Genomic DNA, 72089 nt, shown 5'->3' with positions numbered 1-72089 from the left:
CATTAGCAGTAAAGAAGCTTTTGCCTTCTCCTGAAAAGCTGTCATTTTGGAGATTTTCCCTTTTGGACAGTCGCGATTTGAAGTGTGAACTAGGTTTTTTTTTTTTTTAATGACCTTTTGTTTGTTTACAATCCATACAATCTATACTGTATGCAACAGCCCATACATGTACATGAACAAGGACTCATGAGAGGTTTTTGTCTGACTACAAACATAGTGAGAGACTGACATAGTAAATATGTGCCACTCTTTCTCACCACAAACTCTGATCATGTGATCAATGAAGACACATTCAAGGCACATGAAAACACCTGAGTAAATGGCTATACATCTCTACTTAAGATCAGTTCACTTGAGACAGATGTAATATCAAGTGGGGTCCAAGTGTCACAATGGTATGGCATAGAGGTAGGATGTATGAGCAAGTTAAATCTACTTAAAAGAAACAAAACACTGTGCTTATACAGAGAAGAAACACAGAAGGAAGGGAAAGGAAACACAAAGCAGAAGCAGTCATTGAGTAAGCCATAGACATTTACTTATGGCTTTATCCATTGCTTGCTTTATGTACATTGTTACATTTTTGGAAAATGAAAATATCAAATATTTGTAATCACTTTTGCAAGAGGAAAAAAGGACGGTCTGACAAGCTTCACGAACACTAGTCATTTCAATGACCTGGATGACTGAAATCCTCTATAATATTTGATTCCAGCTTGCCTTCTAAAACATTCTCACAGTCTTCAAAATCGCTCATGCCATCACAGCCGTTAGTCAGTGAGTCAGATCTAAATGCTGGGAGAATTCTGGGGGAATGTTCTCTCAGTTAAACTGATGAAGCCTTTTAGAGAAGCTGCAAACTATCTTCAAGTCTGAGTCACAACCTTATGCAGCCTTCAAGTGCTATCAGAAAAGTAATAGAGATGATTCCACAGCCACGGCTCTGCCATTCATTGTGGAGATGCTACTGTCCAGGTAATTGAAGAATCAGTGGAGAATCACTGTGTAAAGCACTACTATAATGCTGAACAAACAGATGAACTCACCACACATCATTCAGCAGCTGGATGTTTAGCCAGGACACCACACCAGATTAAACCTTAAACGTGATACCACTGTACTGCAGCAGAAAGACAGTGTAAGTGTTAAAAAGAGAGATGAATGGAGCGAAACCAGACTGGGCAAGTTAAATAGAGCGTCCCGTGGTAGATGTGAGAGAATGAGCTGGTTTGATTAGAGCATTTCAGCAGCTCGAGGAGACTCAATATGAGAAAGTGAGTGTCTGTGTGGTCAGATGGAACCCAGTCTAATGCATCTGTCTGGTGAACTGAGTCATGCATTGGCTGGAAAGGGAATCACTTTGTGGCTCATCAGGACCTCATTAACCCATAGCCAGACTGAATAACCAAAACACAGACAGACATGCAAACTTTAGTGAATGTTTTAGTAAACTCTATTTATGATTCACTGAGTTTCCAGTTTATGAAGTCTACACCTACCTTGTACCTACACACATCAGAAACATCTAATATAAACATACACTTTTTTAATTGACTTTAGCCCTGTTGATGTGCAATTTATCAGCCTCCATCTAAACTATATGGTAAAAAATATGTGGACGCCCCATCTAAATAATGTGTTTAGGTGTTTCAGCCACACCCCCTGCTAATAGGTGTATTTAATCAGCACATAGCCATGCAATCTCCATAACAAACATCAGCAGTAGAGTGAGTAGTACTGAAGAGCTCAGTGACTTTAAAACTGGCACACTAATAGGATGCCACCTTTGCCACAAGTCAGTTTGTGAAATTTCTGCCTTGCTAAATCTGCCCCGGTCAACTACAGCCCAGCCATGAAGCAATAGTCCATGCAAACTCAGAGGTGGGCCGACAAATGCTGAAGCACGTAGTGCATAAAAACTGACCATTTTCTGTTGTATCACTTATTACAGAAGTCCAAACTGCCTCTGGAAGCAATATATGCACAAGAACTGTACGTTGGGAGCTTCATTCAATGGGTTTCCATGGCAGAGAAGCTGCACACAAGCTTTAGATCACTATGCACAATGCCAAGCATCGGCTGGAGTGGTGTAAACCTTTACACTGGACTCTGGAGCAGCGGAAACATGTTCTCTGAAGTGATGAATCAGGCTTAACTGCCTGTCAATGTGATAAACAAATCTAGATTTGGCAGATGCAAGGAGAATGCTACCTACCAGAATACATAATGCTAACATTAATTGCTAAACAGTAATGTGGAGGATGGATGCAGTTTACTTGCTGATTTAGCAATGTTGACAATAGTACAAAGAACAAATTTTGGGAGGGTTGTATTTTACAAACATAGATTATTGCCCTTGTTAAAAGTAACATTTATATCCTATAATCTCACATAACCTCTCACACTCATTTCATTGCTCTAGCAATGAAATGAGTGTGTGCAAGGACGCCATGTGCGTCTAAGCGTATATCTGCTTGTGAATATGCCTGAGTGTGTACGTGTGTGTGTGAGAAGAGGTATAACTCTATCCACCTGTGTCTGAAAGGCTTGGTTAAGAGAGGAGAACAATAGCAGTGGCTTTGGGTGTTCCCTACAGAATCCCACCTCGAGTAACACACCCCGTCCACATCAAATATTTAATACGCACACACACTCACACACAAAACAGCTCACGTGCACACAAAGATGCAACACCTACAAACACGCACAAACACACTTAATGATCCACCACAATTCATAATTACACCAACAGTGTTTATGTCTTAAAAGAACAAGCAAAAAAAGAAGAGCAGTTACAGTAGCAATAAACAAAATTTTTACTCCTTACCCAAAATATAGCTGATCAGCCAAGACATGTTTGGTATCCACAGGTTGCTCCTTTAGTTTTAAATCAGAACTATGAGACTAACATAGCTAAGTAATGGAAGCTTCTAGTTGCTAATTAGCATTGTACAAATTTGCTTGTGTATTACTGTTATTTAAATTAAAGTTTGTTGCTTAGCTAATAATTGCTTTACAGCTGTCTTAAATCTTGAATCTTGAACCTGAATTTAGTCCATACTTTTATCCATTTTATAGTGAACACATTTAGGGTGTTTTCACACTAGAGTTTTTTTTTTTTTTTTCCAGACCAAGGATCGCTTGATCTGTGAATTTGGATTGTTTGATCAAGTGTGAAAGCTGTTTTCAAACCCCAGGAGTGGTCCAGAGAACCAATCTCTGGTCCTCCTGAAATCAGTGCTCTGGGATTTGCTACCAGCGAACTCTGCCCTGCTAAAAAATCCACAGAAACAATTAAGTGTATATACTGCATGCAGAAATGTGATGTATGGAATTGTTCAATCATTTCCCAGTTCAGATGGAATTCTTGTGTGTAAGAGCAAACCAGCGATAATGAGCTCCTCCCCAAAACGGAACTAGAATCGGTCCTGGATGCGGACTTAAGTATTCAGGACAAGTGTGAAAACGCCCTTAGAAACCACTTAAGCAATTCTATGTGAGACAGTATAGCTCAACATGAACTGAAGCAAATGTGTGATGATCGCAAATGTTTTCAATAGAAGCTTTCTGCTCACTGTTAATGTGCACTGGAAGCCTTCGAATCCCTTTTTCTGTGTTGACTAATCAGATAATATGTGAGATGTGCCTTCAGTGACACCTTGGTTGTAGTCCTTCATGGATTAAAATCATCACAAAAAGCAGAAGCTGTTTTAGTTCTGCATTTGCTAGTCAATAGCAGTTAATAGTAGAAGTTAAAGTTTCTGCCTGTATAATAGCAAAACAATAGCTGGTTAGCAAAGATGACTGATGGTTAAGACTCCATTTATGCTTCCTATAATGACATTTTAATATCCCAGTACCAATTGCAAAGAAGCAGCCCCGTATGATGCTCCCACCTTCATACTTCACTGTTCTTGGAATCGTATGTGCAACACTCTCTAAAAATGACAAGGCAATTATTGACAAAGTGTTCTATTTTTGTTTCATCTGAACAGAGCACATTGTCCCAAAACAGTTGTGATTTGTCTGAATGCTTTAAGGCAAATTTTAGATGTGCATCTCAGTGCGTCTTCTTTGACAAAGGTGTTTTGCATAGGATGCAGGAAAGGAGATGATGTGCAGTTCATTGCTAATTGTTCTCTGGGTAACTGTTGTTCCTGCCACTTTCAGATCATCTTGCAATTATTTCTGAGAGACTGACAGCTTCTCTTTTAGCTTTTATCATTATTCTGAAAGAGTGTTGTGAATTCTTTCATGGCACATTTTTCTGAAGATAATATTTGTGTTTTTTTGTACTGACAGAAGCATTAATTTTGCAGCATTAATAATTTTTTTGGCCATATTTGCAAGTAACATGTCAAAATACATTAAATTAAAAGTCTCTGAACATCATCTCCGAACATCTACTGTTATAAAAACAAGGAGCCAGAGGGTAAGACTCCATCTCTCATAACACCATCTCAGGTATTTCCCTCTGTATGCGTGTGTGAAAGGTAAGATGAAGGGATTAGTTATGAGAGTCCATTGTTTGCGTTTAAGATTTCCATATCTCAGTTTGAAAAATGCAGCATGCGTGTCATTACTTCAGTTAATTTCTTAACGCGGCCTCACAATGCAGGTAGGGTTATTCCATGGCTCATATTAAAATCCATAAGTGGCATTAAGGGCTGACAGGCGCACAAAGGGGAAATATGGGCAGGTTTCGGCCGCTCCGGTTTCACCTGCCATTCTCCCCCAGCACACCTGAGCACACCTGGGCACACCTGAGCCTGCTGACTTTTACAGGGGAGCCTGATCCAGCCCAGGAGTGCCAGAGTGTCCTGCTATTGTCCTTTAGCCTACCAGACCTCACACACACACACACACACGCACACACACACACATATACATACACACACATTTGTTTTTGTGCAATATTAGGATGAGGGATCATGCATGTTCCATACATATTATAAAGTCTATATCATCACTGCCATATCAAACTCTCAGAAATAGTTACTTCACAGAAAAGTAAAGAGGTTTTCTTTTAAGTAATTTTGAACTATTTCTATTAGCTCATTCATCCAAATATTCATACAAGTGCACAAAAAGTAGCTAGCATTTGTAAAATATACATTATATGGCCAAAAGTATGCAGACATAATGGAACCACACCTATTCAAGCGTGTTGAACATTCCAAAACCATGGTCATTAATATGGAGTCCCTCTATGCGACCATAACAGCTTCCACTCTTCTGGGGAGGCTTTCCACAAGATTTTGGAGTGTGCTTGTGGGAATTTGTGCCCTTTCAGTCAAATAGTATTTGCGAGGTCAGGCACTGATGATGGATGAGAAAGCCTGGCTCACAATTGATGTTCTAATTTATCTCAAAATAGCCTTCCCCAAACTGTTGCCACAAAGTTGGAAGCATTTAATTGTCTAAAATGTCTTTGTATGCTGTAACATTACCATTTTCCTTCACTGGAACTAAAAGGCTGAGCCTAAACCCTAAAAAACAGTCCTAAACCATTATCCCTCCTCCACCGTTCTCCTGGCATCCACCAAGCTCAGATTTGTCCATCAAGCTGCCAGATAGCTGATTGTTTCTGATTCTTCACTCCAGAAAACATGTTTGAACTGCTCCAGGGTCCTGTAGTGGCATCCTCTACACCATTCCAGCTGACCCTTGGCACTGTGCACAGTGATCTTAGGCTTATGTGCAACTGTTCAGCCATGGAAATTCATTTCATGAAGACACTGACACACAGTTCTTGTGCAGAAGTTGCTTCCAAAGTTAACAGAGGACAGGTGATTTTTACTTGCTATGTGCTTGATGATTTTTACGTACTACTCACTTGGCACCCTGCTCTGTGAGTTTGTGTGGTCTACTGCTTCATGGCTGAGCTGTTGTCACTCCTAGATGCTTCCATTTCACAATAAAAGCACTTACAGTTGACCAGGGCAGATTTAGCAAGGCAGAAATTTCATGAACTGACTTATGGCAAAATGTGGCAAAATCTTACAACAGTGCCATGTTTAAAGTTACTGAGCTCCACAGTACAACTCATTCTACTGCCAGTGCCTATTTATGGAGATTGCATGGCTGTGTGCTTGATTTTGTATTTAGCAATGGCGATATCTCCAAGGTGACTAGATATACAATCCATTTGCGTAAAGAAGGCAAAAGTCAAATGAAAATAGACTGACAAACAAACTAGAGTTTTGTTATTAAAAGATTTTTATATGAAACAAATTATATTTAAAGATGGGACCCCTGACTCTTACTTCAGATTTGAATAAAATCCACAGATGTTTCTGTCCATCCTTCCACTGTGAGAAGACAACTGAAAGGGTCTAAAAGTGTGTGTAGCTGTAAGAAACTGTTAGTGAGAAAAAGAAATGAACAAAAGATCAGAAAAATTGCACTACAACAGAGCACTTGGGCATCAGAGATGTGGAACAAGGATTTCTTGGATCATGAGAAGCAGAAAGTGCAACCAACTTCTAAGACTGGACTTCTGAGGTGTGGAAAAATAGCCCTGCAGATTTCTTTTAAAGCTGAAAGCAAGTGTCTCAAAAAGATTGGAAGCTGTATTAAAGGCAAAGTGCTGAGGCAGTAAAATATTATTCAGTTGTTGAGGCTTGTGTTATATATATTTTCAACTTTTTTTCCTGATGCTGAACAATGAAGATATTGTATTTAATAGCTGTTTTGACTGGAAATTAAATAAAATGAAAGTGTGGTCTCTGACTTTTGCACAGTACTATGTGTAAGTACTCATATTTAATACTACTACATCCTATAAATATTTTGTGTATGTAAGCATCTATATGTAATACAAATTTGCTAAATATGAGCACTGTTATTCTGTATGTGTATGAAAACAAACACACATACTCAGAACAACACCATCAGATGCACTGGCAAGCAAAAGGGGGGACCTGTCACACGGAGTGAAAAGGCAACAGATAAATAAGTAACTAAAGTCACGGAGGATGAAGGAGAGAAAAACCCAAAGGGGACCTCCTGAAACCCCCCTGACAATGAAACCAGATCAGTGTATGTGTGTGGAGAGGTTGAATTATTGAGGAGATAATTGGGCCTCGTTAATTGGTTGTGGGGCATTAAAGTTTGAGCAGGGTGGTAAGTGTGCTGCATTTCAGGCCACTTACTGATGATGACAGATGGTTTTGGCTGCTGTGGTGTCGGATGAGAATCTTTTGTCATCTTCACACTTCTCTCTCTCTCATTCTCTCTTTGTTTCTCCCTCTCGGCAGAAAGGATCGGGTTTGCTTTCTGGCTGAGAAAAGGTCAGCGCGAGGGAGGTCTTTTCTCTGTTCTCCTTCTCTCTCTTTTTCTTTTTAATTATTTAAGCAGATGATGGGCCAGTAAGTACTATCTACAAGAGCATTTTCACACGTACAAAGAAAAATGCTTTTTAATGTTCAACCTGATGTCCTTTCCAGAGGGTTTTGGTCAAACTTTTGAAAGTCACCCTTAGAAGTCACTTTTGGCACAAGCTATACAATAGAGCATGGAGTGATTTTATATGAATTCTCAATAAAGTGGAGAGTGAAGTAAAGAAAATTTGTCGAGTTATTTTATGACTAATATAACATAACATAATTTCATGACTAACATAACAGGGACCATAAGGCTGTATGATCCATCACTCATTATTCATAGAGATGGGCATAGCTATTCAAATACTCAAACACATGAATATTAAAGCTCAAATTTACATGAATATGTGTGTTAATAACAGCTATAAAACTAATGCAATACTTAACTTTAAGACTACCCTCCTAGGAAATGTATAACACATGTAAACAATGATTAACATGTTAATAACATATAAACCAATACTTCAATATTTATAAACTGCTAATGCCAGTTTTTGCAAAGTGACAAGATGTTTCCTAAAGTAAATGACATTGGATTGACATAAGGGCCTTAACAAAGCAATAAGCCATGAGAGCCAATGTGTCACTACGATTTTATCATGGGGAAACGTGCCTTAAACTCCCTTCCCCATGATAAAATCGTAGGCTTATTGCTTTTATTAAGGCCAACATAAACTATGATAAAATACACACTTTTTCAGAAAATAATTAAAGTTATTATTAATAATAATCAACAATAAATAAGTATTCTGCCAAGAAATGTAAATCCTTTAGCATGTGGCATTGTTGCCAAGCAACCATGGACCATTGAAAGAGGAGAAGAACGTTCAGTCACTGTATATTGTTGTATATTTCATGGACTTTTATATATATAACAATGAACATATAAGAACACAGCACTGTTTAATGCAAAAACTTTTGCTTCACAAGTACTTTTTGGTCACCAAAATACCACCAAGTCACAGTTATCACCAATCCAATGGCACCAATTCTCTCTTCTCATGCTGGGGCTGAATCTCAAATGTCTCCCTGTCCCCTACATAGTGCACTACATAGGATTTAAAAACCATTTCCTGCACAACAGTGATTAATATAACTAAAAAAAACAGTCATTTGGAATTCAGCAACATTCATACTCGATAAAAGATGTACTATTTGGCTGTAGAGGCTAGAATTTCTAAACTTCCATAGCACACTATTTAGGAAGTACGTTTGGGATTCAGCCTAGGTTTGATGGTACCACTGACTGAAACATGGACATTTGAAGTCTTTTAAGCGACATTTTTTTTACTGTTCCATGTTGCCCTTTTACAGTAAATGATATCATAAGTACTTTACTTCAAGCCTGTGATGTCAATGATGGAGTTGTTTAGGCTGTTTGCTATCTTGTAGCCTGTTAGCTAACTGACCAGCCTAGTTCTAGTTAAGAAAATAAGGTGCTCAGTTTAAAGAAGAAATGGGTTCTTACTTTGTCAGTACACTTGATGGTTCCTGCAGGCAGCATTAGAGCCAAATATTATTCTATTAACAGCACAAGGAGTTTTTGTTTCGTCGCTGTGAGGCAGTCATAGGTGTGCATATATCATGGATTTTACAACAGCTTCTAATACAGCTCAGCCAATTAGATTTTAGGATCAGAACTATCCATTTTATAACTTAAAATGAGGGACACTTGTTCCATTTATAACACTGCTATCAAGTAATATTCCCAAGTAATAGTACATAAAATGACAGAGGCATAGTTATCAGTTCTATGGGAGATTTCAGTGCCTTCAATCTCAAGTGCTAATTTATACATATATTTTTCCATATTTATGAACAGATGTACACATATAATATAATTACTTGCTTTTAAATGCACTTAAGTATCAAAAGTAAATGTATTATAAGTTCCTAAAATTTTTGGTGAACAGTTTTTATTATTGAGACTGGTGTGGATGCAGACATGCAAAAATATAATTAGCTGGTCTCCTTAAACTGCACTTTTGTAATTGAACTCAAGTGGAAATATGCACAACTGATATAAAGTGTTCTTAACAAGACTCTGTTCCACTAATCATGCATCATAACAGTGTTATAAATGAAACAACTGTCTTGCTTGAGGTTAAGGGCCCTTATGTCAATAAAGTTATTCACTTCATAGAACATCTTATGTCATTCTGTCATTCATGGCATAAGCTTTTCATAAATACTTAATTATTTCTTTATAAATTTGCTTTCTGCAGGTGTTCTGTGTTCAGTTTGTATATTAGAAGCCTTCAAACAAACTGGCACTCAAGTGAATATGTAGTTATGAAGTTATGTAGTTTTTGGAGTAAGGAAATGAAAGGTGTGCACATACACAAGCCTTTGCATTCTAAGTTATAAATATTGTTTATATGAGTCCAGTACATCCCAGGTTACCTGCACCAGGTGCCATTGTGTACTTACTATAGTAACCTGTTCAGGAATTGGCTTGTCTAAACAGCCTAATTGCAAATGAAGTCTCATTTAACGGGTGCTTAGGCACTAAACATTAGCATATAAACATTTCAGCGAACCTTAAACAAAAACAGCTACCAGAAAGAACCACTCAAAAACGACACCACTGTTTAACCTACAAACAAGCACTAAATGAAGACGACCGCAAATGTGTTTATTTTTGTCTGACTGTTGGCCTCTTAATGAGCAGGACTCTCTCTCCCCTCATCCATCCATTAGGCCTGTCTTACTCATTAGCTCTACAGCAAGCTCCTAATGACCTCACCATCGGCCAGCAGAGCCGCAGTAAAATAACATCATTAGTTTGGCCTTCTTACCTCTTAATCAGTAATGCTCAGAGTCCAGAAGCCCCAAATGGATCAGAATAAAGAAAGAAGCTGTTGAACACCGGATTGGGCGGCTTGAAAAAGTCCGGATATGATTCTGGGTCAAGGTGCGTGCGTGCACACACATACTCTACATCTTCTTTGTGTGTCCATTCTGGCTACAAGTGTTTCCCTTTCCTAATGACCTAATGATGTGGACACTCTTAAGTCAGCTCATTAGCTGGTTTAGAGAGAGAGAGAACGTGTTAGGTCATTAGTATGTACATGGAGGGTGAGGAAACACCTGTTCATGTGCTTAATAAAGCCAAAATGCCTCACAGACCTGTAGACCACTAAAATAAACCACACACATGCACCCTTCTCTAAGGCTAAAGACAAACAAACTTTTAATAGGATCCTGATACAGAAAAAAATAAACTCTGTCTGCCACTTTCTCTGATAATCCAACCAGTACCAGGAACACTATAAATCAGCCTCTCCACACCTCTCCTAAGTGTGTGTGTGTGGTAATACATCTCTTAGGCAGAGCCTCTGAAGTGTATAGCTGGCCTAGTTAACCCCTAAAGCTCTAATTGCTCAACTGTCAAAATTAAATATGTAGAAGTTGGGTCAATGACATGACATACATTTTTGTGGCAAAATCCATTATTTTCCTATTAAACATTTTACATGACATTTTAAAGCAATAAGCCACGAGAGGCCATGGGTTACTGCTGTTTTATCACAGGAAGGGTGTTCTTCACTCCAATAAAATCGCAGTAACGCACAACCTCAAGTGGCTTATTGCTTTTATAAATCAGTGGCCAACATGAAATATGATAAAATACACAATTGTTCAGAAAATTATTTAAATTACTGTTAATAATAGACATAAATAAAAAGTATTCCACCAAGAAATGTAGTTTCTTTAGAGTATGGTATCGCTACCAAGCAACGATAGACTGCTGCATGAGGAGAACCTTCGGTCGCCCATCGCTGTATATTGCGGTCATGTTATGAATTTTTAAACTTTTTGTCCCAAAACAATGAACATATGATAATACCACACTGTTTAATGCAAAAACTTTCGCTTTATAAGTACTTTTTCGTCACCAGATTACCATTGTGAATCTTATTTAGCACCAATCCCATGGTCCCGTCTTATCCTGCTGAGGCTGAATCTCAAATGGCTCCCTGCTCCCAACATAGTGCACCAGGTGGGAATTTAAATACTGTATCCTGTGCCCCAAAAATGCAAATATAGCTAAGAAATAGTCACTATTTAGGGAATACGAAGCTACTTCTGACTGAAACACAGACATTTGAAGCATGTAATACATTCAAGTGACATTTTTTAGACTTTTATACTGCCATTTTACAGTTAATTATAACACAAGTGCTTTAATTCAAGCCTGTGATATTAATAAGAATTGTTTAGGCTGTCTGTAGCACAGTAATACAGAGTTCAGTTGTAAGGCGGTCATAGGTGTGGGTATATCATGGATTATACAATGGTTTTGACGCAGCTCAGCCAATCAGATTTTAGGACCGGAACTATCCGTTTAATCGCATTATCCTATTATACATTCTTTAAATAAATGAAATAAAGGCTTCTCAGCCCATAGTATGTCACCATATCTAAAATATTAAGAAGTTCCCAAAAAACCCAAAATAAGCAGTTGTGCTGGAAATATTTTTGCAAAATATTCATTTTGGTTACATTACATTTTTTCCAGAGCAGTTCAAGGTGCACATAATTCAATATGAGTGGTTTACTGAATCATTAAGGTTGCATGGCCATGACTCTAAGACCACAAAAGAAAGGCTGTGTTCACATTACCAGTCTAAAGTGGCACAAATCTGATTTTCTTGCCTTAATTTGATACAGACATGATTTCTTTCAGAGCTGTGTGGACACACAAATCTGATCTTTTCAAATCTTGAATCTTTTTTTCACTGTGCATCATTCAGTATTAATGTGGCAGCAATGCCTAAATTGAAGTCAGTGCCAGTAAATGGTGTAAAATCAATGCATCTGACTCTTTTTCACCTTTATATTGCTATACAAGTGAACAACTAAGAGCAACGAATCTTCACAATGAAAGCTTGTTCCACTGGCTATTTTGTTTGTTGTTCATGATACATGCAGTTCATTCACAGGACTTTTTTATTAGGATGGTTTTCAGAACACAGGTTCATTCATATTAATGACAGATTGGTTACTTACCTATATGAATGTAAACTATGGATTTAGAATGATTGAATCTGAGCAAAAAATCTGAATAGAGCGAAAAGTGCAATGTGTAATGTGAACGCAGCCAAAGTGTCTCAAGTTTGCACTTTGCCTCGTGAGGTACAGAGTGTGCACTCTGTGTATATATGTTTCCATAATCTATAACCTAGAGAAGTTGTTACTGTTTTATTCCTCTGGCTCTACTTCTTGAGAGCAATGGTGTCAGATAGAAAAAGAACTTCAAAGAAAAACAAGCTACTATGCCACATTTGTAATGAATAAGTATTATTACACATTATATGCGTGGTCTGTCAATAAGGGTGTGAGTATGGGAAGTGTGTGTGTGTGTGGGTGTGTGGGTATGTATAATGACAGCTTCGCCCTGTTGCACTTGATGGATGAGTTGACCTCAACACTGACACGACCCATACAACAAAACCTCTCACCATCACCTCATACACGCACACACTCCTCAGATAGTCCCAGGTGGGGTTCTTACAGGTGGAAACTGTAGACAAAAGAGCTGTGTGAGGCACTGCTCTGTGTTCATTCAGTAATTACTCTACCTCACACACACACCTCTTCCAGGGAATCTGACCCTAGCTGCTGCCCATCTGTCTCATCATCCTATTATCAAGTGCCAGTATGTTTATCACAAGCATACACACATTACTACACACTATTCATTTGAATACAGACACTAATCCTATTAATGTGCTAACAGTATGTCTAATGTATTTTACTATACAAATGCAGTGGTGCAAATTTGATATGACAAATTGGGGGAACAACATTGAAGGGCTATAGCCCACATTCAGTGCCATGAAAAGTATTTAGCCCCGTCCTGCCTTCCTCTATTTTTTTATATTTAATAGTCAACTAAATGGTTTCAGATCCTGAATTAAATTGATTTAATTCAGCTACACTCCAAAACCTGAAATTTGTTTCTTTTGAGCCACTCAGAGGTGTTCTCGGTTCGTGGCTTTTGTGCTTCGGATCTTTGTCTTACTGCATTATCCAATAGCACTTCTCATCATGGACAGAGGGACGAACTCTGTTCCGCTAGATTTTCTAGTAGAGAGCATAATTTATGGTTCTGTCACACTACCACCACCATGTTTTCCTGTTGGTATTAAGTTCTTATTGTGGACTGTTGTGTTAGCTTTATGCCAGAATGGGACCACTATCTTCCAAAATATTCCACTTTCGACTATTCCAAAGAATATTATTACAAAGCCTTGAGGGTCACAATGTTTTTTTGGTAAACGTGAGATAACCCTTTATGGTTAGTCTTTTTATAATGGTGGCATCATGAATGTTGCAAATAAACACTGACTAAGATGTGTTAAATGAGGATATGTTTTCAGTTTTTAAAATTTATGATTAGAAAAAAAAATATATTAGACTCTTTTGTCTTGCATTTTTTCAACTGGCCCCCCTTGGAGGAGACCACCTGGCTAGTGGCCCCCAGTTTTGTTTGATTCTGAAATTCTAGACGCTTTTGTGGCATCACAGGTAGGATGTAAGTAGGCATTTAAGATATAATTGCTGTGCTGAGGCATCCCAATGTTTTGCAGGAATCTCTGATCAAATCTGAACTCACACCTGAACTCAAACCAGCATTGTGCTGGGAGAAAACGTCCTATTTACAATAACACAGACATGGCATCACCTTGCAAATAACAAATAAAAGGTCTTAATAAAGCACCATTGCCAGCACTGTAAAACAGTAACGCACTGAATTTAGTTCATTCAAGTGTGTACACAATTTCCACATGAATAAAATATATTACATTAAGACAGTTTCATCTTTTAGTGTATTGACTTTGGGCAATAACTGTGTTGATGTAATATATTTCATTAATTTTGAAATGATAAACACATCTGAGTCAGTGCATTACTTTTTTTACTCGGAATACACTGACTTAATCTGATGTGGTCAGAATGCCCTCCAGATTAACTCAATGACCAGAGCTCAGGTCTTCTGAGGAAAGCTCACTTTTTCTTTCCCTCTCTGTCTCCATCATTTTTCCTCTCTCACTGTTTCCCTTGCTCCAGCTCGTTTATGCGGACTCTCTTGTATACACATACACACACACACACACACACACACACACACACACACACACACACACACACCATTTCCCTCCCTCTCTCTTCCCCCAGCTGTGAAGTTGGAGTCTCTACTCAGCGCCCATGATGTACGAGCTCTCTGGCTCTCGTCACACCGACAGCAAATCTTAAATCAAACTCAACCAATCAGCATGGTACTCCACGCGTGCTTACCGGGAATTCCATGTGTCACTCACTCACTCATTCACTCACTCTCTTGCTCACTCACTCATTCGCTCACTCACTGGGCCTAGGGTGCCCAATGTAGACTGACTACTCTTAACGTTAGTTCTTGTTATTTCAATAGTGCTTTGGCAGCACTGTAACTAAATATGCTCATGCCAATAAAGCTTTCTGAATTGAACTGGACTTAAGAAAAGAAGGAAAAGAGAGAGAGAGAGAGAGAGAGAGAGAGAGAGAGACCGAGAGAGAGGGAGAGAGAGAGAGACAGAGAGGGAGAGAGAGAGAGACAGAGAGGGAGAGAGAGAGAGAGAGAGAGAGAAAGAAAGAGAGAGAGAGAGAGAGAGAGAGAGAGAGAAAGAAAGAGAGAGAGAGAGAAAGGGTAAGACAGGGATAAAGACAAAAAAGAAACAGAGAGAGATGACTAACTGTAGGGGTTTGTCTCTATGATGCCAAACTAAATGATTATTCCAGATTAAATGTGGAACAAATGTTCTGGTCTGTCACTAAAAATCAATCAGACCCATAACAACGAACAGGTGGTTTTAGAAACACAGTCACTTGCCTACAATTGCAATGTGCCAGTTTCATGTTCAGTAAGTTACATGTGCAAAGATTTGTTTAAGATGATTGTTTTTCTTCAGTATTTGGGAACCCAGAAGAAAAGTGTTCATATATAATCTGCAAATCATAAATTCAGATTTGTTAAGAATTCACATTCCTCTGAAAGTCATATTCTTGCAAACCTTATAAATTCAGATGCATACATGCAAATTCAGATTCCTCAGAAATACAGATTCATAAATTCACATTCAGAAATTCAGATTAAAAAAATTAAAATTCATATTCATCTGAAATACAGATTCAGATATTTAGATTTCTTGGAAATTCCGATTCAGAAACCTCAGAAACTCCGATTCAGACTGCTCACTGGTGCTGTGACAGATCAACTAGTCTAACTAAGCAAATAAGAGACAAAACATGAGAAATTGCCTTTCTGTACATAAAGACCAAACATGCTTTCACTGTTTGGGGCAGTACAGACAATCTGTCCCTGCCTCAAGAGATACAGACTCAATTCTAGTAAATGTAGTTATTTGAATAGCCTAATAGTACCTAGCTTTCCAAAAATGTGGCTGCACCCCCAAATAATAAAAAAAAAAATAAATCTCAGAGAACAAGGAGGAACCACTGGGAAGAACAAGGACTCAAAAAGAAAAATCTCAGTAAGAGAACGATGAGGAACCACTGGGAAGAACAAGGCCTCGACAAGAAAAATCTCCTGAAGAGTGCAAGGAAGAAACACCAAGACCAAAAGGATGTGGATTTGAGAACAAGATGTTAGAGATGAGAATATGTCAGAGAGAAGTTCTATATGGCAGTAATACAACTTTCAGAAACATAATCTACACAATCTGTCGACTCCTCCACAGAATTACAGATTACATTCATGATTTTTGTATCTTCTGTTTCTGTTGTCTAAAATGGCTGTCTGCTGTGTTGAGCTACATGATAAAGTTCTGTTTATATTTGTTTTATACTTCACACTAAGTGATACTGGGCTAAAGTCTTTGGACAAGTCTATGTGACTGTAAAGAAGACCTGAATATGGTTGAGCAGGTTGACAGAAGTTTCTGGCTTATATTTACAGAAAAGATTTGGTTTTTTTTTTTCGGCTTTGACGTTTGTTAGCAATGTTAGTCTGGTAGCTCCAGTTTTGAAGAGAGAAAAACAAAATTTGGAAACTAAACATGTCTTGGCTGATTAACTGGGGAATGTGAAAAATTAAGTAAATTTGATTTTTTTGCTGAACCATTCATTTAAAGCCTTCACACATTTTGTTGAACAGTTGCTTACAATTAATAGTCTTAAATACTTAAATAATCATCAAGCCTTCAGGACCATGTAAATGGGGAGCCACGTGAATCTAATTAGAAGTGCAACAAAACTGTAGGATATAAGCAGGATATAAACTTGCATTATTTGCATTATTTTTCATATGAGCACTGTATTTCAAGATTATAGCCAAAATATTCGGTCAGGAGTGAGAATCAGAGTCACTCATTACTGTTTAAGTTATCTGGTTATCCTTTTATGTCCCATTAAATGTATCTGAGACATTCTGAGACAAGTGCAGTTTGCAGCTGTCACTGTAGCTGAGTGAAGATGAGTGAAACTATGGGAAGAAAAGGAATCTTACAAGCATAAAGCTCTCATAAAAACACAGTGATTCAGATGACAATGTGGCTTTATTATGACTCCTTGATAAAGTCCACTTTCATTAACCAGTTCACACTTCAGATTCTCTTTAAAACTACTATTTACTTATTAATTAATATTTACATGCCTGTTATAAGCTCAAAATGTCTATATTTAAACTAGACATGACATCAAAATAGACCGCTGAGCTAACCCCACCAGCCTTGCCCTAAAATAGCACAGTGAAAATACCAGGGTCATTAGCAGAAATGAACATTGTCATAGTGGTTTTTTGTTGTTAAACATCAGTGAATCAATACATTTCTACATTAAACATTGCTATGCAATGATTTGTACTTTTTGGTTTTGCCTCCCAGTGTAAATAAAATTAAAAAGTTGCACAATTCATGTTTCTGTCGACAGATTGATTACAAACATCAGCATTTATACAAACATCGCAAAACTTCATAAAGTATGTATGACAAAGCTGTAAAGGCTTTTAAATGACAGTAGTGAGTTGCTAGTGTAAATGGTACTTCACATAGGCACTTTAAGTGGTCGCCAGCACTCGCCATCAAGTAATACTGCATAGTTTGTAGCTCAGAAAAGAAGCCAGCAGACCTCATATGCCTTGAAGGACGTGTGCGTGCAGCTCCCTCTTAGACTGATGGCACTGTTGACATGAGATACAGGGGGAAAACTACAAGGATTCATTATTTTCTCTTTTACAAAAGACTTGATAAATGATGAAGCAGATCAGGGGCACCTTTTGATAGCTCCAGCTCTTCTGTGAAGAATATAAACATAGACAGAGGGCCTGTATCAAATATAAAAGGCATTTAAGAAAAAAAACACAGTTTTAAAGCGGCATTTGAAATGGCTGGGGTCCAATCAGAGCATTAGGACGGGGAGGACCTGGGAGGCAATCCGTATCATTTTCATCACAGACAGTATATAGCACAAAGAGGTTTGGATGAGAGACAGAGAAACAGAGCGAGAGAGAGAGAAAGATATGAAGACGAATGTGTTATGTGAATGAGAGAGGGGTAAATGAGGACAGATAGAATAATGTGGCTGTAATCCACCTCCCTCTTATTACACTGGATCTGTCTTAATGTTATAAATGAGCATACCGTTGTGCATGTGTGCATGTACTTTGTAACTGGGTAGAAAAGAAGGCTAAACAATATATCCTGTGTTAACCCTTTTTCACAGTAGCCATAAAATGCAATTTTCCGCTTGTTTCAGAGGTACCTCAGTTGAACTATGCAGTTTTGGCACACGTAGATGGATTATGTTTCAAGAGAAGTGTGTCTGATTTACAAAATCAGAAACAAAGAGCAAACAGGTCTGCATTTATAAAAGTGTTTTTGCTGTGTTTAAATGCTATTTTTAAAAATGCACTGTAAAAACAGTGTGGCAGTTCACAATTTTTGATATAAAGAAATCCATTTTCTCTCGGCATGGCTGTCTTTGTGGAGAGATGTGATTTGTTTTCACAGCAGAAGGTTCTCAGCCCCCCCTGCCCTGCATTGCTCACTAGCAGCTCAACAAAAGAATCATTTAAAAGCTGCCAGAATAGCCAGTAAGAGGCCTGCAGAAAGAGACTACTCCTTTAATGCTGAGCCAAAAAGCTGGTCTACTCTATATTGGTCTGCTTTTCTGTTAATAGCATGGTTGCTCAACACCATTGTCATATTTTTTTAATATGTAAGCAACTTGATTTTTTTCATTATTCACATTTGATATATGACATTTATTTTGTGTCACAAACAGACATTTTAAAAGAGCAAACAACTAGCAAACTAGCATAGTACTTTACACTTCAATTACCTTTTATTGTTAGTTATTATCAGTGCTATCAACAGCCTTCCTTAAATAATATCTGACTGCAATATTTTGATTCACAACTGATTCTCTAATAGTAAAGTGATATGGTTAGCTTATGTATGTGTTAACATGTTGTTATACATGCAATGTCTTTGTTTCAAATTGTTCACTCTAGAGAAAGTTTCTTTACAGTGGTGGTGACAGGAACCAGGGGTGACAATGTCTACAACACAAATGTAGCCATTTAATGTACTATCGAAAACAACTAGTGAACCTACAGTTGTCTTCTGAGTTTCTATATGTAATGCTGATAATGGTAAAATAGTGGTAAATCTGAAAAAAAGTGTTCTCTCGGGACTATTTTGGCATCCAATGCACTGCAACACCCTCTCTGTCATGAACGCATTTAAAAATACATTTTTGGCCAAACCTTTATCGAACAATGTTGCAGGCATCAGGCGGCATATTCATAACCATTTCATGTAATAACTGTTTAGGAGTTTTAGAGGCATGCAACTCTTCAGATAACTTTCTCTTAAATTGAGCATTTCTGATCATCACATTCTAAATGACTTTGTTTACATCTTAATAATTTAATTACTCAGATATTTTGAAAACTTGGTGGAATTTCCCTTTAATAAACCTAAATTGAATTAATCTTCTTATTGGTTTACTGGCATTATTGTGTCACAACACATTCAGCATGCTTCCTCCATACAGACTGACTTCCCAAAATATCTGAGGCCTCTTTTCAGACATACCATCAGTCTGTGGTTGTCTTTGTGTCTGCATCTCCTGCCCACCCCGGGACCAGCAGTAACTTCGCTAACAGAGTATTGTTTTAGCCTCAGATTTTTGTGTTTTTTGCAGGCCTCTGCCACTGCCGTTCGTTCTGCTTGGGGGTTCGAATAAAGCTTCCTCCAGTGACACACACACACATACAGCTTTATATAGCTGCTAATCATTGAGGAATGTATGCGACCATAGTCCTTGGTAAGTATATAGTGGAACGTTTTAATACAGAAATAAATCAGTTTGATTCGTCACGGCCAGTCTCATTTCTGGGGTCCATTTTTAGACTCTGCTGCCGTTCTATATTCCTTTCTCTTCCTCTCTCACTCTGTCGGTTTCCACTCCTGAAATGGGGCTCCAGCAGTGGGCTAATTTTGAACTGGGCCTGGTTTCCAGCGCAAAATCCATTTTAACGGTACTGTGATTTCAGTGGCTCTGGTGAAAAACTTTCATTTTCTATGAAACTTAAGGAAAGGGTGAGAAATCCATTTTCCCCTTCAAATTACACATGACAGACAATGACCTAAAAAACACATTGTCCAGTTTACAATATTTTGCTCATAGGTAAAGTATCTCTAAGATCTTAAGACATCTACCAAAGAAACATTTACAAATCTTTAAATCTTCACATGTAATAGTAATGGAAGCTTGTCCCCCAGGAGACATCATGCAAACTCCATGCCTGAATCATCTCACAGTTCTCTTAAATTGTGTTAAGTAATCAACAATAGATTTGCTTATATGGTTTCTGACTAAGCCTTGCTAGTATCAGAATCCTCTTACTCAGGTAACTATGGAAATAACCACAGTAAACAGTTAACAGTTACTTAAGTGGATACGGAAGAAAACATAGTGATCGTTTGTAGGCTTATATTTCTGTCATATAAAAACAGAGGTAACACTTTATTTGGATAGCCCACCGTAGATGCTTTGTAAACGCTTCGCTTACATAACTTACATTCAACTAATTAATTTTCCATACTCTTAACCCTTGATCAAACCCTTCTCCTTACCTTAACCTCAATCCAAAACCTAAGCCTTACCCAAACTCTGGTCCTAAACCTAAACCTTGTACTAATCCTACCAGGAGTTTCATCAGATAGTTTGCTAATAAGTTGAATATCTATAGATAATCTAGTGAAGGACCAAATAAAGTGGGACCACAAAACATGATAATAGTGCAGTTAAGTAAAAGTTGTGGTTGTAGTATATTGTCATCTTTAATGTGGCTACAAAACTATCTAAGCTAGGTACAATAATTGTGGGATTAATAGGATATCACATCACCCAACCTAGTCAAAAGTCTACACAATCATGTAGGCAACTGCACACCAGACACGTTTGCCTTTTCCGTAAAGTCATACGCAAAAGTTTGAACCTCCCGTCCAAATTACGTTTTGTTGATTTTCTGCAAATCTTCTGCAAATTTTAGTGCACAATTTCTATTTATTTACTAGGTTTAACTTATTGTAAAAACAATGACAAACAAAATATTTAAATGAATAGGTATTAAATCAGTATTATTAATACTGTTATACTGTAAATAAATACTACAAATTAAAAATATTTATGGTCAAATTTCTTATATCAGTAAATCCAATATTTTTATTTATGTTTTATAAAATAATTTTTAAAATGGCCAAAATTAATTATCAGGGAGGGGGTGATCAAGAAATTATTAGGGATATTGTAACCTCCCTATCCCCATGGAAATTATGCTTATGGTTTGCATGAAATAAATTAATAAGTAAACGTCTTTTTTTTTTTTTTAATCAGCAGTAAATGAGTAAATGAGTAAACTTGGTTACTGTATCACCAGGAACAGGCCTATTTCTGACACTGTATGATACAGTGTTATCTATAAAAATTTATTAGGCTTCATTTGCCCATTTTTAATTCCATGCCTGAATTACTCGCTTGACCACTGTGTGATGATTTTTTTTGCGCTTTGGAAAGCAAACGGCTGTGGGTATATGTGAGTAGAGCCGGGGCAGCTGTCAGAGTCTGAGTGCTTTTCATGTGGAGTTAATGCTGTTTCTGGCCCGCTCATCCTACACATACTATAAATACAGTCTCTGGAATGGGCCATATCCTCTACTCTAACTAGCGCTTCCTTTCTGGAGCCAAACTGAGTGACACAACTACACTGACCCACACCCACAGTGACTCTCTTTCACATTCTTGCTGTCTTTATGATGCACACACTAACACTTATTTTCTAAAACAAACTTCCATTCAAACACATTCTCTCTCTCTCTCTCTCTTTCTCTCTCTCACTTAGTCACGTGCTTTTCCTCTGATGAGTAAGCCACACAGGAGACTTGCTCTCTCCCTCTCTCTCTCTTTCCTTGTCTCTCTCCTTTCATGCAGAATGCCCCTATTTTGTGGCTCTGGCACGCTGCAGGTGGAAAAAAAGAGGAAAAAGAGGAACAAAGGAGGGTGTAACCTATCTCTCTCCCTCTCTCTGCCCCCCTCACCCTCCATCTCTCTGTCCTGCTGACCTTGGCTACAGATCCACACCCTCTTCCTCACTCGGCCTGTGTGGCTTCCACTGTCATCACCAGGTTTCAGCAGTGACTAAAATAAGCAGAGAGAGAGAAAGTAAGAGAGAGAGAGAGAGACCACAGAGAGATGGTAAGGGAAAGTATGCATTACCAGATGACACGGAGAATACACAGGTTTCCGTGCAAACAGACTCGGCTTAATTCTCCTGGTTCTTGTTGACCTGTCTCCCTCTTGCCAATCCTGTCTCCAAACCTCATGCTCCGCTCTCTTTCAACTCACTTCAACAAAACTTTATTGGGATTACCATATTGAGTTACAGTGCTGCCTAAGCATTTAGATCTATTTGTCTCTCTCTCTCTCTCTCTCAAACATACACACACACATACATGTGAAGGCACTGCATGTATATATATATATATATATATATATATATATATATATATCCCTATATATATATATATATATATATACATATATATAGGGATTACCATATTGAGTTCAATTTCTCATAAGAGCTTTGGAATTAGTTAAGATTACATACGTATAGTAAATCACAATGTATTTGTGTTTATGATTATTGTATTGTATTATTGCATTTATAATTTTCCTTAACAAATAAATGCTTACTGCCCAAATAAATGGCTTTACATATCATTTCCTCAGATTTTAGCATGGTATTATATGAGAAATATAATCAAAAAGTTAACTATGTATATTATATTAGAAATGTCATAGACCACCCTAAACCTATTTAATTTCCAGTCACAATAGTCATTAAGTTATTAATTTTTCAAGAGACTAGATATAAGATAATCTACCTGCATACAGAAGGGGAGATGCAAAGGAAAATACGTGAAAAAAACTGGTGTTCAAACAATTATTAAAGGACATACAGAATTTGGACCTGGTTAACCACCAACACTGTCAGCATCAAAAAATCAGAACTTTAACCATTTTTGATAGAGAGGAGAAAAACAAGCTCCACTCTTGCTTAAAATCTGGAAAACGTGAAAAAAAGTTTCAGTCCATCCTTCCACTGTGAGAAGATAACTCAATACTATGGGTCTGGAAGGATGTGTATTTGTCAAGAATCCATTACTGAAAAAAGGAAATGAAATAAACAAAGAAGCTGCTGGTGTTCTCAGAACAATTGACTGACCACCCCAGAGTCCAAACCACAACATCACCAAACGTGTTTGGAATTACTTGGATTGGAAGAAGCAGAAAATGCAACCAACTTCTAAGACTGAACTTTGGAGGTGTAGAAAAATATCCCTGCAGATTTCTTTGCAAAACTGAAAGTAAGCCCTTCGAAAAGAACTGAAATAGTACTACAGGCAAAGGGTGGACACACTAAGTACTAAAAAACTGCTATTTATATTTCCTGTTTTACTGACGCTGAATAATGACTGTAGATAATGGCTGTTGACTGGATGTTTAATGACTGAAAATGAAATAATTTAAGGATGATCTCTGACTGTCGTATCTACTGTGTCTATCAGCCAAAAAGCAGCACTATGCCCCTTTTTTTTATTTTTTACAAATGTTTCAGTTAAACAAATTTAAACTTGACAGTATTTGTCTCATATGTGCTAAACCTAAAAGTATTTGTCTCATATGTGCTTGCCAAAAAAGAAGTGCATCAAGTCAGCCCTTGAAAAATTCCAAAAGCAAAGCTCAGTTGGCCATGTAATCTCCATCAGGCATACAGATGGGCTCCAAATAATTTCTCACAAAACCCTGTCCCATCCCACAGCCAGTTCCACTGTAACTGTTAAGACGTCTAACTGTATCAGCAGGTCTAGTCTGACCACCCAAATGCAAGTTAATACAGGCGGCATTTATTTACACTTGACTTTAACAATCTCCTTGCCTCTGGCAAACAGATGGCCTATTGTCCATGTTTAAGAGCTCAGCCTGAGCGATGAGCCGATGGTCCACAATGTCTCCCTCTGTGCTGTGTGCCTGATGTGGGTACATGCGGAAGACCCTAAAACCACCCGGCGTACAGAGGTCAGTGGGGATCCAGTTACAGATCAGCGCCACTGAAATGAACATACTCGGCACCCTCACAGTTAATGTCACCGTTAATGTCTGACATCACTCTGAAAACACTTGTAAAACAGACACACACACATGCACTGACATAAGCCAAACATCTCTCTTCCACAATGAGCACTTATTCTCCACTTTGTGCATCGCACAGCCGGCTCCCTTTAACTGGCTTACTCATCGGAGACCATTTTAAAGTCCCTAATAAAATGTAATTGAAGCTCATTACTGACTAATTGTGGGTTTTTAGGAGTTAAAGGTGTTCGGCGCAGCTTCAACTCTGTCAGGACTGTCATGTTAATCGGCTCTCCTTGATTCCTAGCCAAGCCTTATGTGTCGGAAATGAAAACTACTGACCATAATCAACTTATCACTAGTCATGTTTTGACAGATCTTACATACACTGGGTGGCTATATGTGTTACAAAAATAAATAAAGTGACTGGATTAAGATTTCACACAGGTTCGGCAAGCACTCATAATTTTGTGTAAATTTATAACCACATTTATTTAACAACACAACATGCCTGACAGGGCCAGAAATAGTGACAAAAACCTCTTGGTAATGAGTAGACAAGATGAAAGAAATATTTCAACCACATTTACTAAAGCCAGAATGAATACAACAACTATCCTTTATTGAATTTCATGATTTTAATGTGTCAAGTGGTTGCAAATGAATAAAATGTATTGCCAAAACAAGTCAACTTCAAGAAATTGTGTTGATGTAACATATTTCCTTTGTATGCAACCACTTGACACAATAAAATAATGAACTATTTTTTCAGTGTACAGATTCTAGCCTTCACTTTTAGTGACTGGTTTTGGTGATTTTGGTGCTTTTAGTGACTTACTGTTTGTGCTTTTAGTATGAGACTGGTGATTTTTGGCACAATCAGTGACTTGTTTGTTATTCACTGCTGCTTTTAGCTTGATGCTTTTAGTGATTGAATTTTGCACTTACTTACATACAAAGGAGTTCAAAATTCAAAAGATGGAAGGTGGACCTACCATCTCTGACCATCAATGGCAAAGAGGTGAAGAAGGTTGCCTCCTTCAAGCTCCTGGGGACAACCGTCAGCACATCTCTTTAGTGGGAGAGCAACATTGCAGTCTTTTTGGGAAAAGCTCACCAAAGGCTTCTTTTTATAAGGCAACTTAAGAAATTTGGTGTGACTAGAGACTGATACACTTTTATAGAGCTATTGTGGAAAGTGTGTTGACCATTCTCCATATGTGTCTGGTACAACAGTACACTATAAGAGAGACAGCAGTAACAGAAAGTGGTATGATCTGCCTCCAAAATCATTGGTTGTGAACTTCCATCTGTTGCCTCTATCTATGTGAGAAAAAGGGAAAAAAGCATTAAAAATGTATGCAGGTACTTCACATCCAGTAGAGTACCTTTTTAAATTGCTCACTTCTGGCAAAAAGTTTCAAAGCATCTAATGCAGAACATCTCAGTTTAGTAACAGCACCTACCCTCCTGCTATCAGACTTTTTAATTTCACTCCACAATTTTAATGTTTATGTTACTTAATTGAGATTATAAATGATACGTGTATGAATGTATTTTGTTTATGTTTTTGGGCGGCAGTGAAAGGGCTCTAAGTCAAGTACTGACTGATATGACAAAGTACTGAAACTTTACATTTTTTGGTGATTTTAGTGCCTGGTTCTGGTGCCGTCTGTGCTTTCAGTGACTGGTTTCGGTGCCCTGAGAGCAGTTAAAGCAGCTTCCTCTGCTGTCAGAATTGAGTTTTTTTTCCTCTCTCACTTTCTTCCACAGCAGAGACTCTCACAGCAAAAGCTAACTGACACTGAGCAAATTAGCCTCACCATCACTCACAGCTAGCAGTCGGTGGAACAGGCGGACAAATTCATCAGGACTTAAATCCCTCCGCCCGTCTGTCAGGGCTTCAGCCCCTTTTCCACCGTATTTTCCGACACATATTATTCTTTCCTTGTGTCTTTTTGAGCAGGAGGGCAAAGTGATGTGCTGCTGTTTTCTTAAGGGGAAAAAAAACGAAATAAAAATAAAACACCTGTCCAAACAGCAAGCAGAGCGGCCTGTCACCAGTGGTGACAGCTGCAATTTTTTCCTTTTCTTTCTTTTTTCTTTTTAAACAGCGGATATGAGGAGCCAGAGACATGCACACAGGTTCGAGGAGCACCTCTGCCATAACATCATCACCAACAACAGGTACAGTAACAATAGCAACAACGATAACGACAGCAGCAGGCCACTTGTAAGCAACAGGCTAAGAGCCTCAGTAGGAAAATTGTCGTTATACTTTTGTGATTTTCAGATGTTGTATTATGTTTTATTATTTCATAGGTTTTGATATTAATAATTTTTTTTATTACAAATAATTTTATTTAAGATGGATTCAGGTAACTCTTTAGTGCATTTTAAAGTGATGCTCACTAATTGCGATTAAATACATAAAAAGGAGTTTCATTTTTTCTCTTCTTGTAAATATATTGATATTGATACAGAATTAGGGATGCATGATGACACAGATACCATATTGGTATTGTCAGATAAGTGTTTAAAATAAAATTACTGGCATCAGGCAGATGTTTACATTTAACTGATCCTTCAAACCAATATTCGATGATCTATTTCTTGTACTCTGGAAGAGCAGAATATTTAGGTGATGCTGGGCTACTGTGCCAAAATGTCTGCATTTTATTAATTTTACTGCATTCATAACAGCAAGAATGAAAGTTATATTTCTCTGTAATGCTGATCCTGTTAAGAGTCCCAATTTCTACTATCTATCTTTAGGCATCAGCAGATAATGGCATTGGCCCACAATTCCAATATCAGTACATCCTTATTTAGAATATCATTCAGATCCTAAGACATGATATACTGTCTGAATTATAATAAAAACACTATAGACATTAAGTAGGAAATAGGTCATATTTCACCTTAGGTTAAAATTTATATGAACACAAACAAAAAAGTTAAAAAGGAGCATAGCATTGTTAATCTAAATTGCAGTGAAGCAAACCTTCTTTAAACTAACTTCTTAAAAAAAGTTATTGGACTCTAACACCTCATGCTAATCAAACCTCCCTAAATGGGTCTTTTGTCTGTTCCTAGAGATTAGTGAAATTAAAATGTTTCTACCCTGTAATAAATAAAAGTTTAAAACATCTAATTAATTCAATGTACAAGCATGACACAAACATAGAAACATATCACCTGCCTAAATGGGTTTAGGGATCCTTTAAGTGAAGATGAAGGCTCAAAGGGCTTTTCCCTCATTAGTAGTGTGTGTGTGTAAGGCCTCTCTCTGTGTGAAAAATGCCCCGGCAGGTCTGAAATTACAGCTCCCTGGGGTCTCCTCCGTCTTCAACTGCATTGTCACACCTGCAGATGAAAAATAGCACATCGGCCATGTTTCAGGACACTTCATACACCTGCTTTAACTGATACCAGCCCTATTGTTCGCTGCTCCATCACAGTCTGTGGTTTCACATCAACCCAGACTGTTTAATCTGCCTCCCCTATGCTTAGAAAAGAGCGCTTCTAAGAGGAGTATACATATAAGGTTCTTGGAATATCATTTTTCCTTTACATTTCCTTAAATAGTCTCACAATCCATAATGTGATTTTCAAATGATCATTACTCATGAAAATTGGGAAACTGGGGTGTTTTTCCAGACACCCGAAATGTTTTTTTTTTTTGCAGTTTTAAACTGCTTTAACTGTATTTCACTTCCCCATCAGGTCAACTCATCCTCCATTGCCAATCACTTTTCAGGTCTACATCTGCAGGAAAAAACTGCAAGCTGATGAGGCGAACAGCCCAGGAGAGCAGAGCAGAGGATCTCAAGCATAACTACTTACCCAGATCACATTACACTCAATTACAGCCATCTCGCTTTAAACATATTCATATTGGACAATTTCCCTGACCACATGACTATCATCTGCCATAGTAATAATACAACCTTGGGATTTGGATTTGGAAAACGTATGTTTCACATTTCCAAAGGATAAAAAAATAATAAGCATCATAACGTGTTGTAATATTTTAATAATGCTTACAAAACGACACATTTTTTTTATTCCTAAATGTACAGAGTATACAACATTCTGTTTCACTAGAACGAGTAAAGCTCGGCTTGATAACGCTTAGTGTTTAAATATAGTTTTTCAGAAGACATTCGACAGAACTTTCCCAAGAGTTCTTCAGATCCCATTACAATTCATGAATGGAAACACTTGCAGGATTAACACAACAGAAAAAATAGACTTTCACAAGACAAATAAAAAACATTTGTCAAGTACATATGTTACAGCTGAGGTGAAGACTGTGGCTGCTAAAGTGTCACCACATGGCCGTCCTGCAGAAAAGTGTCTTCACCTTATTGGTCCAGAACAAGAAATCATAGTAATATGGTATGACTGTATGTAGTGTAACATGGTAGATGGGAAAAAAAATATTTCATAATAAATGTGATGGTACGATGCACGTTTACAAAATAGAGAGAGCAAGCACAGCAAAAACACTGTAAAATAAGAATCATGGGTTGATAGTATGTAAAGAGCATTTTGGAAAAGTCCTAGATTAACAGACACTGACACAGTCTGCAAAATAAAAGACCTCAACTGATGGACATGGCTTGGCTGGTTTGCTCCGTAGCATGCTCATTATTAGGTACATTCAGAAAGTAGCTTTTCTGACTGCAGTATCCCCCCTACAGGGCTGATTTAAGATACACATGCATCGCCTGACTGAGTTAAGCTGTCAGAACCCAGAGTTATCGCAGCTTGAGCTTGGCTATTCTGTGACAGTCACTTTGGACTGAGTGGAGAAATCTTCAACTGAGTTTCAATTAGGTCCCACACTGATATTTCCTCTGTCATCTTAATCACTACTACACTAAACTATCATTACATCTTGTATCCCTGCACTTCCCAACTTGTTGGCTTGACAACAATTGGTCTCACCACCAAAAACCAATACAATCTTCTGCCCCTTCAATCCCTTTGGACTCACTTGCAAAAAACAAACAAACAAAAAAAAAGAAATATGATCAAAGTTTGAAGATTGGCTCTGTTATGCTCTGCTCATAAATATACACTATGTTCTGAAACTCAGTCTCTCTAATTAGCAAAACAAAGATAAAACAAACAGAAAAGAAAAAAAATCTGTAAACGAGTAGCAAGGTTCTGTCTGGAGTTAATTTCACAACACATAAGCACCTTTACTTTCCCTAAACTAACTCTCTCTCTGTTCTTCTCTATTCTCTCATCACGGTCATTGTTACAAAACAATAACTGTAAAATCTGCTTCTCTCTCGTATTGTAAATACAAGGACTGTGCTGTTGCGCTCCACAACATGCTAATTATATAAGAGGACAGAACAGCGAATGTAGGAATGTGTCTATGCTGTGCGTATTAAACGTATTCAGCATAAATACAACACTGCTTCAGAACATCAACAACTAAACTGAAGACGTACACACAAACACACACTTTATACAAGAGCAAAGAGGTATGAGTGTGTGTAGCCTATGCACTGCTTTATGAAGCAGTTTGCTGGTTGCAGTCTCTTACTAATCCTTTCAGAGATATCTAGACAAAGAGAGAAAAGATAAAAAGAGAGAAAAGGGGAGGTGAAAAAAGGAACCCAGTGTCTGTTGATCACTGTATGACACACATGGAGCTTCGTGGAGGGTTGACCGTCCGGGCCACAGACTCTTGACTGTAGTTCACAATGTCCGCCTTCACCACCCGCTACACGCCAAGCATGAAAAGGAGGACAGAAGACATTAAATTTGTCATCACATCTTTATCTAACCCCTATCTAAAACCATGATTTACCACTGAAACTACTAACTGATATATTATTAAGGTGGTCAGTCCTCGTTACAATAGGGTGCTGTCGGCCAAATGAACCATGATATGATATGTTTTTCAAACTGCACAACCTTTATCTGTAACCAGAAATGCCACAGCATGGTCTGCAAAGTGCTTTTATACTAGTCACGAGTGAAAACATTGCTTCAGTAATGCCTCCAGCATTATCCTCTGAACAAGCGGCAAAAAAAATGGTATAACAAGATGTATGGCCGGTTTAAAAGGCTTCACTCATAAGCATGTTGCTGCACTTACCTGGTTAGACTAAAATCCAAAGATTAAGCTGGCTAATTTAAAATATCATTTTGTTGTTTGACCAAATAAATCATGGGAATCAGTTAAGGCTTTTCTGTTTTTTTTTTCTTTTTTACCTTTTTAGATAAATATCAAATATGTGAATCGTTTAAGAAAGCATTTCATGGATTCGTCAGCGCTATTAGGATCTGCAAATTTCAAACAATACCTTACCTTATCCTGGAGCATTCTGTCTTCATATGAATTAATTATTACTATGTTCAGTTTGTTAGCCTGCTACTTAATTCTGGCTAAGTTACTTCTGTTGCAACTAGCAGGAGTTTACTATGGTACAAATATAACAGTTATTTTTCCAGCAATGAAAGAGGTCAAACTAGCAAACTTGTAGAGAATTGAAAGATGAACAGCACCCATATTAGTTCATCAGAAACACCTATAAAATGTCAGTTTAATACCATGGTTAAAAGAAGCAATTTTGTGGGAAACGTACAGTAATAATGACACTTAAACAAAGTCCCTTAAAATGTTCAAGGATAGTTGATGCATATGGAAAAGCTGAAAATCATATGAATTAACAAAGCACATGTAAGCTAAGTTAACTATGATTCAGCTCAATTCTAAACAGCCCAGTAATCTAACACAACTACAGGTACAGTTACAAAGCAACAGCCTCTACAGCTGAAATCTAAATGCTCACTCCTCCACGCACACTCACACAGACACTCACAAATACTGTTATGTTACTGAACAGAGCAGATTTTGCTCTGATTGTTGTCTTGAGTAATCAGTCCCTCATCCTGAGGATAGTCCACCAACTCAGCTCGAACTATCCGCTACAGATATACACACCCAAAGAAATGCAGGAAGAGACAAGAAACAGATGTATAAGGGTGGGAAAAACAGGCAAAACAAAGAGTTATGAAAATGAGAATGCAAAGAACAATGACAAGAAAGAACAAAGAACAGTTAAAGTGTGTTTGTAGCTAATAATGATTAATTATGATGAAAGACAAGTGTTGACTCACAAAACTGGATGCCACACTTTGGTCTCTCATTAATCTCTCTCTCTCTCTATCTCTCTCTCTCTCACACACACACACACACACACAGACGCACACTTTTCCAGAATGATGGAGAGGGCTCCTCTGCAGAGCCTTTCTGTTCAGGGGTCATGACCTTGTGTTAACCTCTCTAAACCTGATGACCTGACAACTAGTAATGGGAGTTCAGCACACATACATACATGTACACACACACAAACACACAGCTGCTGAGCTTTTAGATTAGCTTACCAAATCAGATTCCTACCAGTAACCCTGCAGACGCAGTCCAACATACTAAACACAGACATACACATCAATGACAAATAGATTTCAAGATGATTTTAGAAATTCCAAATTTAAAAACTACTACTATTATTTTTAAGGATAACATTATTTTTAAGGATAGATTCATAGTTTTCATAAAGGTATAAATTCACTTTTGAAACTGGATCAAGTTTACCACCTGGGAAACATCAGGTGGCATAACCGTATATAAATTCAAAATATTATTAAAAGTTATTCACCACTACTGAAAATGTGAATAAACCAGTATATGTACTTGGACACCTGTATAAACTTTTGTCCATGAACTCAAGGTTATACGTTTTGTTTTTTTTTTTCCCAAATAAATAAACCTTATTATAATAATAACTGATTTTCATGGCTTTCCTGGGGTCTTACCACCTAACTTGGTAAACTGAATCAGCCTAACCATAACTCAAGAGTAAAAGTTCATTGCTAGTTGTGGCACGTAACATTAAGAGAAAACAGAATTTATAGATGTTTTGCAATTAGATAAATATTTTTTGCAACATGTTTTGATCTGTAACATTTCAAACAAAATCATTTTATTTAACTAAATTACCTTTTTTAATAGTTTACTTAATCTGCATACATGGCTGGATGGTCACACCACCTGACATTCTTAGACTTTGGGAGACTAAATGCCTAAAATTAATTTTATTCTGAAAAAAGAAGGATTGCAGAATACATTGACAGGTATTGTGTATTTATTGAAGTATTTTAATAAAAAAAAATCATTTAAACATGAAAAAGTTGTTTATTTATTACTGCCCACCCATAAACACAAACATACATACACTCTAAATAGGACATGCTTACCTGTGACTGCTCTATTTCTGCTTTATTCAGTTTTATTCCCAAAATCTCTGCTGCCACTCTTTGGAAACAAAGGAACACCTAGAGAACACACAAGTAGACACAAAGATATTATTTGATTTCCCTTAAACAAACATACTGTCGCTGTCTGAAAGACTATTATCTTCATTTTTTAAAAGGCTAGCTGGTCCTCATATTATGTGGCAATTTTATGATGAATGGATCATACTTGGATTAATGTGTGTGCATTGATCAACGTGTGTTCATACTTTAGAGTATATGAGCTAGTGTTTGCACGTGTGTGTTACTGACCGAGTCTCCCGTCTTAGCTGACACAAATTGGCTGATGAGGCCATTCTCTTGACAGAAGCGCTGGTGTTTGTCCACCTTTACTGTCCGCATGTGCTCCAAATCAACTACACAAACAATACATGCACATTAGAGAACCACACACGTTTACAAAAGCAGAACGTTTAAATCTGTGTTTTCATGTGTGAGAGACAGAAAGAGAGAGAGAGAGAGGATGTAGCCACTCCACCACAACCTTAATAAGAGAAAATAATTTAGCCAAGAGGCTGAAATTTAACTCTTTCTCTCTCTGTCACACACACACAGCCTCATTGTCAGTTCAGTACACACAGTACACAGTGGCTTTGCAAAAGTTTGTGCAAACTGTTGTAACTGGACAAGTCCAATGATTACACAAAGTTCAATAAACTGAAAACTGGAAAAAAGCTGAAATATGAACACTACATGAGTACTGAGACTCTTTCAGCCTGTCATCCTCAATTCACTCAGGTGTACAAGATTCTTCTGCCTGTGTGTACCGACCAGCTCCAGTCTAAATACTGGAAGGGTACAGGTTCAAAACCACTGCATGCTCCTCAGTCAGGTGGTGAATTGAGTCAATCATCAAGACAAAAGAGCATCCAAAGCAAATTACAGATCAGATGAAAAATCAGATGAAAAAACCATCAAAGCCATAAAATGCAAGAAATAGCACACAATTCAAACAGTACTGAGCTGGAAGAAAATAATTAGGGATGCAACTGTGAGACCTTGAAACACTTACAGCTGAAGAAAGAGAATACGTGTCAGCAATTTCCAAAATACAAAACCTCTATAGCACAGTGGCAAAAAAAGGAGCTATTGCTTACACTCTGCCGTCTTGGAGTACCTAAACGATCCAGCAAAAATGTGGCAAAAGGTGCTGTGGTCAGACAAAAATAGACGTTTTTTAAAAGCCAAGAAGTGCCGTATAAACATCATTTTCTAATTTCACTCCAGGTACGACTGAAATACCTTCCCAAAGAACTCGTTATCAGATACAATACACGTGTAATGCCATGTTGAAATTAATTTTATTTAATTATTTATTATTTAGATGCTGATTTATTATTTATAAAACTGAAAGAAATTAAATGCAATTCAACTTACATGCTGAATACTGTTTGTTACACTACAACAGTAATATTTAAGCTACATTTGTGATGGATCTTTCGTCTAGGTATTAAACACAAACCAGGCTACCACAGCAACACATGCTAAAGATTAGCACCTTTTTTCTTTCCACAGTGCAATCATCAATAAACACGGGACGCAAGATATACAAGCTTTTATTGTGTGTGTGTGTGTGTGTGTATGTGTGTGTGTGTGTGTGTGAGAGTGTGTGTGAGAGAGAGAGAGAGAGAGAGAGAGAGAGAGAAGGATAGAGCTGTCAGAAATAAACATGCATGCCTAAAGGCTACAGCTACCATTACAGAGTATTATCCTATAGAACACTGTACTCTTTACCCTGAGGGAACATATTCCCACACATATACATACACACACTGACCTCTCTATAACCCTGCAGACATGACACCTGCATGTGTTTGTGTATGATAGGAATGAAAGATGAGCTTTGGCGGTTTGCATAAAATATCTTAAATATTTATCTTACGTTAATTGCTTAAGGGACACATTTCAAGCTGCAAATTTAAATGGTGCCACTGTCAACAAAAATTATACATACACAATTACACAATATTATTTTTTTATTTCACTTTCCACTTTAACACTTTCCTAAAGAGATTTTATGCAGCTCACTTAAAGTTTAAGCCAAAATTCACTTAACATGTTCTATGCAAGTGGCCACTGATTCTCCCTAAATCTCAGCTGTGCACTGTGCATTACCTGTATGCACCACATTAACACAGTTTTGGCCTCAAGGAACTGAAATCTATGTGCTGTCAGCATGGACTGATTTAGTGCACGCACAACAATGTCCTGCCTCACTGTGAGCCATGAAACTCGCCACACACACCCGCTGTGATGTCACTGCAGGGTCACCACCAGGTCAACACAGAAGGGTCAAGCAGAAGTCACTGAGCTGAAAGTAAAGATTCTCTTCTTCTCTTTCTATCTCTTTCTGGGCTTTGTGTCAGGGACAGACACACCCAGTGTCTACTGAAGCTCTGTACGGGAGTGTGTCTGTGTGTATAGGTATAGTAAGGTATTGCGTTTCCCTATAGCTTCCCTCAATACCGCTTCTATTCAAGCTTTCATCCTCACCATCACCCTGCTTTTAAGCCCTTGTGAAAGTGTAAGAGTGAAAGAAGCAGTTTTTAGACATTTTGAAAACGAAGCAAATTTCCAAAATGTCTGTAAAAGTTTGCAGACTGTACAGTTTCTATCGAGTACAGTTATGCACAAATACCTAAAGACAACGTATAAAGATAACTGTAGGGCACAAGTCTCGCTAACCATGCAGGGAGAGATTTGAACCTTTATTACCTAGCAGTTTTGGCATCCCTCTGTCAACATTATGTGACTGTAGCCCTAAAAGTTCAGAGACCCATAGCTACGGGTGATCTCTCAGTCTGACAAACGTAACTTATTCAATGACGCTCAGTGATCCATATAGTAACACAGCAACAACTAATTCAACAAAGACTGAAGAGATCATTTTACACATATAAATACTCAATACACACACAAAAAATGCAGATGCATTCCATGGCACCCACACTAACTCCCTGTCTCTGTATTTATAAACAGGTAAAAGTGAGTATGCATGTTTTATTAATGATGGTCTGGAGCAGAGGAGGCTCTCTGGCTGCTACCATCACTAAACACAGCTAATCCTCTAGATCCATTAGATCCTCAACACTTCTACATGCTTATCAATCAACCTTACATACATATACACTTGCACATGTGCGAATATATACACACACACACACACACACAATCTACACTACTGTAATTATTAGGGATGCATTAGTATCGATACTGGTATCAGGTCAATACTGTGCCCATTTACTCAAACACTCGTATTGATAAAAATTAATAGATTCCAACATCTGATACCCACTGATACCGTGTGATGTAAGCCAAGTATATGCTGCAGTGCTAAGGAACAAACACAGTGAAGGAGGCTCTGTTCACACAGAGAAGTGTTACTGACTCCGTGGTAGTTGGACACAAAGCCATCAGTCACTTTAAACATTCCGTTTTTGTATATTCCCACCAGGAAAACACTGTGATTTTAGCCTGTTTTTAAAAACATACAATTACATCCACTTCCCCAGTACGAGTGGAGACACACAGGCAAAAGAAACGAGAGTAGGAATGTTGACATTAGCTACCGAAGTTCGTATCTGCTGACTTTACTCTGTTTGACTGAGTAGAATTGCGAGGTATAAATGTTGATTTTTCAAAACTGCCATGGTTTTTGTAAAACAGGCCGTAAAGAATTGTCCTACATGTACATCCATGCCTGGCCTTTGGCTTCAGTGCAAAGTGGTAGCAGTGGTGTAGCTCAGTTTCTCAGTGTATGCTCAGTACTCAGCACAAAGTATGTTGTTTTGAATGAAACAACTTTATTTGAAATTGTTCATGGACAGAGCTGTCTGCAATGGCTGCGTGTCACATAACATGGATGGAGCGTTTTCATAGGGTGAGAGCACATAAATCGTAGGCTTTGTCTGTACACAACGGTCTTTTTAAATGTACAGTGTAAGTATATAGATCACAGGCTTTGTCCGTACATGGCAGTCTCTATGAACGTACAGTGTGAGTCACCAAAGAACAAGGTTTCTAAAATCACACACTGTATGTCTGGATTTCAATGACATTCAACTACAGCTCAACCAGCCAAACAAAAGACTTCAGACGTAAAACTCCACAAGCAAGCTCCTCTGATGCATCAGCCTGTGATTCCTTCTTCTTCTTCAAAGAAGAAGACCGATGAGAAGCATCAAAAGTATGAAACATACTTTACTTACAGCTGCACAGAAGCGCTTTTCAGACATGAAAAGTCTACTTTCTTTTCTCCACTGCAGCGCTACTCAATCCAAGGCAACAAATGTAGCATAGCTAGTTAATACACTTCATTTAAAATCAGATAGCTTTCAATGATTGAACGTAATTTGTTTTGGTATTGGACTTCGTATTGGTGAGTACTAAAAATCTGAACTTGTATTTGGTCTGAAAAAAATGGGATCAATGCATTCCTTGCCTACCACCCAGGGCCACAACATTTCACATTCTGGCCACTAAATATGCAGAGCCTATGACCCAAGTGGCCATTTGCTGTGAAGCTTTTTTACTAGGTGAATTCTGATACATTTACAAATATCAACCATTAATAATTAAACAACTGTTCAGACACAGAACTCATTGCATCAAATCAAATTTTGTTAGATTTACCAACTGTAATGTTACCACCACAATAACTAATGTAATGGCAAGTGACAACTTCACTGTAGAACTAAGAGCCAGTGGCAGTTTTGAGGATAAAAAAAAAAAAAATTATAATGATGATATGACAAAATGAGGAATTAGAAAATTAAATTATACAAAAGGTGAATTGGATCAAATTAGGTTTGATGTTCTGTAAAGCAAGTTGTCAATATCCATGACAGACAGACACCAAAAGTTGGGAGTAACTTGTTTAGAACGCAAAAGCACAGCCTCAGTTTTCAACACAAGTTATAGCACCATGATCTTTAATGATCCCAAAAACAAACCCTCACGTTGGATGGAGTTGGGTCAGCAACACCTGACTAGTTTTTGGTACTAAAGCAAGCTTGTTCATTGTAAATACAATGTATAACTTACAAATTCAAATGACACCATTCACAGATGTCTCTCTCACAGGATTCTGTGCCCCACCCGAACCCCCCACCTGAAACCCCCACCTGAAACCCCCCTAAAACTGGTCTGTATGCACCGCTGGCGACATTAGCACTCAAGTAGCTTTTGGTGTTTCATAAGAGCAGTGCTCTGCATCAATGACACTGGGTCTCCTTGTCCTACCTGTGGGAACATTTGGTCCTCACGCATAGCAAACACAAGTATAAACACACCCACACACACCAGGCACAGAACTTAAAACTATACTATTCAAATGCAGTTCTTCTCACACATGATCTGAGGTCAATATAAATCACGGTAGCTCTGTGTACAGCCGTACCTGAACAACTAGAACTATCAGCAGCTCAAAATATTTAAAATATTGTTTCCAAAAAGGCCTTTAGTCTGAAGTAAAATTCAGCATTTGTCCCCAAACGTGTGCACAGTCTCACTCACGCACACACACCACTTACTCACTTACACACAAGAGATTTTGCATGTGAAATGAAAAACCACAGGATATTTTGGCAGTTACCGTGAAAAGTATTCCTGACATGCCTCATTCATTATCGATACAAATAGACTAATGTGTTTCGTTGGAGAAATATTTTCCTAAAAGCTATTGTTACCAAAAATAGTGGCTGGAAGTCTGCAGTGGAGTTATTGTACATATAGACTTTCTCCAGCAGTGGGACATGGAGAACAGAACAGTGTTATTCTGCTCCAGACCTGACCGTCACAGAGAGAGTACATTTATCACACATGAGCACACATAGTGCACACAAGCACAAGAGAAACAGAGAAGGACAGAGAAAAAGTGAACGAAAGTTGCAAATCTGTTAATGAATAAATACACCTTAATATCTCAGTGAGTTAAATACATTCACTTTCATGTGCAGCAGAGTGGTGGTGGTGATGTGTGTTAGAGCTAAGTGCCAGAACTTAATGCTTACCCAGAGAATAGAATAGAATAGAATAGAATAGAATAGAACAGAAGTAAAATTATTGTCCGATTAAGGTGGGAAATGTATCTTTGGCTGCATCAATCACAGAAAAAAATACAATGAGAAAACCAAAACAAAAACTAGGAGTGTACACAGTCCAATCCACATCATCAAGTTTTAAGTTTGATACTGACCATCGTCACCCAAATTGTCGAATAAAACCTTATATTTCTAATAGTAACACTGGTTAAATTACTGTAGTGACAAAAGATTAGATTATGGATAGAAACAATAATAAATGTATGAAATAATAAAATCAAATCAATCAGCAAAATAAAGTTTTAATGTGGCTTTAACAAATTTATTTATCAAGTAAAAAAATTGTATATAGAAGACAAGAAGTCTTTTTACCTTAATATCAGGTAAAAACCTGCCTGTTTTTGTTTTTTGTTTCCCAATATCTATTTATTAACTCTTACAGATGCTCAAATATCAAAATTTGTCAGAATGCACATCCCTAATGAAATTCAATCTTGTAGTGTATAATACACTACAAGATTGAATGTAAATGAGTACACTTCGATAATAAAAGAGCAGGTAAACAAATGATTCCAATTTATTAATCAAAAGAGCACTGTAAAAATAACACTGTTTTTAGGCCAGTGTGGTTAGTGAGAGGTCCAGGTTTGAGTATCTTTTGATGAAAAAGAAAAAAAAATCCAGTGAAAATGAATCAAACACTGTAGGTTTGTACTAGGTCTTCTAAATATCACCAGTGAGCAGGTTAGAGCTTTCAAAATATGCAGACTTGCTACTGCCTTCATCCAGGTAAATGATGGTATGATGTCAAAATAGGCCATTAGCATTAGACTTAACCCCAGCCCGATCAGGTAGACAGGGCTAAACAAATCCCAGAGTTTGAATCCATACAGTCTTGTGTACATTACAGTCCTGACGATCATTTTTCTCGTCTAATCTAATCTAGACCAGTGTGTCCCATCTCCCATACTCACTCACTCATGCATGGCACCAACGGATACAGAACTAATCCTGCTGTTCCCTTACTATCTGCATTTGTGTATGTGTGTGCATGTTATTAATGCACTTGAGGGTTATCAGCCTGTGCAGATCTGGTAGTGGAGGTCTGCCTCTCACTTGTGCTCTGTCTGTCCATCTGTCTGTCTCTCTCTCTCTCTCTCTCTCTCTCTCTCTATCTGTGACTCGTGTGTGTGTGTGTGTGTGTGTGTGTGTGTGTGTGTGTTTATGTGGAGGAGGGGTTGGGGTTGTTATTAATGCATTGGTTGGGGGTTATCAGTGTGTGTGGATCTGGTCTTGGAGGTCTGGGTCTTCTCAGTTGGTGTCAGCGTGTCTGTATAGCAGGAAGACCAAGCAAACACTAAATAAACTGTTTATGTGTGAGTGTGAGAGATAGCAAGACAAATCATCAGCAAGCTTTTTAAAGAGTTAAAGCTTAGAGAGTGCATGTGTGTGTGAGAGAGAGAGAGATGGACCTATGACAGATTACAAGGAGAAAAGAGCAATGGCTACACCTCGTCCCTCTCACCAGGAAATGTTTACTTTAACAACCGCCGCTGTGGCGTCATGCCATCTGAAACACACGCACACACATTCACACCCATGCCAGAAATTCTACTTGAACTTATACATCTCTATTACTGAAGCTCATGGTGTGTCTCTGGGTTCCATTATGGGTCCTTTACTGATGCACTCTGTGATACAGTAACAAGATCTATAACCATCAACTGATCCATGAGCTTTGATACAGCACTGATAGCTGTTACCTGTTAATTGCACGAACAAAATCAGAACAAAATCAGATGACCTTGAGCCCCAATCTCTCAGCTTCAAGTTAAATTCTGACTCCTTGATAAATAAGACCCAGCGTAGAAGCAGACATAAGCTTGACAGAGCAGATTAACCATGCTAAAAAAACTCAGATAAAAGTAAAGACAAACAAATGCACAAAAAAACTTGTGCAAATAAGCCATATGAAAATGCATATTAATTTCTCAACCTCCAGTGCATTAGGCCTGGACAGAACGCACAGAGAGAGCACAGTGAAGTGAGAGCTCTCTTTGTGCTGGGGTCAGCCTGGAACATTTAACGGAGCAGGTAACTGCCAGCAAATAAACTTCACATAACACTGTTAACAGCCACCAACACTGTTTAACCTAAACACACAGCGAGTGTGGGGACAGGGCAGAGTTATGCGGGTCGAACCCCACAGTGAGGGCTAAAGGGCTTTTATGAAACTCAGAGGACTTCTGAACTCCAGATGTAACTCGGCCCACTGCAGCTACGTACACGAGAGAGCGGGATATGGAGGAGAGGGGTGGTGCTTGTCTGGTCTTTAGAGCTTGCTAGCTGCTGTTAAATAGCTCCACTAACAAGCTGCTCCCCGGTCGAGTCGTTCCATTAGAGCGAGCATGAGGGAGGCAGACCCCTCACCGATGCGCCTCTCTTAAGTGGCTCTGCGAAGTTATAAACACAGTGACTAACAGAGCCATCAGCACACTTCAACACCCATTTACTCTGATAAAGCACAGACACTGTCTGCAGATTGAGATACTAACACGCACACAAACACTTCCACTACACACATACCAAAAACATTACCACATCTCTGTTAGTTCACTGGGGCTGAACACAAGTTTTGTCTCAAAAACTGTATCTAGAGTTGTAGAAACAGCATTTATAAGAATGTTGGAGAACTCAATGTTTTAAAATTTGCAGCTCATTTCTAAACTTCAAAGTCTCAAAACAAATCTCTACAGCACAAAACATACAAAGTTTTGTAGTGTGACTATGGCAAAGCACTGCTGTGAAGGCTTCAAGACTTAAGTTTGGCTTGAGTACCACATGCTGAGATGTACATGAGATAACCATTCATGTAAATAACCATGTGATAAAGACACAACAGTGCAAGTGTATGTGTGTGTGTGCACAACGTTAACTGCCATGATACAAGTTTCCATGTGTAAAGTCATTTAAAACATACCAAAAAAAGCACACTACACACAGTCGTTTTCTCTTTTTTGGAATCCATTAATGCTGATGGAGAAGGAGGACCTAGTGTCAAGGGAGGAGCATTAGCTGTAGACTAATTACAGTTATTCTCTACTATTATCCAAGTAAGTATAAACCTACACTTAATCTGTCCTGAATTAGCCTACAGCAAACACTGTGACAAAACCTTTGATGTCTAGACAGTACTTCGACATTATCATGGTTAAGGCATACTGGGCGTAAACATATGTTGAGATTTAAAGTTAAGCAGCACAGTGTTGGATTGAGGGTTAGATTTAGACAGAGCTGGTCAGGATGGCTTCAACCTTTCAGGAAGTCACTGGGCTGTGTAAGCATGTGGAAACTGCAGTACTCTGGCTTGGTGATGCTAATCACTCCGGACATTGACTGCCTCTTTACTGAATCCACTGCTCTATTAAATGGCTTCATAGCATGTAACTTCATAAGCAATATGAAAACAAACTGTTTCATAAATGCCACAAGCACAGCTCATAAAAGCAGTCAGGGCCTAGCATTAGGGCCTGTGGCCACAGTTTGGGCAGCTGAGCAGGACTCCTACGGCTGCCAGGCCACTCAGAACAGCATGGAGGAAAAGCAGCCCAAACCCATCAGTGAAAACAGCAGCCTTAGTCATGGATGTGCGTGTGTTTCTGTGTGAGAGATGAAGTGCTCAAATGAAGTGTTCAGAAAACACATACACATTTCTCTTTTCTTTTCTCTCTTGCACACCATACCGCCATTCAGCACTGGAGTGAAGTGTTTGTCAAGGAATCTGTATGTGCACCAAGAAGTGTGTATGTCTGAGAGTGAGTTGAAACAGGCAGATTGTTTAATATTTGTGCATATGCATATATTAAAGGGGGATTCTGTGTTTTGCAAATGAAATTATGTCTTTGTCAAATGGAGAACAGCCAAGCAGGTAAATCAATGAATGCGTATATGTTTATGGTTCCTAAAACACTATATTGTTGTGTGTTATTTAAGGGTTAGCATCAAAAATCTACAGGAAGCACCTTCCCGGTGTTTAAATATTGCACAAATTAAATACTGAAGCACTGAAAAGCACTGCAGAGACTGCTTGGGCCATTGGAAAATGTGGTTTGATACAGCACACACCAAGTTTTGGGAAAAGTGGGAACTACAACTTTCATGAGCACTAAGATTAGATGTGTGTAACTGAGATCTTTTCATATTCACACAGAATTCATTTCTCCTAGCACATACACTGAATAAAGTGTCGCTTTAAATTTACTTGATTTAAATGTGTACATTGATTTTACATGAATAAAATACATTACATAAACATAATTATTGCCAAAAGTAAGGAAAATGAACAACAGTAATTGTGCTGATATATTTCATGGTGGAACCAATGTACAAATTTGAACCAAGTATATGAACCATTTTTTCACTGCACTGTTGCGCTGTACTGACCTGCAGAATAGGTTTATCTAGTAAAGTGAAAAATCATTCATGTGGTATAGTTGTGTAAATTAGAGCATTCCAATACTAAGGGATCAATTCTAAATTTAAGTTACATTTTACATGTTTCCCAAGCCTAGAGTTTAGTAATGACTAGAGCTTGGCAAACATAAAAGTATTTTAGCATTACTGTGATAATTGTCACTGTGTGTTTTTCAGCGTATCATAGATATCACCTGCTTTGTTACATTTGAGCATAATCAGGAATGTTTAATTGGATTTAATACAATATATGAAATGTTAAATAAAATTCAATGTACTCATAATTTTGCATGGCAGTTTTTAAAAGTGGATCTAGTGGGGGGGTTGACAGTCCCATCTTATTAAACCTCAGAAAAATAAACATCATGATATGTATCGCGTATAGTGAAAATGTCTTGTATTCTGATATTTTTACCATACTGCCACCCCTTAGTAACGACTACATTTTGTACGCATGCTGATTTTTAACTTTAGGCTATGAAATGGCTACCATATCCTAAACAAAATAAAACATGTTGAGAGACACTCCCATACACTTAAAAGTGTAAGTGAATAAAGGAATGAATGAATGAATGAATATGGAAACAATGATTAATGACTTCACTAACTCTCCAGAGCAAGTATGCAAGTGTAAGTGAATTACGCATACAGACTAAAGCAAATGCATGTTCATTAATATGTGTGAGTTTGTGAGTGGTGTGCATGTGCATGTTTGTGCGATTGCTGGAGGGGGGTTCTAAGACAGAACAGTCTTTGTAGACCCAGTCCAGGTCACTGCTGCGTGTTAAGCTGTGTGTTTGTGTGTGAGTGTGTGTGTGTCTGAATGTGCTGGGACTGCACTGGGAACAGGTTTCCTGATGGTCAGAAGTGTTCTGTCAACAGCTCATACATCACAGGATCATCTTTCTACTGCAACACAGCACAGCAGGGGTGCACACACTCATGGTCATACACACTCACTCACACATAGCCACATAGGCACATGCACACACGCGCACACACACACACACACACACAGAAACACACGTGCATTCAATACCTAGATAATACTCAAACCGAAATAAACACATTAATATATGCAACAATAAAACAAACTTGCACTGTAGCTAGCACATCAACTCAAAAACATTTCTATTGAAATACCCTTAAGGGCAAAATCATGTGTGTACGGCTATAACACTTTATGGGCTCCCAGGACTTATGAAAGCCAACAAAAACCCCAGTGCTGAAGAGACTGCAGAGGACCACACACATGCACACAAATTTGCCAGTAATGTTGCTACCCTCCACCTACATCTATATATCTACCTACAGATTGTAAGGATGCACAGTGATTTCATATCACACTGATAATGAAAGATAATTGCTTTAAAAAATTATTGGCATTGGACAGATGTTTCACATCGATTTTCACATGATTTGTTGTAATCCTAAAGAGCAGAACATTTAGGTGAATCTTGGCTGCTGTGCTAAAATATTTGCATCTTCATTTTACTGCATTTAAAATCCACTACAGATACATTCCACATTTCTCTGTAATTCTAGTATGAGTTTGAATTTCTACATTTTATAAATGTTTACGTACAGACACTGGCAGACATGTACAAAGAAAAATTCAGATATTGGCATCAGGCCAGAATTCCTATTTGCGTACATCTATAGACAGACAGATAGATGGACCCATGGATAGACAGATAAATAAATAGATGGACAGATAGACAGATGACTTCTGACTAACAACACCAACAACACTTACACACTCGTCCACGTTTTATAGTACTAATATCAGCAACACAGGTTTAGTTATACTACGTGAACATCCAGAATTGTTTGTGCGATGTGGGTGCCTCGAAAAGGCTCAATGTGTGGTCAGTTGGACAGGCTGGTAGTGTCATGGCAGCAGAATCATGGTAGGCATACGTGCGTTTGTGTGTGTGTGTGCGTGAGAGAGAAAGAGAGAGAGAGAAAGAGAGAGAGAGAGAGAGAGAGAGAGAGAGAGAGAGAGAGAGAGAGAGAGAGAGAGAGAGAGAGAGAGAGAGGGGTGTAATGGCCCGTGTCGTACCACACAAGTCGCTATGGCTGCTCCTCTCTGCAGCACCATGTGCACCAATATTTACCTAATGGATCAACCAGCACATGTAGCACTCTCTGCTGAGCTCACTCATTCATCCACACAAACACATATCTCGTTACTAGCGTAGCCTTAAAGCGGTTCAGACTATAATTTCAGGGCACAAACTGTTGTCCTGAGTGACATGGCTGACACTGAGTAAGCTCCTTCTATAGTGCATACTGGATCATGCCCCACTACATACTGTCCTCAGTGCTAAATGTCAAATGATACAGGTGTACCCAGTAGTGCGGTAATTGGCAAGATGGCCATAATGTGTTTTGCAAGGGATACCCACCCCAATTTGCATCACAAACACACAACATTTCCCTTTGTACGCTACAAATAAAGTATCTAACAGCTGGTCTAACAGCACTGTGGTCAAAAAAAAAACAAAAAAAAAACAAAAAACTGAGTAATATTTATATTTGCCACAGGTTAAGTAGTTGTTAGTAAGCTAGCATTATACTATTGAGTTTTTCAGTTACTGTACAACACAACAGCAGGAAAAAAGAATGACAGCTTACAATTCTGCAAAATATGAAGGCATGCGCTGGTTATATGACTTATGATTGGATAAATCTGGTGCAGTGTTATTACAGCTAACTAAAATTATTACCAAAACAAAAACTAGCAGTGAAAAATGTACTCAGTCTGTAATTAAAACACAAAAACTAATCAAATCAAAATACAATTACTGAGAAAGAACTTTCGTTTTTGTTTTTTGAGAGTGTAAATGAAAGTTTGGAAGTGGACCCCTCTTTGATGTTTTTAAGGAAAACTGGAGCTGGGCTAAATCTGTTGTATTAATTCTATTCTAAGCCTACCAAATACCTATTTTCACAGCAAACAGCATAGTAATAAAAATTAAAAATGAAATTTAATAAAAAAAAGTAAACCAAAGCTATTGCTTTTAAAATCAGATAAACCTAATATTATTAATCCACCTTTAAAACTAACTAACCTTGAAATTAAACCGAAATGAAAAACAGAAAATTAAATAAAAAAAGAAAAAAACAAACAATGATGAAATTTAAAAACTACAATAATCCTGATCTGGTGTCATTACTCTCCACATTCATGGTCAAATCAAAATCAAAGACACATGCACATCTCTCGCTATTTTCGATGGGTATACAGTAAACCAGTCTCTTTAGAGGTGGATATATGCTTTATACCTGCATATATCCAACACTACTGTAGTGGATGTAACTAATCATTGTATAATACTGTTTGATCTCATTTTATAAGATTGTAGTTTTCATTGCTAAATACACGCTGATGCTTGCAACTGGGCCACACGCCTGCAACAGAGGCTGCCGGGAAAAAACACATGCGTGCACGCACACAGACAAACAAATGCAGTCTTGCATTATCAAATAGCTGTATCTACTTGATCTACTCCCTGTTTAACCTTTCCTCAGACTATTAGCTTCATTCAGTGGGTGGAGTGGCTCAGGCTAGGCTGTGTAATGGTGTGCCAAACATAAACTCAATGTTCAAAAGTATCCAGAAGCCCCTTCTAATTAGTAAAATCTGCTACTTTAAGGTACATCCATTGGTGACAGCCCTACTGCTTGTGTAATCTCCACAGAGACATGCGAGCAACAGAATGAGATGCTCTGAAGAAGCCGCACACAAGGTCACCATGCCAGATGCTGAAAGTCAGCTGAAGTAGTATACTGGGCTGTGGAGCAGTGCAACTGTGTTGTTTGGATTGATGGAGCATCATCCAATACCTTTGGGATGAGCTGGAGTGATGTTTGTGATCCAGAACTAATCATCCAATATCAGTACCTGACCTCACTAATGCTCTTGTGGCTGAATGCAACCATATCCTCTCAGCAATGTTCCAACATCCTGTGTAAAGACATCACAGAAGAGAAGGCTGTTACTGCAGCAAAAGAGGTACCATATGCCTACTAATAACCTTGCTTTCAGAAGAAACATTGGATAAGCAGGTGTCCACAAACGTACACAGGAATGTTGGGAATAAGTTTAAAAAGTGCAGGGAGGTCTATGGTAAATTTGGGCCAAGCCTGGCCTGGAGCTGCTACAAGAGTAGCAGTACACTCAGATTTCCCATTGGAGCAATTAAGGCTCTCCCTAAAAGAGAGTGAACGAGAGAGAGGGAGAGAGACTCACACCTACACACAGAGAGGGGCATTCAAGCTTGTGCCCATGCACATACACCTAAATGACAAACTTAAGTCGACTGCATTTAGGCCTATATGCAAGTCAACATTTATGAGAGGTCTCATAACAGACATGACTTATACTATTTCTTTTATTTTAAACATACAATGCACACACAAATGCCTTTGCAGGGCAATGTTTCCCGTAGTTCATAATGAGTGCCTGTCTGTATGTGTGTGCGTGCGTGTGTGTGTTTGGCAGAGTGGTGGGAGGGGTGCTAAAAGCAGTGACTGATGAGGAGAGGTTAAGAGAACTGAACCCATTAAAGTCACCAAAACAAGAATGGAGAGAGAGAGAGAGAGAGAGAGAGAGAGAGAGAGAGAGAGAGAGAGAGAGAGAGAGAGAGATACCTCAGTGGGGGAGATAACTTACTGCTCCTTATAGACACATAAATGAAACAGATTATAAAGGCTGACAGCAAAGACAAGCACATATACACTTTCTCTCTTTCACACAGTCCACAGAGTGCAGGGAAAATGTCATTTTTATAATTCAGAATCTGCATCATCAAGTTGCATTAGCGATCTCCCCATGTTGTTTCAGTGAAACTACAAAATCAATCCTGCTTTCAATAAATATCTCATCCAGGACTTTCCAGTTGTTTTCAGTAAGACCAAATCTGCTTTCATGAAGCCTGATTAACATGTAGAGAGCCAACTAAATCTTACAATGAACAGATCATAGATGCAGCACTAACGCTGTAGTCCCGGAGCTGTGCATAAACCTTCTTAGCATGAAAGTTGCAAGTATAGTAACAAGTATCATAAAATGTAGCACTTGTTAATCCCGATTAGTGGAACAATTCGTCATTTTAACTGTGAAAAAAACAAAAACATTTTTATGAAATATACTTTTATACATTATATACAATATACATTTTCTCCAAAGTAACTCAGATTCTCCAAAACGAGACACAACATGCACTCACGCAGCCTTTTTGTGCATCATTACAAGGCACAAAATCCATGTCTGAAAGCACACACCAGCAGGATTACACATATAGCTGCTGTCACATGTTTCAAAACAGGAAGTGAAACAGCTTATTATCTAATAAAAAGGCTTATTAACTTATTCAGTTAATTCTTAAAAGAATATAGGCTACAGACAGCAAAGGCAGTAAGTGCAAGTGTGCCTGAGCTTCTGAGGATGTTTTTGGGCAGACTCATTTTTTCAGCAGGCAAATGGTAAAGTCTCAAATTGTAGTTGGTTTTACTCTTTGTTTACCACTAGCACTGCAGTCCCAAACTGAACAACTGTTGGGCATTTTATAAATCATGAAGCCCCTTGTGTACAGACATCTGAATTCATTCTAGTGAGTGAATTACCTGATGGATTACAACTATTATACACTCAAATCAATTTGTTTCACAGTTCTCATGACTGTACTTGCAGGGTTGGCTTGGGCATTGCATCTCACACTGCAAATACCATTTAGTGAGAATATTTCACAAATTACATAATTGACTACAGTTACATGACCACTAGAACTTGACAAAAATATTTGAGTTGTTTATATTTGATTTGTTAAGATTTGTCAAGATAAGATTTTTCACAAATCCATATTACAGAAGCAAATAAATCCTAAACTACTCAATCAATAATTACTGGTTACGTTTACTACCAAGCAACTGATGATACATGCACAGCTGTAACATAAACAAGTAATTAAAATAATGTTAAAAATGTAGGTTAGTTATGTAGACAACTTCTGTTACTGATGTAAAAACAAAACTAATGTGGGATAAACTGGAAGTTAAGAATATTGTGACAATTCCCCTTGCTGTTTAACAAGGCGTGGCCACTCCCGTTTCAGTTTCCATTGTCCAAAGTTATAGCTGGTCCGCGAGCCACGCTAACATTATTCCTCCTAATAAACAGCCAAACATTCAACTCTGTCATCACCCTACATTTTATTTGGATGAAGTTTCATTGACATTAACACAAAAAGGTGGATGGTGGAGATCGTGTCTACAATGCCCAGGATTTTTAAAAAGAAGACACATCTCAAAAACACATCTTTTTGCAATATAAATAAATGTGACATCATTACACAGGTAGTGAACCACGCTGCCTGTCACAGTTGCCTAAAATCAATAGAAACAGACAGTTTAAACTGAAGTCAGCGTTGTCCTAAAGTTGGAACGGTGTTTAGTAAATTTTGTCTATTTAGGGTGCTTCTGTACTACTATTGTTTATTTGGAGAGTTAGGATGAATCTGTAACATGACTACAATTCCTAATGTCTATGTGTTTGTATGTCTATGTCCCAGATATGGAAGATGCTTCTTGTTTTTCTTGTGTTCTTTGGAAAATCCAGGCAGAGCTCTGTACACATACTAATGAACATAAAACACTACCACAGGTAAATACATTTGGACCTGAAAACTAAACTATTAACAGGCAGAGTGAAGATGGAAAGAGAGGGGAAAAAAGAAAGATCTGAAGCCTAATAAAGTTAGATCAGATTCCAGACAGAAATACTCTCATTTATCACCAGAAAAAAATTGACTGTTAATGAATTGGAAGCTATGCCAAGATTAAGTTTCCTGCTCTCATACATTTGCAAAACATTCTCATATGCGAAAGTCTTCACATTTTTAAAACAAGTGATATCACAGCACATACATAAATTTGTGAACTGGGAGTTTGCCATTTTTAAATGAACATATACTATATTGCCTGAAATATGTTAACAACTGCATAAAATATAGCACTAAGCAGTTTAAATCTCCACAGACAAACGCAGGTAGAAAAATATGTCAAACAAAGAACAGAGGCTGGTATAGCGGCAAACGGGGACCAACTCCAACTGTCCTTCCACCGGGGTGGGAATCACAAGAGGCCTTACATCACAATATTATCAAGACTCTAGAGCCACAATACCATTCTATCGTAATTTTAAAGATCTGTGATTTGCTGTATATTGCTATATGACATACTGCACTACATTACGTATATATGTATTACTTTTGACAAGTTATAACTCAAACACAACAAAAGAAAATGTTTTAATGTTAATTAATCTGCAGTAGGGATGAGTGATAATACCATTCAAACCGTGCTGCATATTACATACATTCTAGATCATATGCTTTTATCCAGCGTGATTTACAATGGTAGATGAATGTTAGGAGTCTATTCCAAGAACTCTTTTTGGTATAGCATTACCTTTTCAGCTGACAGAAGCCTTCGTCTCACCAGAAAAAAATTCTCTCCACAGTTTTGTTGACTAAAAAAAACAACAGACCTCTGATACTTTAAAAATAAACAACAACACTTCACAACACCATTTTTTCACTTAAAGTATAAATTGTTTCAAATATTTCCAAGGCAGACCTCTCTCTCTCTCTCTCTCTCTCTCTCTCTCTCTCTCTCTCTCACACAGACACACAGACACAGACACACACACACACAGGGCATTAGTCTGTGATGTATGGTAATAGGAGCAGATGAGCAGCCCTGCTTGTCTCACACATATCTCCTGTGTTTACTCTACCAGGGGAATGCACATTTGTGTGTAGCTCTACTGTCTGGCTGTGCAGAACGCAATACGTGTGTGTGTGTATATCGAGGAGGCTATCTGGGGGTCACAATGTGAGATAAGCAAAGTATAAAGATGTGAATGAAATATAGATGTAGCAGTAACTGCTGGATCAGGCCATGCACATATACACAGATAAGAGAGACAGATCACACTGTGGTACTGTGAACTTGTTTTATATACTATCTGTCTCCATTACTGCTTGACTAACAAACACAGACTTTAATTTAAAACCATAAGCAAGTATTTCTGTAGACAGTTAATCGTCTATTTTTTGATCGCTCAACTAGAACCAGACTGATAAGAACATTTTTTCGGCAAATACTAATAGTGATTTTAGGGGGTTAAAAATTCTGCTAACCAAAAATATTGATTTTACATTATATTTATATTTTGGATTTACATTTTATATTCAAACAATTTTAGTTAAAGAGTGTCTTACTGAATGATATGATTGTCAATCAGTTCTCAATTATCACACTTCTTAAACTTCCTAAACAACAGAAACTCTGTTGAGTGGAGTTACTTAAAATGCTTTGTGCATTTGTTTGATCACTTATTATTTTTCCAATTTTCATTAGCTTTCTTCAAAAAGTTTTTTGGCATTCCCATTCTACATGTTGGGTTTGCATGCATCTTATATGTTTTTGTAACACTTAGCATGATGGTTTTCTGTGTTCAGACTCACCAGTTTAGACTTTATTGCCATCACACAGTTAAAGAGAGAATGTTTTACTTGTGTTCATGAATTGGAATCCAGAAATGGCCCTAGAATCAGCTTGTTGCCAATGTTATCAAAAAAAAATACTGTGAATCACTGGTCAACTGATATATTGGTCAAGCCCTTTGTCTGACAAATCTAAGGATTATGTTTCTGTCTCAGTGAGGGAAAAACACATTAAACAAGGGCACAAGAAACCTGAATATGAGAATTTGCCTCTGAAAGATTAAACTTTTTTTATTTTTCAGTAGAAAATGCTGCTGAATCAAAAGTATAACTGAATGCAAAAAATTATATGGCTTAAAAAGTAAATAATTTTATTATTATTATTATTATTATAATCTTATATCACTTCTTTATCATTTAGTCAGTTTTTTCACATTTTGTTAAAATATTTTTTTTAATAAAAAATTTACATCTTTCCTTTTCTCAATTCTAGAACACACTTAATCATTATTAAACTATAATCTAGTTCCCTTTTTTCTCACTGGTAAATGCCTGGGCAACATTTGATAGATCATTGGCTAAAGGTTTCTGCATTGAACATTACCATGTTTATGGCTGGCATAATTGACTGGGATGTAGGGATTGACACACACGTACAATGCACTAATGGTGCCACATTTAAAAACATCCATCCAACTCTGGGTACAATGATTTTTATTCAATATTTCACAAAATATCTTCACTACATAATCTTCAGTAAACCTAATTAAACAGGATTAACTTTTTATATGCTTTTTTTTTTTTTATAATGAAACATGCAGTTGTTCAGTGTTTTTTTTAAGTACGGACAATATCCACGATACGCTCAGAAAACCATCACGATAACAAAAGTTGTCACAAATACAATAAAAACATATTGCCCACTTCTATTGGGACATACATGATTTTATGACTATATATTTGACATGAGTGTTAATGCACACAACTTCATTGCCCTAAATGCATCCAAAAAGATTTAACACCGTTCTGTGCACTGTTTTTATCCTCCCCTGGACAACTGGACAGTGTTAGTGTGGAGCCTTATCATTTCACTTCTGAACTACTACCCTAGTATGGCATTCATTTTACTACACTGTATTTAACTTCACTGAAATGTTCCTCTCTTCCATAAGATGCTCTAGTTCCAACATTTACCTTAATGTTACCTTTACTGTGCCGACTGAGCTGTTTCGTTTTGTTTGTGCATCACATGCGCTGTGACTTTGTGTGTCTTATCTTCTTGAGTTTATTCGTTTTGTGGCTTCGTTGTTTGAAGTTCTGTCTGTGCCACAAATGATTTCCTCTTATGATGCAACAAATTGACGTACTGTCCCTGTATCTACTTTTTTGTTACTGAAAAAAAACATCACACAAAAAGACTATGCCAATGCACTCAGAGAACCAAATTCTATTAAAAATGTCAGCCCAAGCACATGCAATGTGGGAGTGTGTATGTGCATAGGTGTGAGTACTCACTCTTGTTGCCCACCAGAGCTATAACTGGTTGTACTTCAGACTCCTCGTTTGCTTTCTTCACCATGCTGTACCAGTCCTCTAGATTCTCAAAACTCTGAGAGTTAGTGATGTCATACACCAAGAGAACACCCTGCACACACGAACACAGGCACATTACAAATTACATAAAGTATATTACATTAATAATTCTCCCTATTCAAAACACATAGGATGATATATTAGATCTATATATCACTCATTGTCAAGCATATACCCCACTCATATATTAGTGCCATTTTCAATAACATGCAGTGTATGGGCTTCATTGCTTACATAGACTGCCAAAAATATACCTCACCAAGAAAACAGGAACATTATTCATTCATTCCAAATATTAATATAGTTAATAATAGCTGTACAATTTCATAAAGCTGTTTCACTTTAAGGGCAATAGAGCCTTGGCAGTGCTGTAATCCACTCTGTCCAGCACACATGGCAGTGTGCTCTTGTGTCAGTGTGAGTACGTATGTTTGAAAGTCCCATCATTTGTGTGCATGTGTGTGTGTGTGTGTGTATGTGTGTGTGTGTGTGTGTGTGTGTGTGCCAGTATGACAGTGAGTAAGTATGTGAGATTGAGCAGTAGGTGGCACTAGTGTATGTGGTGCTGTTAGTCTCCATGCAGACCTTGTTGCCCAACTGACCCCTTCTCTGGGCAAGCACACTGGGGCTATTCCCCCATGTATAAAGCTTGGGACCAGTTACACACAAACTGACATCACGAACAGTGTGAGTGAGTCCTGGAAGGACTGTGAGTGCATGTGTTTTACTACAGCTCTCCTGGGACTAAACCATGCCCTGTTATTACTCTAATAGATTAGACATCCTTAGAGGTTGCACTGGCAATTACAAATGCATGCTGAAACTTTACTTAGGTAAGCCTATTTAAACAGGTAGAGAAATCCTGTCAAAAGTGTGTTTTTCTCAATCAATTTTCAATCAAAAACAAATATATGTGTTCATTAGTAGAAGAGGAATTATTTTATTGCCAAATGAATTTGGTGAAACATTACTGTGCAGTCATTTTTGAAAGAAAAAATTCCACATTATATTTATGTTAATGTTCGATCACATTTGGAAATGCAGAACCAAATGCATGATCAAAACAAATAAAACATTTGGAAATGCAGACACAGACCTGTCAATACAGAATATAAATCGATTGTAAATACATTTGTAATTTATTAATATTTGTAGCTATTAATGTTATTGTAATTTACTATGGAACTATGCAATAAATTAAATAATTACATAATTACATTTAAATAGTTTAGCAAATTTACAATAATAACACTACACGTCAACATTTAAGCTGAACTCAAATAGTCAAACCCACACACATATATCATGATACTTTTCATGAGGAATTTTCACAATACACAGCAGTAAGTACTGATGATATCCACAATACGCTCAGAGAAGAATACTGTTTACCACAACAATGTAACATGATAATGATTTAATACCACCTACACACAAAACTATATTATTACTCATCTGAGGTTGTGTCTGTGTGGTGTGTGCATCTGTGGTGTGTGTGTGTGTGTGTGTGTGTGTGTATACCTGAGCCCCATAGATATATTTATCCAGCATCTTTCCTCCAATAGTTTGCCCTCCGATGTCCCACACTTGCAGAGTGACGTTCAGATTTCCTGTAACAGCAGATGATAGTATGCACATGATCTCCAGTGTTATGTAAAAAATCCTAATCAAACAATGAAAGTGCTAGAATAAAGAGACATTTGACTAGATTTAACAATAAGCAAATCTAAACACATGGTTGCAATGCACCCTTCTCTTCCTTTAATTTTTACTTTCTTAAAGCAAAAAAGACAAAACACATCCAGTTTTAGTTATCTGTTTAGAAGCTCTATGCCATTTCTTGGCCCCCAGAGTACTACAAGGTAATATCAATGCTAGAATGTAATAAAAGCTATTAATTTAGACATGTAATATAATAAATGTCAAATGTAATATCAATGCTTTAATACAATACAAATGTGCTTGTCCAAATGAGTGTGTTCAAATGTGGACATAATTGTGGATGTACATTGGTAGTTTTGCATATTTGTATATTGGTGTAGCACATAGGTTTGCTTTCTAAACAAGCATGTGAATAATAATACAGACTGTTGGATGGTTATGTATATTATGTGCAGTTAGCACTTCATATACTTATTTATTGTATAGACTTTTTTAAACAATAGTTTTCTTTTCTGGATAGTATGTAGATAACATGTAGATTGTGCAAGTGGTCAACTGTCATGTGTTCTGTACTGTGGGCAGCTGGAAGAACCTCAACTATACAAAATGTTTCAGCTCTAATTTCTGCAGCCACAGAGATCAAGCCAGCAACATAATCATGCACAAACTGACCATTAGCTAGGGCTGGGCGATAAAACGATAACGATAATTATCGCGATATAACTTTTCCTCGATAGAGCGATATGACATGTTCGATAAATGTTCGATATAATACACCATTCTCACACTTCCACGTTCTAGGGAAAACCTTGGTGGCGTTTTCTACTGCAAGGAAAGCGACACTACTCTGCTGTCGCCAGGAGAGGGCGCACTTCCGAATTTTTCGACATGATTAGAGAGGGAGGGGGGTCACGAGTAAGATGAGTCTTTAGCAACAGCTGAAACGCGAGGTTATACATTCCCTGTTTGAGTGGAGCGAGCGGCGATCTGTTCTCCTGTGACCGAGTCTGAGTGACGAGGTCAGTGGTGTAACTATACTGTCCTACAGCAAACTCACCTCTTTCCTAACATCCTAACCAGCTTTAGCAGCGTTAAATCACAATCACAATCCTCACAACTAAAGCGCTGTTACAGTGCTCGGACAGTTATATTTAAGTTTAGTGCATTCTCAAGCAACAAAAGTGAAAGAAAGAAGTGGGTTCATGCAGTTACAGCCCTGATGTAAACAAAAGTAAACTGAGGAAGCTGTGAGGCATTGGAAAGCGGGAGAGCGCTAAGCTATCTTTCCAGGCTAGCTGTTTTTAGCAGCTGGCTAACTTAAAGCAGCGCTTCGTCACTCGCACGACATGGCGAAGTAATGATACTGTAGATCAAACAAGACACAAAAGCACCGCTTTCAGTTTACACGTACCTAAAAGGAGGACTCTGTTTGTCTAGTGTTGATATTTTGCGGTTCACCCCTTAAACTACTACAACTGAATATCCAGTCGTCGCTAGCTGGTGTCTGAATACTGTAATGTCATTTGTAACGGGGTAGCCGAGCGCTCGTCACCAGCTAAAAATAATCTGTTTTCTTTCTTAAATTATGACTATTACAAAATAGCCATGCTTTTCCAGCTGGTAAAAACAGCTCACCGGACACTTTCTTCCACTCTCCCATGACAGATTTGTGAAATGTTCCACTGTTTGGCGAGTGTTTCTTGTGTTCCGACCATAAAGGATAGTTTAAAACAGCAAATAACCACCCAGGAGCAAAAATCAGCCTTCAAACTTGAAAGAAATAATGATTTGACATTTATCGCGATATGTATCGATATCGAACGATATACATTTTTGGCCATATCGCCCAGCTCTACCATTAGCCCTCTAACTCACTCTGCTGCAACAATTTACACAAATTCACATCACAAAACTAGCTACAATTTTACAATAAAATCAACCAGAGTTCCAGAATCAAAACAAGGAGTACCAGAAATTAACCAATAAGAGTTTTAAAATAAGATCAGCTTGAGTTCCACAGTCAAGTGGAGTTCTAGACTTTCCCAATGAAAACAAACTAGAATTCAGTACAACATTCTAAGCCGTCCAAATTTAAAAAAGAGTGTATTTACATTCAATACCACAGTTAAAAATGTTTAACATAGTTACTTTAAACTGTCATCCCCACTAAACTTAATTAATCACTGGTTCCATCTCCTTATACAGTGAATTGGAATATCTCTGAGATCACCTACACAACTGTACCCAACAAGAAATCAGTCAAAAAATATGAGAAATTAACCACAATTTTAAAAAGCCATTTTCAGCATGATTATCACCTTCTGACAACAGCTGAATTACTGACGATTATGAGTATTGGGATTTATTTAATTGATCAGAAGTCAACATTGCCTATTGCCCAATTACTCTGGGCACAACATTTCACATTTCGGGCACTAAAAATGCAGAGCCTGTGGCTCAAGTGGCTACTTGCACTGGATTGTCTGAGGATTTTTTCCTTTTAACAAACCACCTGACTAGTTGAACTTCAACACATTCACAAATATCCATCATTAACAAAAACTACTTTTCACCCTCCCACATGAGATCCAGAGCCTGTTTGATTAGACATGGAGCTAACTGCGTCAATTTAGACTTAGTGAGCATTCTCCCACTGTTACAGCCATAATTATTCCTTAGCAATGAAGTAAAACTGAAATTCTACTGCAGTCACATGAAGAGACTAAGAAACAGCCCTAAAACAACAGAATATTAAAAAATTATATACTTTTAACTAATCTCAACTAACAGAATTTTGTGGCAAGACACATGTATGAGTGGAACTTCTGATTCCTGTCACACTGTTTGTCTTTAAAATCATTGTGACATTAATATCAAAACAAATTTTCAGTTTACTTTCATAAACAAACACTTATAATGTACTGACAGATTCAACAGTTGCCTCTAGTTGAGTTGCATCCCAGTCTTGCCTAAAGCCTAGCTCCCTCATTAGCCTCTCTCTCTCCCTCTCTCTGCCTCTGTTTGCATTTTGCTGGTCTCTGCCAAATCCACTAGCGCAGGAAAATATATGTGGTGTTAAGATAAACAACGATAATTAAAATACAAAATATGAAGGGGGAAACATCGGTAAAATCCAAATTTGTAGAGTGTCGGAGAAGGGGAGACGTGTGTATGTTACATAAAGCACTATACATATATAGGCACAAATCACAGAAAAGGTCTGTACCTACTTTCTCTCTGTCCCTCTCTTTGCTGGAAGCATACAGTGTTACAGTCATTACATCCAGACTACACATCACCATGTAAAGCCATACTGAACCAACCATGAAGCACCTCATGTGTGTTTCCACCCCACTCTCTTCACTCAGTTATATAAAATATACATATTCTTTATTTATTCTATAATTCAGTCTTTACGGTAAGTGAATCCCTTCGGCTTGCAGCCAGGGCAGATTCTGCTGATGTGGTATAAAAACTAGAGCCTGTGTTTCCCAAACCCCTGAAAACCGCTCCAAACAGCACACACACATATACACACGTACACACACGGCTGAGTTATGGTGCATGGGAGCGTGAAAACAAAAACAAGAAGCCTTGCTAATCTCTCCTCCCTGCATGGGAACAGGGCTGAAAATAAACGCAGCAAGGAAAAAGTGTGAGCACTATGTTAAATATGTCAAAAACATTTTTCTGTGCTGCTGTTATGAAAAATAGACAGTCTCTCCTATGTCTCCTGAAAGACTGTCTGGATCAATTTATGAATTCAGGCATTCAGAAAGCTGCAATAAATATAGTACGCTACTAAAACTCAACAAACATTGAGAAAAATAAATACTTCATAATAGCAGTAGCTGCGGAAAGTTGTTTACAAGCCAAGACAACAACAAGTAAAAATGTATTACTTATTAGTGTACTTTGATCCACCCCATATAATACATATTTACTGTAAATCTGAGGTCATACTAAAATTATTATTATTTTTTAATTTAGGGTAAAGGGAACCTTCATACCATCTACAAACATTTTGGAGCATCTGGTGTATGTGTTGAATTGAATCTATCATGATTAACTGCAATGAATAATACATTTTCTTCAGTAAACAACTGCACACAGATATCTATGACAGGACGTCTGGGATAATTTTTCTGCAACTAGATTAAAAATCTATTCATGTTGCTAATGAGTTTACTCGGGGTTTACAAGCCAAGACAACATAAGTAAGTAAAATTATTTCTTATTAGTGTACTTTGATCCACCACATATAATACATATTTACTGTAAATCTGAGGTCATACTAAAATTATTATTATTTTTTAATTTAAGGTAAAGTAAACCTTTATACCATCTACAAACATTCTAGAGCATTTGGTGTATGTGTTAAATTGAATTAATCATGATTAACTGCAATGAACAATATATTTTCTTCAGTAAACAACTGCACACAGACATCTATAACAGGACATCTGGGATGATTTTTCTGCAACTAGATAAAAAATGTATTCATGTTGCTAATGAGTTTACTGGGAGTTTGATGTGACACACTACTTTAGCGTCAACTCATCTTTGACAGAAACTGGCTTTAGTAGAGAAATTAATACAGGAGAAAGTGTGTGTGAGTCATTATATATATATATATATATATATATATATATATATATATATATATACATACACATATGTTCTGTGCAAAAGTCAGAGACCATGTCTCATTTAATTTCCAGTTAAAATAGCCAAGTTATTCATTTTCAAGAGAAATGGAGTTTCCAAAGGTTAAAAAAAAAGACAGAGAAAAGGGGACTCTTAACAACCTTGCACGATCTAGAAAACCACAAAAAGATAAAGAGAAACACCACAAGTATTTCAGTCCACCCTTTCACTCTGAGAAGACAACTTAGTGCTATGGGTCTGAAAGGATGTGTCGCTATCAAGAAGCTGTTACAGAGTAAAACAAATAGGTAACATTTGCAAATCTAACCAAGAAACTGCAGGTGTTTTCAGCACAACTGACTGACCACCCCAAAGTCCAGGCCTCAGCATCACTGAATGTGTTTGGGATAACTTGAATTGTGAGACCATCTAAAACTGAACTTTAGGAATGTTGAAAAATATTCCTACAGATTTCTTTTTAAAACAAAGCTTCCAGAAAAGAATTGAAGCTGTAATAAAGGCTAAGAGTAGACACACTAAATACTGAAAACTGTGATGATATATTTAGTTGTAAGGCTTCTGTGTAATTTTCTGTTTAATATGTTTTCTACTTTTTTCTGACACTTCTGCATAGTGGCCATTTTTACTTGTAATCAAAAAATGAAGGGTGATCTCTTATTTTTATACAGTACCGCATTTAACCACAATACTTCATAAACTTTGAAAACTGCAGAAGAAAGCTGACATGAGCATCATGAACTTTCACAATATTATTTGCACACTGCAGAGCTGTCAAGTAACCCAAACAACTCCACAATATTCCAAAGAATTCACTTCAATTATCTTTACATCACCAGGAGCCTATACAAACATATCTCAGTGAAAGTCACATAACAGGGGAAGTGTCTAAACTTTGCATTAGAGAACAATATCCGTTACTTTGGTGAAGAGCACTCAATGTGAATAAAACTGAGAAGACTCAGACACATTTGACCACACGGACACACACACACAAACACACAGAGTGCTGAACACCTCTGACAAATGTACTGTGGTGCAGCCACAGGGCTACAGAAAGAGCATTCACACAAGACCAAACAAAACACTGAAACTCTTCATTCCCTTAAACTTTCAATGATGATGGCCAGCACCCAGATATTAAACCACATTCAATCATGAAAAAGAACTATGCTCAAAATGCTGAGTAGGCACAGCACACATAGAGGAAATCAAAATGGGAGCTGTTTTGGATTTTGCTTCAGCCAGACAGGTAGGTGTAATGAGTAGTGCACCCCATGCAGTGCACTTTTGTGGAACATAAGGCTGTTTTTTGGATTAAGCCTCAGGATGTCAGACATAATTCTAGCATGTCAGACAAAATTCTTAAAGGGTATGCTTGCGTCCACCCAGTAGTGGCCTGATGTTCAGCCTCGAAGTGCACTTGAATTGTCCAACAGTTAGGCTGACCCTGAGCAGGTCAGGCAGGACTCTTAATGAGTCTGAGCTCGTTCAGCTTCACTTTCAATTCTCTAAGTACTCCTGTGCTGACACTGAAACCTATGTGTGTGTGTGTGTGTGTGTGTGTGTGTGGCTTGGGTCTCACCTGGCAGGGTGATTCTCTTGAGGAAGAAATCCAGCCCTATCGTCTGTTTGTACTGTTTCCCAAAAGCCTCCTGTGCAAAACGGGTGGCGAGTGACGTCTAAGAGAGAAAAAGGAGAGAGCAGGGAGGAATGAGAGAGAAATGAGAGAGAAATCCACTAAATCAAAATAAAAGCAAAACAACATTTGTTTATATTCACCATTAGGCCAGACTACTTACTATTTAACTACTTATTAGACACACAAGTGTAGCAACACAGCCTTCATTTATTTTTAAATTCTTAAAATTGTCATTAGATTCATATTGTAAAGACAATCATTAAAAACACTCAAAATTCATACTGAAAATATTTTATTTGTACGCAGCCCTAAACACAAATGGACTACAAATAAACACACACACACACACTCACACACACACACACACACACACACACACACACACATCTTCTAAGCCGCTCATACTTCTGGGTCGCGGGGGGAGCTGAAGCCTATCCCAGCAGTCATTGGGTGGAAGGCAGGATACACCCTGGATAGGTCAACAAATAAACAAAAATCCTAAAATTTCAACCACAGAAAATTTATGGTTGTAAATGGTCAAAAATGGCACTTTAGGGAGTGGAAAAAAACGAATGAAGCATTTGACCAAAAAAGAGAAAAGAGCATAAAGATTAGGTGCACGATAGGCATACAACAAAGTATCAAAATCAGAGTTGTTTGTTGCTTCGCTTCCTGCACTGGTCATCCCAGACGCACTCAAACAGTAAAGCGGCAGCAGATAAACAATGAAAAATGTTGGCCTGATGGAACTATTTCATAGTTTCAATTAGGCACAACAGTCAAGCGATTGACTAGTAATAAGTATCTGCCATGTATGAAGTGGGGATACAACACCCACTGACTCCTCCATTTGAGAGCAATTGTAATCCATGTGAAATGTACAGCAAAACTACAAAATCTAAAAAATGATATCCCTGCTTGCCAAAACGTTGCCACAAATCTTTTGAAATAACAAAAAAAATTCACAATGCCAGAGTCAAAATGCAGAGCATAAGTGGAAAATAATGGAATACCCTGCCTTGAATGACCAACCATTCCCTTTTGTCTAGGGTTTCATGGCACATACTGTACCCTACATAATTTTTTACATAAAATGTATTTATTTATTTTCTTTATAAAATTTAATTTATTTACATAAAGTTTATTTTTGTTTTTTATTTATTGCCAGCTTTTTACAGTATTAGGTCCTGAATTTTGTTTTTGTCTTTGGCCAAGGATTTTCTTTTTGGTGCATTACCAAAACACATAAATGCGCACACACACCATACACACACACACACACACACACACACACACACACACATAATCTAAACCGCTTATCCTTCTGGGTCATGGTGGGGTGCTGGTGCCTTTCCCAGCTGTCATTGGGCAGAAGGCAGGATACACCCTGGACAGGTCGCCAGTCCATCGCGGGGCAAAACACATAAATAAATAAATATAAATAGGGTAGTCAACTATACAGACTATAAATATCGTCAAGGACGAACTCTTGCTCAGTCTTTTTATGAGGTAGAAGAGCTAGATGTTCCTAAGCGTGGCGCCTCATTTTGTGTACTGCTCACAAAAACACAGGAGGATGTCGTTAGCAAACAGATCCTCCTGTCATCCTAGCACTCTCCAATAAAAACATGTTTTAAAATAAACACTGCTGTTAATGTTACTGTTGGAGGACTTGGTAACTTTGAGCACTTTGGTTCTTCTGCCAGTGAGCTAAATAAAAAACCAAAGCAAGACCCTTTGAGCAAGATCTGTGCGTGTGTTTGTGTGTGTGTGTGTGTGCGTGTGTGTGCGTGTGTGTGTGTGTGTGTGTGTGTGTGCTTGTGCATGTGCGCGTGTGCAGTGGAATAGCAGTTTATGACACTGATTAGTGTGGGAGGATGGGGGGCACAAGTATGACATCACTCGTGACTGACAGCAGCTTAATGTAGAACATCACAGCCATTTAGGAGTACAGCTGTAAGGGAGTGTACACACTCCACACACCACATAACTTAACATGCCGCTCACCCCCCCAGCACACACACACACACACACACACACACACACACACACACATCCACTACAGATATAGAGTACAAAGTGTTAGCTGTGTGTGTTCTCAGTATGAGGGGAATAAGGGTGCGTGGGAAAGGCAGAGAATGCTGTGTATGTGCCAACTTCCATTCAGGCTGATGAATGAGAGGGAGAGAAGTGAAGGGCAGAACATCTAATAGCAAACTCAAAAACTCTGCTTAGAGAGACGCCTCTTCTTAACATTAAGGCACCTTTAGAGAAGATTAATACACCTACAAAATGCACTCCTCCACATCTACATGCAAAGACAGATTAACACAGACACACACACAGACACAGACACACACACAGACACACACACAGACACACACACAGACACACACACAGACTAGCAATGTCCAATCAGAATCAGCCAAGGTCAGCAATCGGAAATCAGCTCATATTTACTATTTTTATTTTGGAAGCTCTATGTTGCAATTTTAAATGACATGTGGCAGGTAAGTGCACTCATGTTGTATTTCAATCTGCTACACCTACCCCAAAATGTCATAGCATGATGATGGTAATAAACAGACATTTGCCGCTTACTAGCAAAGTTACGAATATTGAATTATTAAAATGCTATTAAAGAATAAATAATGTTATTTATATTGCAACATTGGCTAACAGAAAGCACCTTAAATGTGCTAGTGTCCTTCATGAGTTCTTTTAACTCATGGACAGTGTGAGCTTTGGGATTAAAAAAGCTAACCAAAACACCCAAAATAAGAATTGAAATCATATGCAGCCATAAAAATAATAAAACATTTTAAAATGTCCATCTCTGTGTGCCACCAAATATTTCTTTGTGCTACTCAATTTTTCTGAGTGCCACCAAAATTACTCAGAATGCACATCTAACGAACACCGCACTTTATACTATGACAGTTGTTGCATCGCTCATTCACATACATAGAGTCAAACCGATGGGAGTGGAGCTATTCTGAGGTTAATCCCTGACTGAAACCAGTGCTGGGTCCAAAATGGTTCTCTAATCACAATATGGGTATCTCCAACCTGATAAAGTACTTTGGGTGTACACTACTTCTTGCGATGCACTATGGGACTGTCTGAGCATACTGAACACTCATGTAGTGGACAGGGCACAGTTTCAGACACAGCTCAGGTCATCAAAACTGATTGTAGAAGAATCAGTTAGTTTCAGTATTCCATTCATAGAAACAATGGAATTTTACTTCAGCAAAATTTCTCTGGTATATTCCACAGCATTTTCCCTTTCCGCTTAGAGAAACATCTGACGGATTTCATGCAACATCCTTAATTAAATGCCTTTTGTAATGGAATACCCTGCCTTAAGGTTAATACTTAAAAGAAAAACTTAAGATTTTTTATGCAAATAAAATAATCTGCATAGTATGTGACAAAACATACGCAGTGCTGATGTAAGTGGACAGCAAGTCACACTTTGTTATTTGAGCACTGGACAAAAACACTGACGATTGCACATTTACACTGGCTCTCTTTACCTCCCCTCTCTCTCCCTTTCTTTTTTCCTTACAGATCTAATCCAGATGTGTGAAGTCCTGAAGGGCCTTGCTTGCTGCAGAGTTTAGTGTTTAACCTGCTTTAACACACTCAAGGCAACTCATAAAGTGCTAGGTAATTATGTAATTGAATCAGGTGTGTTAAATGAGGGAAAACAGTAAAACAGTGCAGTGTTCTCAGTACAGCACAACCGGACTCAGATGCCCTGGTCTGTGCAGTGCAGTGTGCATACCCTCCACAGCCGGGAAGCACTGATACCACTTTTTCTTTTCCAATACCGAAATCTGGCCCTAAAGTATCTACCGATTCCAAGCATCAATATCAATGGTAAGTCTGTCCAACCTAACTAAAAAATGCCAATAAATCCTGATGTTTATACCATTCCACTTTTTCATGATAAACGAATGCTTTCTGTGCCACAAAACAACAAACAAAACATACTATGTTTGGTAACTTCCCATTTACATGGTTTCAGAGCTATAAAAAGTCACTGTCCTCTTTGGCATGGTTTATTTTTAAAGCTTAATTAAATTTGATGTACTGAAATCCTTGCTGGTGGTGCAACCTCTTGAAACTCTGATGTTACAGAGCATAATAATCCCAGACTGCTGATATGTTGTGTGCTTCAGTTAAGCTCCATCTACCTTAAACCTCATCAAAAGTTAAATCACTAACTTTTTCCTAGAATAACTTAGTAAATACAGCCCTCAATTCTCTCTCTCTCTCTCTCTCTCTCTCTCTCTCTCTCTCACACACACACACACACACACACACACACACACACAGAATGCTCTGGTCCAGCTGTACAACAATCCAATGAAACGCAATTTCAAGTTGCCAAGGCTGTGAAAAACATTATAGGGGACAGTGTGGTGTAGTGCAGCTGTATCCTTGATAGATGACATTGGCTAGGACCAGAAACAATGAAAATATATTTCTCTGTTATAAATGCAACATTGGCAAATGTTACACTGTCAAAGTAATACACTGGGACATCATCTGTCGAAGAGAAAATAACTTGTAGAAGATGTGAAAATGTTACTAGCTCACCAGCAGTGGCTAAAACACATTGCACTGACTAAGGACAATAAAATATTTTAAAATGTACATCTCTGTGTGCCACCAAATATTTCTTTGTGCTACTCAATTTTTCTGAGTGCCCCCAAAATTACTCAGAATGCACATCTAACAAACACGGCTCTTTATACTATGACAGCCCTCAATTACACACTGATGTTTCTGTTACTCTCATGTACTTATTGTCATGAGTCTGATCTTCTGTGCTGCATTATTAAAGACTGTATCATAGCTACATCCTGAACACTGTTTACTAAAATGTTTCCTACTTTGGTTTACTCCTTTACTACTAAATTTAATCCTTACTATTGTTATTACCATATCTATTACTTCTTGAACCCCACAGGCAAATGTGAAAAGCCTTTAGTTGTGCTATATACATGTGTTACAAAAATTACACTATTAATTATACATTAAACAAAAGGAATAAAATTTAAAAATCTGCTAAAGCAGACACATAGCCTCAACCGTTTTCCTTGTGAAAGAGGGGAAAATACACCACACACACACACACAAGCTTGTTCTTGAATGGATCAAGCTCTCAGTCATGGGCCAACTCAAACTGATCGGACAGCAAATTACTCTGAACACTCACCAGAGTGTCGCTGACTGGCTCACCCTCTGTCCAGCTTTCTCTCCTTCCCTCTCTCAGTAGTAACAATGTTGTCAGTCACTTGGCCTGTCTCAAGCAGAATCCTTTTTAGAATTGCTCACTTTTATTCCCCTCTTAGATTATTTTCTTCACAACTTAAAAGGAGTAGAATTTAAAGCTGCTCAATCTCAACAAGCTTCACATCTTCCTAGAGACAGATTCAAACAAAGCCTGTTAATTCAAGAAAGTGGAGAAAACAGCGATAACCTCTACTTTCTGAACAATCAGACACTCTCAGTGACAAAACATGTACACTTAAATATGCAGAGATTCCACACCCAGACATAGACAGAAGTCCATTTCTGTCCACTGAATATATGCAGACATCAACATATCAACCAATATTTTAAAAAACTCACTGGTACAGGAGCAGTGGGCAAGAGATAGAGGAGAAGTGGAGTCCAGGACACTTAACTTACTCCTGCAGGCTCCGGCATACAAGCCAGGACACACACTGGCTTTATAAGGCCCTACACGAGTACCTGTGGATCTTTATGACTGTATATGATTATGTGCGTGCTTGGCTCCAGATGGAATTCAGCACCAACACTAGGGCCCTAGAGTTGTACTGAGAAAGACTGCACACAGACAATTATAATTATACACACACACTAATGTGGTAGGTTTTGCACATGGGGTTTTACAGTGTTTTGGGATGGCTGTTCATTTGTGGTGCTTTAAGACAGTCAGAGAATGAGTTGAGAGTTATCTGTGTACACAGAGCTAAACTCTACTGAAGCAGCATACACATTGGAAATGATAATTACACACACAGAACTCATTTTTTAAAATTTTCCTGCATTGCCTTGAAACACCACAAATATACAACCATCCCAAAAAACACTATAAAACTCTATGCACAAAGTCCACCACATCAGTCAGTCTTCATGTGTGTACTTGTGCATGTGCTGGTGTACACGTGCCAGCCTAGAGGTTTGGCATTACAACATGTTCAAACAGAGGAGTTATAGTACAGTAACACTATTCTTCAGTTTGCATCATTTTAACTGGGCAACTGAACAAAAGCATTACATTTAACAGCTGGTTTGCAAAACAGCATGTTACATCCTGTCTAGCCTCCACCTTTTCTGAGCAGCTTTTTGATTTTTTTTATTTGATCGAAGTGCTGTACAAACAAATGAAGAAAACACTCAGTTTCAAATAAGAACCACTCCACTTTACTCAGCTCCAAAGGCTCTAGAGCAGCATTACAACAGAAAGCATGTAAGACACAAAATGGTGAAGATTCTGATAACTTTAAAATTTGCATTGAGGATACAAGACTTTAAATTATGACAACAACAGGCTTTTATTCCAACTATATATCTACCAACCTCTCATAAGTAGTACCAACACACAAACAGTTTTTGCAGCCATGGAGAAGTTCCATCTCACATTTTAGAATAAGAAATAAAATATTGGACCGCAGAAGCCAGAGGAACTGCTGAATATTTAGATTATCTGGCCGGTAAACCACTACTGTAGCAGTGTGTACTGAGGATACCTTATGCGGTTGTGAAAAGGTGATTAATCACAAATACTATGATTGGTATATCCTTCTTGAAGATGAGAGGTAAATACTGTGATAGGAACCACCTGAACAGTAGATAGGATCAACAGCAAAAGTCTCACTGGGGCCAAAGTTTAATTTTATTGTAGCCCTGTTTACAATATTTTCAAAATACATCACAAAGTGCAGTACTGAACGTGCTACCAGAGTGAGAATCCGTGCAAGCAGTAGGCAGCTTGTTACACACACTGTGGATTAAGCTTCAGACAGCATTAATAGGTTTATACAGGAAGATAGCAGAGAAAAGACTCAAGCCAGATCTAAATGCAAACTTATCTTTGAGACCCATGTTAAAAATAGCTCAATTTCTGTAATGTATTCACCAATGATCGTGACTGATACTGACATATTTGAAAGGAGTCTGGTGAAGATCTAGTTACAAATATGTTTGTTGGTGCCTGTGGGTCACTAATAAACACAGTAAGATACAGGCCAGGTCTGCAAACATCCAGATAGGGAAAGATGTATGTTTTGCCTCACTGAGGTTGGTACATTAGGGAATAGCAAGTACTAGCAAAGACCAGACTAACAGATACAAATTATACGAAACACATTACCATTAGGCCTAATGAGCTTGAGGCACAGACTTAGACTAAGTTTGGCTTTTGCTGAGTAATTTTAAAAAGTACTTGAGCAAGATTAATAACTTTTATACAAGCAATCTATATGTCTTGGCTACAAATGAAAACATAAACCATTTGCAACATCTACACAATTCACCCAAAAGTTGCAGGAGTGCAAACCTTACAATACCTAACTGCAATGGACTAAGGGGCTAGTTGTAACAGTCGCTAAAAAGTCTGGTAAATCAATGCATTTATTTGTTGTTTGAGCTAGACTACCTCTCTGACCTAAATGCATTTAAAAATTTATGAGGAAAAGAGAAAAGACGCTTACATGGGGTATGTGGACTTCTCCTATTATTATTATTTTTTTTATCTTTGTGTAATGTGTGTTAACCCCACAGTGAGGAGGCCGTACTACAGCCAGACTAGCTCTCACTGTGACTTGTTTACATGCTCCAAAACACTGCTATATTACAACCACCAAGAGCATGATTAACATAATATAGATGTGAATTCCATGCCTCATACACACAACTAAGTAATTAAAAACAAGCATTTATTGTTAAAAATTTACTTCTGGTCTTTGGTGTGAATCTCGAGAAATATCTGTCCGATTGTTGTTTGAAGATGACGTTGGTACACACCAACAAGACATAACTAAAAGCATCTTCTACTTGAACCTGTTTATAAAATTTCCACATAACATTTTACCCCATGTTAGTACGTGCCCTGATCTCCCCTCCTGCTGTCTGATAAATGGTCAAAGCACTAACATCATTACAAAGCCAACATACTGACTGATCATCTGGACTGGATTGACAGAGCCCTAAAGAAGTCACTTAGCCCCTGTGAATCGAGAGCCAGAGTTTGATGCAAAATGGTTCACTGTAGAGTAACTTACAAACTCAAGTTTATTTACAGTGGTGGTGACAGGAACCAAGGGTCACAATCTACACAAATATAGCCATTTTATTTATTATCCAAAACAACTAGCAAACTTACACATGTAAAATAGTGGAAAAATCTGAAAAAAGTTTTTCAGGGGGACTATTTTGCCTTACAATGCCCTGCATGTACCACTCATGAACGGATTAAAATAAATGGATCAGCAAAAAGATTTAGGCCAAAACGTCATCACAACAATTATTGTAAAACATTTGTCTCACACATCAGGTAACATACTCATAACCATTTCAAGAAATAGTGTTTTTTGTTTTTTGTTTTTTTGTTTTTTTTTTTTGTGAGGGACCTTTTAGAGTCATTAAACTCTTCAGCAGCCTGGTTCCATTCACCACCACTGTGAACAATTCTGACTTTTAAGATAAATTGATCCTGAAGTTTATCACATCACACAGCATTTCACATCACACCAAACCACTCTGAATGACTTGTTTACATCTTAATAATTTAATTTTGAACAAATTTTGAAAAGTTGGTGGAGTTCCCGTTTAAGCGCTGCAGGATACTCATTTTATTAATTATTGCACAAGTCGTGCTGTATAACACCCACTTTTGTCATTATTTTCAACTTTTAATATTTTGACCCAACCTCAATGTCTCAAAACAGCAAAAACATATCTTATATACATGTCACTGAAACACTGCCTGCCCGTCCAATCCCTGCATCATCCCATCAGATAAACTCTAGGAGCTTGTTAGCTACTTAGCTACTGGACCTTCTAAAGCAACTGGTCGGCAGTGGTCTGTAACGCCAGTTTACGAGCTTTAATAGTGTTCTTAAACGTGCTCGTCGGCCAGCTACTTTGCATGTTTTAACAGATAACTGACAGATAACTGACCGAAGAGTATGGTGCAGCATTAGCATTAGCAGTTAGCATCCTCCTTCTCTCAGGCTGTAAATCCCCCTCACTCACCTTTCCCGAGGCTCCGTCTCCGATTAACACCATCTTCAGCTGCCTGTCCTGACTGTCTTCTTCAGAATCGGACATGCTGTTAATTTATACAGCGAGCACACACCTAACAAACAACAGGTAAACAAAACTAAGCACAATGTATTTCAATGATCAGGGGGAAATCTGTGGTAGCAGCACTAAGCAACCAGCCGCCATCTTCACCCAACAGATAGCTACTCAACACAGGCGCGAACCATTTCATTAGCTATCAGTTTGGTGACAAATCCTGGTGAAGTCAGTTTTGGAAACTTAAGGTCTAGTCATTTGTCCGAGAACAAACACTGTGCTTGAATGTGTGACCAAACACAGAGTGAGGGAGTCATGGTTTTAGTAGCTACATTAGAGCTCCCTGCATCTGCTACATGGACTCGTCCACCATGACGCTTCCTCGTTGCTAAGGGTAACCGAGCGCTGGCGCGTGTGTGCTTGCATGATGTGCGGCGTTAGCGTTTTCAACCAGCTTTAAAGGGGAGCTCCACCATTTTTTTCTAACATTCTGCGTAATTAAATGGTTGAGATGTAAACAAAGTTATTCACAGTGATGTGATGTAAAATGCTTCGATCTAGAAAAGCTGACCGAGTCAGAATTGTTCACAGTGGTGGTGACAAACGTGGTAACGTTTTGGCTTAAAATGTATTAGAATATTTTTTTTTTACCTTTTCCATAATATATATACTCTTTCAATGATATATATATATATATATATATATATATATATATATATATATATATATATATATTTGTATTGTAGACATGGACACCCTTGTTTCCTATCATCAAAACTGTAAAGAACTGTAAAGAACTGTAAAGAACTGAATCTGTGAGTTTTTCTAAAAATGTACCATTTCACGTCAAACCACTCTTGATTGACCTTGTTTATACCTCAAGGACTGAACTGTTCAGAAATTTTGAAAAATTGGTGGAATTCCCCTGTAACTTACCACTCACATTATGTGAGATTTGCTGAAACACCATTCTCTTTCAAATTCCTAAAAAAATAAGTTTTACTGTCAGTGTTAAAGGACAGTGCCAAAGTTTTCTCAAAATATCAGCATAATTTAGTTGTTAATATATAAACAAAATCATTCAGAGTTGTTTGGTGTGAAATGGTGCATTGCAGATAAAACATACCGTCCAGGATTTCTTTACAGTGTTGACAGGAACCAGGGGTTGTGATGTCTACAATTCAAAAAATAGCCATTTTATTGAATATCCAAAGCGACCATTGGACCTACATGTGTCGGAGGTTTTAATAGCCTATATAATGTTGAAAATGGTGAAACAGTTGTCTATATATAAAAAAAAGTTTTATTTTGCCTTACAACGAAAAAACCTCACAAAACTAGTTATAATAGAACAATGTTTCAGAACAATTCGGACACAGGTTTCTCTAGAATTACACGTTTCACATCAAACCACTCCGAAGATTTTGTTAATGTTTAACTTAGCAGACATAAATTGCAGATTTTTTTTTCACACTTTAACAAAGTGTAGAAAAAGCAACGTTACTGAAATTCCGTACTAACTCCAGTAACCTAGGTTAGTTAAGCTAACTACTCGAATAATTACTGTAGCTTAGGTGGTTAGTAAAAGAAAACAGTACAAGCACAAAATAGCTATTTAGCTAGCTAAGTTAGGTTAGTTGAGCCAGCAAGCTATGGTAATTTAGCTAATTAGTTAGCATTAGCTAACTAAATTGTGAGCAAATGAGTTAGCTAGCTAACGTTAGCC

The 72089-nt window shown here is 37.8% G+C and overlaps 1 protein-coding gene across 2 annotated transcripts; it reads right to left on the bottom strand.

Annotated features, from left to right (window-relative positions):
• Positions 1 to 28136: 28136 nt before the first annotated feature.
• Positions 28137 to 70530, bottom strand: rab28 (RAB28, member RAS oncogene family). Of its 2 annotated transcripts, none has more exons than XM_036590059.1 (7): positions 70319 to 70530; positions 60965 to 61061; positions 54574 to 54662; positions 52975 to 53104; positions 32685 to 32788; positions 32376 to 32453; positions 28137 to 29832 (listed from the first exon to the last, which is right to left on the bottom strand). In XM_036590059.1, exons 1-7 carry the CDS (start codon positions 70391 to 70393, stop codon positions 29740 to 29742), a joined length of 666 nt encoding a protein of 221 aa, XP_036445952.1. In that variant the 5' UTR covers positions 70394 to 70530; the 3' UTR covers positions 28137 to 29739. The 2 variants fall into 2 exon arrangements, with proteins under 2 accessions (XP_036445952.1, XP_036445953.1); XM_036590060.1 differs by lacking the exon at positions 28137 to 29832 and adding an exon at positions 30091 to 31043.
• Between the last annotated feature and the right edge of the window lie 1559 nt (positions 70531 to 72089).

The sequence above is a fragment of the Colossoma macropomum genome, unplaced genomic scaffold (assembly GCF_904425465.1).
Source record: "Colossoma macropomum unplaced genomic scaffold, Colossoma_macropomum, whole genome shotgun sequence".
Taxonomy (NCBI): Eukaryota; Metazoa; Chordata; class Actinopteri; order Characiformes; family Serrasalmidae; genus Colossoma; species Colossoma macropomum.
This window is presented reverse-complemented; position numbering and strand designations above follow the sequence as displayed.

Coding starts and splice junctions, on each gene's coding strand:
- rab28 (XM_036590059.1), bottom strand. CDS start 70,393: ATGTCCGATTCTGAAGAAGACAGTCAGGACAGGCAGCTGAAGATGGTG. Junction 61,062..70,318: donor GAGACGGAGCCTCGGGAAAG/GTGAGTGAGGGG, acceptor TTTCTCTCTTAG/ACGTCACTCGCCACCCGTTT. Junction 29,833..32,375: donor CAGAAATAGAGCAGTCACAG/GTAAGCATGTCC, acceptor CTTGGCGTGTAG/CGGGTGGTGAAGGCGGACAT.